The sequence below is a fragment of the Lytechinus variegatus genome, chromosome 10 (genome assembly GCF_018143015.1).
Source record: "Lytechinus variegatus isolate NC3 chromosome 10, Lvar_3.0, whole genome shotgun sequence".
Lineage (NCBI taxonomy): Eukaryota > Metazoa > Echinodermata > Echinoidea > Temnopleuroida > Toxopneustidae > Lytechinus > Lytechinus variegatus.
This window is the reverse complement of record NC_054749.1, coordinates 31,316,281-31,388,319: the sequence shown is the minus strand read 5'-3', so window position 1 is coordinate 31,388,319 and position 72,039 is coordinate 31,316,281. Positions and strand designations below refer to the sequence as shown.

General features: G+C 36.6%; 4 protein-coding genes across 6 annotated transcripts in view; 1 reads left to right on the top strand and 3 right to left on the bottom strand.

Annotated features, from left to right (window-relative positions):
* Nucleotides 1-11,425: 11,425 nt before the first annotated feature.
* On the bottom strand, nucleotides 11,426-19,178 carry LOC121422637 (40S ribosomal protein SA). The gene is made up of 7 exons (XM_041617798.1): nucleotides 19,075-19,178; nucleotides 16,829-16,995; nucleotides 16,409-16,527; nucleotides 15,318-15,563; nucleotides 13,852-13,980; nucleotides 12,999-13,136; nucleotides 11,426-12,161 (listed from the first exon to the last, which is right to left on the bottom strand). Exons 2-7 carry the CDS (start codon nucleotides 16,959-16,961, stop codon nucleotides 11,958-11,960), a joined length of 969 nt encoding a protein of 322 aa, XP_041473732.1. The 5' UTR covers nucleotides 16,962-16,995; nucleotides 19,075-19,178; the 3' UTR covers nucleotides 11,426-11,957.
* Nucleotides 19,179-25,339: 6,161 nt separating this feature from the next.
* LOC121422260 (putative pyridoxal-dependent decarboxylase domain-containing protein 2) lies at nucleotides 25,340-52,375 on the bottom strand. Of its 2 annotated transcripts, XM_041617173.1 has the most exons (23): nucleotides 52,125-52,375; nucleotides 46,567-46,643; nucleotides 45,195-45,278; nucleotides 44,558-44,638; nucleotides 43,376-43,531; nucleotides 42,585-42,774; nucleotides 41,968-42,036; nucleotides 41,286-41,449; nucleotides 40,749-40,797; nucleotides 40,015-40,086; nucleotides 39,452-39,481; nucleotides 38,915-39,040; nucleotides 38,047-38,097; nucleotides 37,276-37,359; nucleotides 36,583-36,747; nucleotides 36,052-36,157; nucleotides 35,257-35,315; nucleotides 34,434-34,546; nucleotides 33,516-33,771; nucleotides 32,840-32,932; nucleotides 31,943-32,042; nucleotides 30,116-30,338; nucleotides 25,340-25,743 (listed from the first exon to the last, which is right to left on the bottom strand). In XM_041617173.1, exons 1-23 carry the CDS (start codon nucleotides 52,242-52,244, stop codon nucleotides 25,665-25,667), a joined length of 2,547 nt encoding a protein of 848 aa, XP_041473107.1. In that variant the 5' UTR covers nucleotides 52,245-52,375; the 3' UTR covers nucleotides 25,340-25,664. The 2 variants fall into 2 exon arrangements, with proteins under 2 accessions (XP_041473107.1, XP_041473108.1); XM_041617174.1 differs by lacking the exon at nucleotides 45,195-45,278 and having other exon boundaries at nucleotides 52,125-52,374.
* A 3,540-nt stretch (nucleotides 52,376-55,915) lies between these two features.
* Nucleotides 55,916-63,413, top strand: LOC121423092. Of its 2 annotated transcripts, none has more exons than XM_041618377.1 (4): nucleotides 55,916-56,064; nucleotides 60,572-60,754; nucleotides 61,565-61,671; nucleotides 61,843-63,413. In XM_041618377.1, the coding sequence occupies exons 1-4, from the start codon at nucleotides 56,013-56,015 to the stop codon at nucleotides 61,984-61,986; spliced, it is 486 nt and encodes a 161-aa protein (XP_041474311.1). In that variant the 5' UTR covers nucleotides 55,916-56,012; the 3' UTR covers nucleotides 61,987-63,413. The 2 variants fall into 2 exon arrangements, with proteins under 2 accessions (XP_041474311.1, XP_041474310.1); XM_041618376.1 differs by lacking the exon at nucleotides 55,916-56,064 and adding an exon at nucleotides 56,118-56,311.
* Nucleotides 63,414-64,688: 1,275 nt separating this feature from the next.
* Nucleotides 64,689-72,039, bottom strand: part of LOC121422355 (WW domain-binding protein 11-like) — a 13,294-nt gene continuing 5,943 nt past the window's right edge. Inside the window, 6 exon segments of the mRNA XM_041617343.1 lie at nucleotides 64,689-67,226; nucleotides 67,228-67,847; nucleotides 68,799-69,140; nucleotides 69,892-70,106; nucleotides 70,899-70,983; nucleotides 71,608-71,670. Coding sequence (XP_041473277.1) covers nucleotides 66,858-67,226; nucleotides 67,228-67,847; nucleotides 68,799-69,140; nucleotides 69,892-70,106; nucleotides 70,899-70,983; nucleotides 71,608-71,670 — 1,694 coding nt within the window. The 3' untranslated portion in view covers nucleotides 64,689-66,857.

Below are 72,039 nucleotides of genomic sequence, written 5' to 3'. Positions count from 1 at the left end.
TTGGGAGAAAATAGGACAGGTTTCTGAGTTTTGGTCCTTGGAGGTCAATGTCTTCTGTGAAAGAGTAAGTAGAAGTATGGTTGGCGTATATTGGACGTTCACGCGATGTTGTTGCATGAGTGATGATGCCATCATGAGCGCCATCCAATAGAAGAAGCACCCGGAATCCTCTGCAAAAATGAGGAAGATTTTCAGGTCGCTGATTGTACAATATGTAAGGTTTTTGTTTCTCCATCATTATTTGATCTCCTTTACTTGAAACATATACTGGATAATGAAGGAAAATCACAAGCAGCGGGAAGAGAAAGCAGACAGCTATAACACAAAGGCAAATAGTGTAACAGATCACATAATGTAAACGATTTTTACGACAGGTCATTCTTGCAATAGACACAAGTTCATAAATGTGTTTAAAAACGATTCATTCTATGATTATATCCGAAAGAAACCTCACGAGCTTGATAATGGAGATTGTGCAGACAGCATTTTTATAGTTCATTTGCTTTTATTTTCAGCGGAAATTTTGTGTGGACTTTGGAGTCTGATATCATCAGCCGCAAATAGAGACTCGTCACGTGACATCGTTAGCAACCGCGAACACTGACGTCATGGACAATAAAATACAGTTATGGAAAGGCCGGGTGGAAAGGTACAAAAGCTACTGAGCGTTCAATGATTGGTGATCAATAAAAAAAAACATCCTCGTTTCACATTGGAACATCCAGGGTTGGATCCAGAATTACTGAATTGTGTGTGTGGGGGGAGTATAAATTTATTCCAATTATTGGGTCTTTACTCTAATAACAACAATGATAATAATAATAATGATAATTCTAATAGTAATAATCAATTATAATAATAACAACAACAATAATGATAATAATAACAATAATAATAAGAATAATGATACTACTACTAATTCTAATGTCATGAATAAAATATGCAAATTTATTCATGAAAAACATTATTTGCTGACTTAACACCCAATTTCACATCAAATTTTCTCCTTTTTTTCCAGATGTCATCTTTGTAATGTAATTTAAAGGTTTCCACAAAGAAAAAATTGCAAAAGCCAATTTTGTCTTTATGTATTTCTTTGTTTTTAGAGTTATTTCTTTTCGGTGGGCATATTTTGTTTTTCATTGTTTTTCAATGGAAATTATTACAGACCATTTAACAACTCGATTAAACCCTAAATTAATTAAGCAGATCAATTAGAAAAAAAATAATGAACCTTTTTATGAATGTCATCCACCCCCCCCCCCCGCGGGGGGGGGGGGGGGATTTCATCAAAATCAGATGTAAAATAAGAAAGTTACGACATTTTAAAGTTTCGCTTTTTCACAAAACAGTTCTATGCCCAACTCAGTGAAATGCAAATGAGAGAGTCGATGATGTCACTCGCTATTTCTTTTGTTTTTCATTGTTTGAATAATACAATATTTCAATTTTTACGAATATGACAATTAGGACCCCCTTGCTTGAACCAAAAAATATTAGAATAATGGAATTACATGTGTTTAGGGATGAATGAAACTTTATTTCTCACTACAACGATGAGAAAATCAAAATATTTCATATGATACAAAACAGAAATAAGAAATAGTGAGTGGATGATGTCATCGGTCCCCTCATTTGCTTGCCGACCAGGATGTGCATATGTAACTGTTTTGAAAAATTAAGCGAAACTTTAAAATGTTATAACTGTCTTATTTTACATCCGATTTTGATGAAATTTTCAGTGTTATGCTTGTTTGATTTTTCTCTTTCTATTCAAATCAGCTTTTTGTTGGGGTGGACTTGTCCTTTAAAGGAGAATGAAATCATTGGAACAAGATAGCTTGTGTGAAAACAGAAAAATCAAAGAAACAGATCAACAAAAGTTTGAGAAAAATCGGACAAATAATGAGAAAGTTATGAGCATTTGAATATTGCGATCACTAATGCTATGGAGATAGCAAATTGGCAATGTGACAAAGATGTGTGATGTCACTTGTGAACAACTCTCCCCATTACTTTAGTATATATTTCACTTGAATTGCCTCTTTTATCACATCTATCCATAGATCATGTGTTCTTTCTACATGAGGGCAAGTAATACATATTTTTTAAGAATACATCATGGATAAAGAGTTTGTATCATCATAAGAAAAAGCAAAAAGAGACATTTTGAGGGTATTTTATAGTCCACCAAAGGGAAAGTTGTTCATCAGTGACATCACACATCCTTGTCGCATTGCCAATGGAAGGATCTCCATAGCATTAGTGATTGCAATATTCAAATGCTCATAACTTTCTCATTATTTGTCCGATTTTTCTCAAACTTTCTTTATTCTTATTCTATGATTTTTCTGTTTATACACAAGCCTATTTGTTCCAAAGGTTTCATCACAATCATAATGAATTTTATCACTAACATGATCTTCACCTGTTCACCGTTTTTATTAAGATTTTTAAGAATAACATAAGTTATTATCACTATATTCTACATCCCCATCATCAGCGATATCATAACCATCACCATCATAATAACCACCTTCACCATCACAACCATTATCTTCAACATCCCTATCATCACCGATATCATGACCAGCCATCACCATCATCATTAACACCATCACCATCACAACCATTATCTTCAACATCCCTATCATCACCGATATCATGACCAGCCATCACCATCATCATTAACACCATCACCATCACAACCATTATCTTCAACATCCCTATCATCATCGATATCATGACCAGCCATCACCATCATCATTAACACCATCACCATCACAACCATTATCTTCAACATCCCTACCATCATCGATATCATGACCAGCCATCACCATCATCATTAACACCATCACCATCACAACCATTATCTTCAACATCCCTATCATCATCGATATCACAACCATCACCATCATCATTAACACCATCACCATCACAACCATTATCTTCAACATCCCTATCATCATCGATATCATGACCAGCCATCACCATCGTCATTAACACCATCACCATCACAACCATTATCTTCAACATCCCTATCATCATCGATATCATGACCAGCCATCACCATCATTAACACCATCACCATCACAACCATTATCTTCAACATCCCTATCATCACCGATATCATGACCAGCCATCACCATCATCACCATCACAACCATTATCTTCAACATCCCTATCATCATCGATATCATGACCAGCCATCACCATTAACACCATCACCATCACAACCATTATCTTCAACATCCCTATCATCATCGATATCATGACCAGCCATCATCATTAACACCATCACCATCACAACCATTATCTTCAACATCCCTATCATCATCGATATCATGACCAGCCATCACCATTAACACCATCACCATCACAACCATTATCTTCAACATCCCTATCATCATCGATATCATGACCAGCCATCACCATCATCATTAACACCATCACCATCACAACCATTATCTTCAACATCCCTATCATCATCGATATCATGACCAGCCATCACCATTAACACCATCACCATCACAACCATTATCTTCAACATCCCTATCATCATCGATATCATGACCAGCCATCATCATTAACACCATCACCATCACAACCATTATCTTCAACATCCCCATCATCATCGATATCATGACCAGCCATCACCATTAACACCATCACCATCACAACCATTATCTTCAACATCCCTATCATCACCGATATCATGACCAGCCATCACCATCGTCATTAACACCATCACCATCACAACCATTATCTTCAACATCCCTATCATCATCGATATCATGACCAGCCATCACCATCATCATTAACACCATCACCATCACAACCATTATCTTCAACATCCCCATCATCATCGATATCATGACCAGCCATCACCATCATCATTAACACCATCACCATCACAACCATTATCTTCAACATCCCCATCATCATCGATATCATGACCAGCCATCACCATCGTCATTAACACCATCACCATCACAACCATTATCTTCAACATCCCTATCATCACCGATATCATGACCAGCCATCACCATCATCATTAACACCATCACCATCACAACCATTATCTTCAACATCCCCATCATCACCGATATCATGACCAGCCATCACCATCGTCATTAACACCTTCACCATCACAACCATTATCTTCAACATCCCCATCATCACCGATATCATGACCAGCCATCACCATTAACACCATCACAACCATTATCTTCAACATCCCCATCATCATCGATATCATGACCAGCCATCACCATCGTCATTAACACCTTCACCATCACAACCATTATCTTCAACATCCCCATCATCATCGATATCATGACCAGCCATCACCATCGTCATTAACACCTTCACCATCACAACCATTATCTTCAACATCCCTATCATCACCGATATCATGACCAGCCATCACCATCATTAACACCATCACCATCACAACCATTATCTTCAACATCCCCATCATCACCGATATCATGACCAGCCATCACCATCATTAACACCATCACCATCACAACCATTATCTTCAACATCCCCATCATCACCGATATCATGACCAGCCATCACCATCATTAACACCATCACCATCACAACCATTATCTTCAACATCCCTATCATCATCGATATCATGACCAGCCATCACCATCATCATTAACACCATCACCATCACAACCATTATCTTCAACATCCCTATCATCATCGATATCATGACCAGCCATCACCATTAACACCATCACCATCACAACCATTATCTTCAACATCCCTATCATCACCGATATCATGACCAGCCATCACCATCATTAACACCATCACCATCACAACCATTATCTTCAACATCCCTATCATCACCGATATCATGACCAGCCATCACCATCATTAACACCATCACCATCACAACCATTATCTTCAACATCCCTATCATCACCGATATCATGACCAGCCATCACCATCATCATTAACACCATCACCATCACAACCATTATCTTCAACATCCCTATCATCATCGATATCATGACCAGCCATCACCATCATTAACACCATCACCATCACAACCATTATCTTCAACATCCCTATCATCACCGATATCATGACCAGCCATCACCATCATTAACACCTTCACCATCACAACCATTATCTTCAACATCCCTATCATCATCGATATCATGACCAGCCATCACCATCATCATTAACACCATCACAACCATTATCTTCAACATCCCCATCATCACCGATATCATGACCAGCCATCACCATCATCATTAACACCTTCACCATCACAACCATTATCTTCAACATCCCCATCATCATCGATATCATGACCAGCCATCACCATCGTCATTAACACCATCACCATCACAACCATTATCTTCAACATCCCCATCATCACCGATATCATGACCAGCCATCACCATCATTAACACCATCACCATCACAACCATTATCTTCAACATCCCCATCATCACCGATATCATGACCAGCCATCACCATCATCACCATCACAACCATTATCTTCAACATCCCTATCATCACCGATATCATGACCAGCCATCACCATCATTAACACCATCACCATCACAACCATTATCTTCAACATCCCTATCATCATCGATATCATGACAAGCCATCATCATTAACACCATCACCATCACAACCATTATCTTCAACATCCCTATCATCACCGATATCATGACCAGCCATCACCATCATTAACACCATCACCATCACAACCATTATCTTCAACATCCCTATCATCATCGATATCATGACCAGCCATCACCATTAACACCATCACCATCACAACCATTATCTTCAACATCCCTATCATCACCGATATCATGACCAGCCATCACCATCATTAACACCATCACCATCACAACCATTATCTTCAACATCCCTATCATCACCGATATCATGACCAGCCATCACCATCATTAACACCTTCACCATCACAACCATTATCTTCAACATCCCCATCATCACCGATATCATGACCAGCCATCACCATCGTCATTAACACCATCACCATCACAACCATTATCTTCAACATCCCTATCATCACCGATATCATGACCAGCCATCACCATCATTAACACCTTCACCATCACAACCATTATCTTCAACATCCCTATCATCACCGATATCATGACCAGCCATCACCATCATTAACACCTTCACCATCACAACCATTATCTTCAACATCCCTATCATCATCGATATCATGACCAGCCATCACCATCATCATTAACACCATCACCATCACAACCATTATCTTCAACATCCCCATCATCACCGATATCATGACCAGCCATCACCATCGTCATTAACACCATCACCATCACAACCATTATCTTCAACATCCCCATCATCACCGATATCATGACCAGCCATCACCATCGTCATTAACACCATCACCATCACAACCATTATCTTCAACATCCCTATCATCACCGATATCATGACCAGCCATCACCATCATTAACACCTTCACCATCACAACCATTATCTTCAACATCCCTATCATCATCGATATCATGACCAGCCATCACCATCATCATTAACACCATCACCATCACAACCATTATCTTCAACATCCCCATCATCACCGATATCATGACCAGCCATCACCATCGTCATTAACACCATCACCATCACAACCATTATCTTCAACATCCCCATCATCACCGATATCATGACCAGCCATCACCATCGTCATTAACACCATCACCATCACAACCATTATCTTCAACATCCCCATCATCACCGATATCATGACCAGCCATCACCATCGTCATTAACACCATCACCATCACAACCATTATCTTCAACATCCCCATCATCATCGATATCATGACCAGCCATCACCATCATTAACACCATCACCATCACAACCATTATCTTCAACATCCCTATCATCACCGATATCATGACCAGCCATCACCATCGTCATTAACACCATCACCATCACAACCATTATCTTCAACATCCCTATCATCACCGATATCATGACCAGCCATCACCATCGTCATTAACACCATCACCATCACAACCATTATCTTCAACATCCCTATCATCACCGATATCATGACCAGCCATCACCATCATTAACACCATCACCATCACAACCATTATCTTCAACATCCCTATCATCACCGATATCATGACCAGCCATCACCATCGTCATTAACACCATCACCATCACAACCATTATCTTCAACATCCCTATCATCACCGATATCATGACCAGCCATCACCATCGTCATTAACACCATCACCATCACAACCATTATCTTCAACATCCCTATCATCACCGATATCATGACCAGCCATCACCATCACAACCATTATCTTCAACATCCCTATCATCACCGATATCATGACCAGCCATCACCATCATTAACACCATCACCATCACAACCATTATCTTCAACATCCCTATCATCATCGATATCATGACCAGCCATCACCATCATCACCATCACAACCATTATCTTCAACATCCCTATCATCATCGATATCATGACCAGCCATCACCATCATTAACACCATCACCATCACAACCATTATCTTCAACATCCCTATCATCATCGATATCATGACCAGCCATCACCATCATTAACACCATCACCATCACAACCATTATCTTCAACATCCCTATCATCATCGATATCATGACCAGCCATCACCATCATCACCATCACAACCATTATCTTCAACATCCCTATCATCACCGATATCATGACCAGCCATCACCATCATTAACACCATCACCATCACAACCATTATCTCCAACATCCCTATCATCATCGATATCATGACCAGCCATCACCATTAACACCACCATCACAACCATTATCTTCAACATCCCTATCATCACCGATATCATGACCAGCCATCACCATCATTAACACCATCACCATCACAACCATTATCTTCAACATCCCTATCATCATCGATATCATGACCAGCCATCACCATCATCACCATCACAACCATTATCTTCAACATCCCTATCATCATCGATATCATGACCAGCCATCACCATCATTAACACCATCACCATCACAACCATTATCTTCAACATCCCTATCATCACCGATATCATGACCAGCCATCACCATCATTAACACCATCACCATCACAACCATTATCTTCAACATCCCCATCATCCTCGATATCATGACCAGCCATCACCATCATCACCATCACAACCATTATCTTCAACATCCCTATCATCATCGATATCATGACCAGCCATCACCATCATCACCATCACAACCATTATCTTCAACATCCCTATCATCATCGATATCATGACCAGCCATCACCATCATCACCATCACAACCATTATCTTCAACATCCCCATCATCGATATCATGACCAGCCATCACCATCATCAACACCATCACAACCATTATCTTCAACATCCCTATCATCATCGATATCATGACCAGCCATCACCATTAACAACATCACCATCACAACCATTATCTTCAACATCCCTATCATCATCGATATCATGACCAGCCATCACCATTAACAACATCACCATCACAACCATTATCTTCAACATCCCCATCATCGATATCATGACAAGCCATCACCATTAACAACATCACCATCACAACCATTATCTTCAACATCCCCATCATCATCGATATCATGACCAGCCATCACCATCGTCATCAACACCATCACCATCACAACCATTATCTTCAACATCCCTATCATCATCGATATCATGACCAGCCATCACCATTAACACCACCATCACAACCATTATCTTCAACATCCCCATCATCATCGATATCATGACCAGCCATCACCATCATCATTAACACCATCACCATCACAACCATTATCTTCAACATCCCTATCATCATCGATATCATGACCAGCCATCACCATTAACACCACCATCACAACCATTATCTTCAACATCCCCATCATCATCGATATCATGACCAGCCATCACCATCATCACCATCACAACCATTATCTTCAACATCCCTATCATCATCCATATCATGACCAGCCATCACCATCATCACCATCACAACCATTATCTTCAACATCCCCATCATCGATATCATGACCAGCCATCACCATCATCACCATCACAACCATTATCTTCAACATCCCTATCATCACTGATATCATGACCAGCCATCACCATCATTAACACCATCACCATCACAACCATTATCTTCAACATCCCTATCATCATCGATATCATGACCAGCCATCACCATCATCATTAACACCATCACAACCATTATCTTCAACATCCCTATCATCGATATCATGACAAGCCATCACCATCATCATTAACACCATCACCATCACAACCATTATCTTCAACATCCCCATCATCACCGATATCATGACAAGCCATCACCATTAACAACATCACCATCACAACCATTATCTTCAACATCCCCATCATCATCGATATCATGACAAGCCATCACCATTAACACCATCACCATCACGACCATTATCTTCAACATCCCTATCATCACCGATATCATGACCAGCCATCACCATCATCAACACCATCACCATCACAACCATTATCTTCAACATCCCTATCATCACCGATATCATGACCAGCCATCACCATCATTAACACCATCACAACCATTATCTTCAACATCCCCATCATCATCGATATCATGACCAGCCATCACCATCATTAACACCATCACCATCACAACCATTATCTTCAACATCCCTATCATCATCGATATCACAACCATCACCATCACCTTCATCATAATCCCAAGGCCCAAAACCAGAGCTACCAACCTGAACAAGAAGCATTCCAGTATTTTCAAAGCTGAAAATCTTTTTTTTGTGCGAGTACATCAGTATTTCCAGAGAAATACCATTTGACACCAAATAAACTGATCTTTAGGAATCAGTGTTTTGCATGAAACTGACAGCATTCCCATTTATCAGAATTAATGAAAACTAGTTACTACTTGGCAGCTCTTTATAATCATCAAAATAACCATCACTATCATCATCATCAGATCAGATACTTCGGCAATCAAACCTGTACATTGGTGCATTTTTTGTGGGGGGGGGGGGCATTAACAATTAACTACCCTACTTCAAAATTATGAAAATACTTTAAGTAATCAAACGTCATTATCATTAACATTTGTATATGATTTGCCTGAAACCATTTAAAAAGTAAACCAAATTGAGCAACTCAGGTATTACTTGAAACCTGTACCGACTGCACAGAAACGTTGTTAGCTCTTAACAATGTGCTAACAGAGGCCATGTTACAACCTGCAATGTGGCAGCAATGCCTAACGTTACAACAATGCATTACTTACACATTGAAGATGTGACTGGGCTTAATGTTAGCGCTCTGTTAACCCTAAATCTCCCGGGTATTTTGATTCTTGTCATTCCCGGGGGGGGCCATTATGGCCCCCCCTTAAGATCTCGGCCGCCGATCGTGTGAGCGACGCAAAAATTTGCACGCTGGTAGTGTGCGATGTAATCTACAAAGCTGTAAGGTAAAATTTTCCAAAATAATGAGATTTTATTTTATATGAATTATGCTAATTTATGCATAAATCATACATTTTGGTCTAATTCACTAAATAAAGCTCCTAGAATGCTAATTTTTGGTAAAAATTTTCTTTGTAGCATTCTTAACAATCGTAATTCAAAAAAACTTTGGTTTGGAAATAAATTTCTTATGTATTTTATTGTTTTATGAATTTCTTATGTATTTCTTTGTTTTTTTTACTTTTTGTTTTTTATTGTTTTTTTCAATGGAAATTGTTCCAGACATAATTCTGATCATAAACAAGGCAAAATTAATTAAGTTTAATCAGTAAAAGTAGAAATAATGATACATTTATGAATTTTGGCTAAATATGCAATTTGCATTGGATTTGTACATGAAATCACGTTTATGAGCAATTTTGGGTCTGACATGCACTTGCATAATGTTGCGTAATGTCGTAACCGCGTACCCGGGCGTCACAACTTTGGTCTCAAAATTTGCGCGAGACTTGAATGTAAAAAGTCAGTGAGCTGCGAGGTGAAAAAATTTCGCGCAGCAGATATATCGCGAAAATTGTTGAGGGGGGGGGCCATTATGCCCCCCCCCCCCCCCCCGGGAGAATTAGGGTTAAGCTAACAACGTCTCTGTGCGGTGGGCACAGAATATGCAAAGCAAGTGTTTGTAACATCAAGTTGAATTTTGCCCACGTTAAACAGCTTTCTGTGGTGCCAAAGATTTGACTTGGGCAGTCATCTGTATAAGTTTCATGTCAATGTCCACATATTTTTGGGGAAAATAAATACATGTACATCAAATTAAAATCAATTCTCAACACTTATCTATGTATCATCAACACCATTCAAAGAAGGCAAGAGTACAAATAATTTAAGTTTCATATGAAACCTCTTCGTGGGTTTATTTATTTGACTGGAGAACGATGTGCAGATATTCAAGCTAGCATTATGGCAAAAGGGATTAAGGTAAATACATCGTACAATGAAATTTTAATCAAGATTTTTTTCACTGGTAATTTTTTTCTGCTCACAATTATTACAAGGGTAGTATACTAACCTTGGAAAATGGATATTGGTGATTTAAGGTCTATGCAATGCCAATAATATGATTTCCCTATGACAATTGCAAGCACTATAAATTACATGTGCTGCTAATGGTAATGGCCTCCTAAGTGACCCTTCTTATGTTGTTTTTGTGTGTGTGTGTGTGTGACAACAGAGTTGTAATTCATGATATATTGATAACAAAAATTGATATTTGTGAGCTGTAGAAAGAATTGATCCAATACATGAAAAAATACTTCATCCTATTCCAATTTGCCACAATGCAGATTGGTTTTTGAAATCACATTATCTTCTACCCAGTACTGGGCATCCAACAGCAAGGGATGTGATGTTAATCTTATGAGCTGATGGCCCAGTCATTAGAAGCAGCACCACCCCAGTCATCGGTACCAGTGTAATCCTGGCTGGGTGCAGCAGCAGCAGCAGCGGCAGCAGCTGGAGCAGCAGGGGTTGCATCAGCAACGGCCCAGTCTTCTGAGGGGCCACCATAGGTGCCGATTCCTCCGGGAGCCACAGGAACCTTAGCGGAATCAGCGGCCCACTGTAACAATAAAAATATCCAAGGATCAATCTTACATCTTGCAATCAGAGGAAATGCAATCAAGAGGAAAATATTTATCAATTAGTGGTCTCCTCACAAGAAAATGAACAAATCAATTTGTTGGAGCTAAAAATCATTCAAATTTTCAAAATGTGTAATAGCTTTCTTGCAATATTCTCCAAGATTTATCAATTCTTAGTTCCATCTCAATCACTCTTTTATCTCAAAAGTCAAGTAGGACCTATAAAATTCAAAATAATTTCATTTACAAGTTATCTAGTCTTGTTTGGTATCTAATTTTCTTCCAGCTTGTGGAGGAAAGAGACTTTATCCATCTTTCAAACTTTTTGCTACTCATGATAGCACTATCAGTCACCAGTGGTGATAGATCACATGTGCGAATGTTCCTTTATCACGACTAGTTACCAGTTACCACTCACGGTCTGTCACTACTTGGGATGTTTGTGCCATGAATAAAAAGTAACAATAAATTCTGAATAGACATAACATCAAATACTTATTATAAGTGGACAGAGCTCAGACCATTGATAATACTTCACAATATACATTGACCCCCATGTTGATCAAGGAGAAACTGCATATTCTTTGACTTTTAACCAAATGACCCTGAAATAATCCAGATCATCGTCACTACAAATACATGCACTAGCCTTGTTTGAGGTTGATCTGTATACATGGATGGCTCAAAAGAGAAATTGAAATATATATTCCAGCTCTGCTCATCACCCTTTTCACTTTTACAAAGTATATGCTTTGATAAGCATGTATATATGCATGGGAGAGTAGATTGACGATGTGCAATGCCAGGGTACTTACATCAGTTACTTCTCCCACAACTTGTCCTGTTGGTGGTACAGCTACAGGCTCAGCACTCCATTGTTCAGCATAGGGCTGAGCTGGCTCCTCCTTCACGGCGGTAGCACGGTCGCGGGCTTCTTGTTCTTCCTTCTCAGCCTGAAAAACATAAGAAAACAGATACATTGAGTTTGTAGAAGGAATGTAATCAGACAAATTTCTGAATTAAGTAAACCAGGAGTTTCTTGCTCTTCTTTCTCAGTCTGACAGACAAGACTACACCTGAAATGTCAATGATCAGGGGTGATTAAATACCCCTTCTGTATTACAACCTTCTTTTTTTGAAAAAACAATTAAAAATGAAAATAGTATTTTTCACCAATTCATTTCCACTTACCATTGACAATATGCTTCATGAAATAAGGATTAATTTGAATCACATCACATTGGCATAGATTTAGAATCATAGCTCTATGAGGAACCCATGTGTGTATTACATGGTGCCAATTGGAGCTTCATGATATACTAGTTTTTAAAAACACAATATTGCAATACATTGTCCTTAGAGTTAATGGTTCACAACCATTTTTTTTTCATAACAAGATGCGGAGATGTGGGAATACAATATAGGACGTGGATGTTCCTGGTAAGTTTGGATCGGGGTAACAGGGATAACATGTCTAACATAGCATTTCAAGGCAGATTTCTTGTCAAAAGCACTTTAAAAACCTCACATATTTATAATATAGCGATAAGTGATATATCATGGACCCAACTTCATTTCTTCAGTGAAATCACAATATGTTAATATCATATCTTGCAGCCCTATTGGTGACATCATAAGCGTTAAAAATTTAAGAGGTTCAATTTTTACCTCTTCTGGATCTCTGAAGAAGTAGAGATCGCACATGATCTCCCAGGTGACATCACGGCTGATAGCTCCACGGAGACGGAGTACCTCACGGGACAACATCCACCACATCAGACCAATAGAATGAATGCTCTGGTAGGAGTTAATAATAACAATAATTGTAAATTCATGTTGCACAATACAACACACAGAAATGCCAGTCAGTTTTACTCATTGGTCCTGAAAAGAAGCTAAAATATGTTACAGCCCCATATATACATGCTGTACAATGATGAAGACTGTCATCCCCAAATACAAAGTTAGTAAAACCATGAGAAACTCACATGGCAACAAGATAGAGAAATAGTCATCACTAAAGGTGAACCAAGGAAGCCTATTCCTTTATGAAAAGGAATTTTCAGGTTGACTTAGAACAAATCAATAGTGTATTTAACTCTATTTAGGCTGGTGGGGGGGGGCCTTGGAGGCCCCCGTCAACGAATTGTGCAATATTTTTGCCCACACATTTCGCTGACTTTTTACTTTCAAGTCTTGCACAACTATTGAGACCAATTTTGCGTCACCCATGTATGTGGTTCTGAAATTACAGAACATCATGAAAGTGCAAGACCAAAAATTGCTCAAAAATGTGATTTTGTGTACAAAGTCAATGCAAACTGTGTTTTCAACCAAAAATCATAAATATATGATTATTTTTAGTTTTGCTGGTCTAAATGTATTTATTTTATGCTTTATATGATCTCAGAAGAGTCCTCAACAACTGTCATTGAAAAAACAATGAAAACAAAGGGTAAAAAACCACAAAAAGAAATACATAATTGCAAGCAATACATAAGAAAGTGATGTTATATTTTGCAATTTTGTTCATGTGCACTTGCTAAGAACACCATAAAGAGTTTCTATACCAAAAATTAGAACATTTGGAGCTTTATTTCTGGAGTTAGAGGAAAAAGTATGATTTTGCATACTAATTACACATAAATAAGCATAATCACTTAATAGCAATTCATATGAAATAAATTACTATACAGTTTTGTAGATTATGTCCAAGAATCGACGGCGGAGATCCCCCCTGGCCATAACTCCTAAAATACCCCGGCCTAGATAGGGTTAAGAAGGAAGACTATTCCACAATTTGGATTCAGCACTAACAAAGGCATGGTCACCTGGTAGTTCCGGTAATCTTTGTTTTACAAGGTGGAATACTGAGCACAGTGGATGGGAGAATAAGAAATCAGTGTTGCACTTATTGATATCAGTAATAATTCAAATCAACTTACTTGTGGGTTTTTTTATCTAAAATTGAGGGGAATAAATGGAAGGACAAATGTTTTGATATTTTAATGCATTGGAAATGGAAAACATTGATCACTCTAATATCTTTCAAGAGTGAAGTTGGAAGCACAGATATTTGGTAAAAATCATGGAAAATAAAAAATTTGAAAGGTCTGAAGTATTGAGCTACATACCTTGTTGTTGCATGGGATAGCAATATCGACATAGCGAAGAGGCGAGTCAGTGTTGCAGAGAGCAATGACTGGGATGTTAACGTAGGATGCTTCAGTGACCGGCTGATGATCAGAGCGTGGGTCAGTCACAATCAAGATACGAGGCTCACGGAAAGCAGCTTGGATCTGATTGGTGAATGTACCGGGTGTGTAACGGCCAGCGACGGGGGTGGCACCAGTGTGGGCACCAAACTTGAGCACAGCACGCTAAAAAGGAAAAAAGTAGAAGTGTAATAGTTGACACCACACTTACACAAGATCTGGTTAAAAAAAAAATCAAAATCCAGATTGGAAATGTGACATTTAGCAAGGTCGTGGCCTTCAAAGATTAATATATATATATAGCCATTTCTCCCAACGTAAAGGCAAGGGTGCTGTGAATCTCATTGGGCAGCACATCTTGAGCTTTAACCAGACACACAAAGGGGTAAATTGCCAATTCGTCTATTGCCAACTCGTTCACTCATCACATGGTCTACCTTAATTTATTCTGACATTCTGTCCATCATCATTTTGTTTAATAACCATTTTGTCCAGTCATCATTTCGTCTAATCACCAGTTCATCTTTGACCATTTTGTCTCTAAACCAGTTGGTCTAATACCAATTTTAATTTCACAAATGGCATATGGACCAACTGTTTATTAGAACTGGTGAGTTAACGAAATGGCAATTAGACCATGTAAATAGAGGACAGACTGATGGTAGACCAAATAATAGAAGTTGGTAATTGGATGAATTGGCATTAGATCAGTTGGAAATAAACCAAAGGCATGTTAAAAGCATGAAATAAATTCCTTTCACATTGTGCATGGAAACATGCCAATTGCATTCTGCTTGAGTAAACAGCCTCATGTCTATCTGTGGATATAAGACCATTTCTTGCACTTGACGTCCATGTAACAAAAAACACAAACAAAGGATATTACTTACGGACCAATCGTCTTATCAAAATTTACTTTTTTGAAAATTTTATTATAATTTAAAGCATACTCAAACAAAATACAAATGAACAGATCTAAACATGAAGAATGATAGAGGGAGTAGACTTACCTGACCATATGGTCTAGATGAGATGACACAGACATCAGCTGGGTTCTCAATAGCTACAATGATACGTGCAGCCAACACAAGCTTCTCCCAGGTCTTTCTCAGGTTGATGATGTAACTCCCTGTCAAAAGTGAAAAAAATATTAGATTATTTAGAGTGTTCTATGACACAAGTGGTTAGTCGTTTCCACAATTTTACATTTCTTTGCAACCATTTCCCTTCCAATTGTATGGATTCACACAAGAAGTTTGGTTATAAATATAAAAAAGTATTTAAAAAATAATTAAAATATCTGACATAAGATACTTTTTATTTGATATTTCCAATGGCTCAATGAAATTCATTATACAATAATGACTCTGAAAAGAGAATTCAGTGAAACAAAACAAATAAATTTACAATGAAATTGGGGACTGTCTTACCATCTGGTTTTCGTTTGTAGACATACTGCTCCATCTGGTAATCCAGGTTGCCAGAGCCAATGTGAGCTCCGCTAGCAAGAAACTTCTGCACATCCTCCTCCTTGAGGGCGAGACAATCCAAACCTCCGGACATGGTTCTGCTGATCTAGTTAACGATGGTGATCAACCTGTCAAATCAACAATCAGAAAGCCCTTTACAAATTTCAAATTTTTTTTTTATGACAAGGCAACTTTTTCTAATCGAGAATATTTCTACATCAAATCACAATTGAGAATAATTCAAAAGGGCACAAATCATGGCCAATGAGGAGCATTGACGCCAATTAATAGGCATCCACGCCCATACGTGTAGATTCATTTAAGCCCTGCATTGACTTGTGACAAGATTTCTTATGGAAATTCTAATTACATATTCCCATTAGCGTATACCTTGAATATTTTGTTTTTTTGCTTTTCTGTTAAGGCAATGAAGGCAAAGTGGATAAGGAAATAAAATCACAAAAAGTTTGTAAATTTCAAAGCAAAATCAGTATGTAATATTTGCAAAATATATGGCCTTTGCAGAACTCTTGATGATGCAGATAGCAATAATGGATATCTTATCATTCTCCTTATTGATTTAAATGGCATAACATTTAAATTTTCATCAAAAACTGAAATATTAAATACAAAGCGTTTGAACATCTCACTTTTATTAGGCCTACATGCAAACCACAGTGGTAATAGTCACTATTTCTTTTATATAATGCAGGCTTACATTGAAAAATATTTAATTTTTTTCAGATGTGAAAATAACAAAACTAAACATTTAACTAGCATAAAATCAGATCTATGATACATATTCAGGAGGGAATCTATCTGATTTCCATTATGGGTATGAAAAAAAAAATTTCATTAATACCAAAGAGCAAAGTGGCTAAAATCACAGGTTCCCTCGTTTACCTACGGTACTAAGATACCAAGATATACAATTGTGCAAGTTTTGTTTCAGTAATGAAAACATTATTTTACACTTCCTAATGAAGTGAAATTTTCATATTTGCAAAAATTAGTTCACTTGAATAGCACTTCATATGCTGTGTTTCTAAGCACTTTACATCCTTCCCAAGGTTTTTGGAATAGTACTGAAAAGGGCAAAATGCACTTTTCAAAGGCCCTTTTCCCCAAAACAAAAAAATATGTAGCAGTAGTGAAGAGGAGTGGAGCCTGCACAAACTTCGCCCGAGGTAAAGGTCAATATGCCCACTGGCACTGCTTTTCTGAATATCACGATCAAGAACGTTTGTATATTTCAGCTTTGACCTCTACATCATCGTTCAAAATCAAAGTCACACGTCACTTCGCTGGACATTAATTTTGACATGGACTAAAGTTAGCGACTAGATAATGCTGCCTAACACTAAAGGTATAAGCTAAAGCAGGCAAATATTTTGGTCGCTAACTTCGTCCATCAAGGTTACTACAGTCTGACTGAGAATTTGAATGATATACGAAATTAAGATAATCGCGTCGAGATCGGCCAAAGCCAAAATAGTCTAGGCCTACAGCCGATCACGATATTTGGCAAAGCGATTGGCATATTAATTAGTACTGGTCTCGAAATAAGCTGAGTCTGACCGAGTGACTTGCTATGACATGTGCGAATTGTGGCAGGGATATCCTGCCTTCCTGAGCCCGGCTGGGGGAAAGTCGGCAGGTGCATATCTTATCTTAGTTTTAAGTTTATGATTTATCTTTTTACTTAGATCTATCTAGGCCTAGTGCCACACCAATGCCATGCCCACGGGAATGAGTACCTACCACCTAGCCATGTGAAAACAAAACAAAGTGATGATTCCCATTCTTACAGCCAAGGCAGGGAATAATTTTGTTTTACAAACTTGAATAGCATTTTGGGTAATAACGTCAGAAGAGACCTCGGCCCCGCACCAAACTCACGCCGCCACAGCCAGGCCATCGACCGCGGCCACGTGTGTGTGTCGCTCACTCAATTGCTCGCGTCTTCCCTGTATGTAGGCTGTACTCTGTAGTACCGGTACAATTCATGGCAATGCATTAATTAGTTGTCGATCACTGGAAGTCGGAGCAAAATTTTAAGCTTAATTTCTGCAAGGCATACAAATAAAACAACAATTGTATTCTTAATAGATGGGGGAAATATTTTTGTTTCATTATATTAACTTGCTTGATTACAAAATAGTATACATTTTTCTAAAAATGGGATTATTTCAGGAAGAAAGTCTTACACTTCGTTCAAGCCGTATGGAGTTTTGGTGAAAAGGATGCGCTATGTATCGATCGGGCGAGCGGCGACGGACGACGTGCATGTGTCGACATTGAACGAAAGTGTGCAATAACTAGAATGCTAATTGTAAAAGTGCTAATATACATACATGGGCATACATAATACCTCTAGATAGATGGATGGATGGATGGATAGATAGATGGATGGATGGATGGATGGATGGATGGGTGGATGGATGGATGGATGGATAAGATAGATAGATAGATCCACAGATACATAGATAGAGTGATTGATAGAGAGAGGAGGGGGAGAGCAGACAGATAGATCGGATGGATAGGGATGAGTGGATAGATAGATTTTACAAATTCAATGCAAAGTTGACAAATGAAAATTGTGCTCTAACTCTTGCAACTTCACACGCTCATCACAAGCTTACATTATTCCCCGGGGGGGGGGGCACTTCCATTCACAAGTGGATACCATGCGCGACCATGGGGTCTCAAAAAGCACCCTAAACACGTAATTTCCATGTTCTGAAAAAGCACCCCTTAACAAGTATTGGCGTGTGAAACCCTACCCTTAACAAGTATTGGAAACAAAACAATACTCTTGACAAATATTCCCTGAAATGAACCCCTAAACATTACAAGTACAGGAATGTTTTATTGTTACGGGTCCTTCTGTCGTCGGCTCTACCTTAATTGGTTTAGTACGACCCCACCTTCTACACGTCGCTCAAATCGGACTCTAAACACGAAGTGTTGGGGCAAAAAGGACATCCTTTATAAAACATTTTGATTTTGTTTTATCATCCCCGCAAATTCGACCCTAAACACGTAATTTTCCTAGCGAAATAGATACCCTTTTTTCATTATTTTTGTGTTTTTGACACCCTTATCACGTTACGTACGTATCGTGCCCTATCGTGAAAAAGACACCCTTTTTACGTGTTTTTTTGGTCGCGCATGGTATCCACTCGTCAATGTAAGTGGCCCCCCCGGCATTATTCATTTAGGCCTAGTGATGCTTTGCACCTGAAAACTGGTGTTTGCAGCAAAGCATTTTGACTCAATTCCGGACTCAAATTATTCCGAGGGTCACATTTACTGCTTACAGATAAACATGTAAGGTACTGAAGTACACCCAAATTGTCACCTGACAGTTTCAGGTATTTGTTATATTTTGAATGCAAGCCAAGGTCATTTGAATTTGATGCAGTGTACCATTTTCATATCATTCCTAGATATCATGTCAAGAATTAAATAGCTCACAGCAATTATTTTCATTTTTTTTACCCAATCTTCGGAATGGTGTTATGGTCAAAAAAGATTTAGATGTAATTTTCCTCTCTTTTTTTCGACTTGATAAAAAGCACATTCAAACAAAGAAGGTAAGAACCAAACATTTAAGGCCAGTTGCACAAATACTTGCTGCATTTCAATATTACTGAAAAAACACAAACAAAAGTAACATGATGTTCAACTTTTCAAAGGAACGCAACAGGGATTTGCATTAGTTTACGTTTGTTTTTTTCCAGTAGCATCTACAACTTAAAGGAGAAGTCCATCCCAACAAAAAGTTTATTTGAATATGAAGAGAAAAATCTAACAAGCACAACACCGAAAATATCATCAAAATCGGATTTAAAATAAGTTATGACATTTTAAAGTTATATGCACATACTGGTCTGTATGCAAATGAGGAGACTGATGACATCATCCAATCACTATTTCTTTTGTATTTCAATATATGAAATAAAAAGAATTCTAATTTTCTCCTTAATGTCAAGTAGAACAACAATTAATTCCTCCCTGAACATGTGGAATGAGCATTGTTTAATACTACATGCTTCAGTCAAGGTCGCCCTTATTGTCAAATATGTAAAAAATTGATATATTGTATAAATCAAATAAAAACAAAAGAGTGAGTGGTTGGATGTCATCGACTGACTCATTTGCATACCACTGAGTTGTGCATATCACTGTTTTGTGAAAATTAAGAGATACTTCAAATTTCAAATCAATGTTTTCTGGGGTGGACTTTAAAACACTACAATTTATGCAACAGGCCAAAGGGGGATGGGAGACAAAAGGACACCATTGACATGACTTTTTTTTCTACAAGTGAATAGAACTTTTATTGATCCCCTCATATACTTTTTCTACAAATAATTGTTGACGAAATTATTATTATACAAAATATATAAATAAGTGTATTTAATCGTAGCTATTGAAATGAAAGATATCTGAATACAAGGATTGTACTTTACAATTCGCTGTACACTTTTAACAGATATTTCATCATATTGCAAACATTACTGTAATGCTTTTTTCATCAGTCATATTTCAATGCTGGCTATGGCTTTGAAATCATGATTACAAGGTTGTCTGGGATACAAATAAACCATTTTTGTAAATACATGTATTTACACTTCATGTAGTTAATACATTAACGTCCTATCATACATGCTATGTGACTTGTTCATCATGAAATATACAGGGATATCATATCTTTCATTTATTTATTCATAATAAACTTTTTACATCAGTAATATATTCATTTTATAGAGAACTTTAGCATATTACATATCTATGAATTACAATTTAGGGTAACGGTACTTTACAATTTATTAAAGACTCATCATTTCAATAAAACAGAAACTTTATTCAATTCAGATGTTGGAAGTCAGACCTTCAACATAAAAACCCCACATAACTGACATACAAATCATTTATCAAAAAACAATGAAAATACAACTTCCAGACTATAAGGTATTATATCAAAGAACCAAAATCACTTTTAAATAATATTTTAAAATATCAATTTCGCATCCCTTGCCCCAAAGAACTTAAAGATTGCCCACGGATATGTAGATAGATAGCAAATACAGAGGCAGTCATATCAACTGTAACTGTTAAAGCTAGGCCATTTTGAAAGTTTTTTCAGTTAATCATAAAATAAGAATCTTTTTGAATGAAACTTTAATTTAGAATAACATGCAGGACTCAAAACATACATTTTTTTTGAGTATATAAATTTTCTAAACATTTGCACTTGATACAGTTTCTAAATGTAATTCAATTCACTCAACTTGAAATGTGTACTTTCTCAGCACTCATTCTTTTCCAAAACAAATACAATTTAAAAACTAGAAATATCACTGAAGGCTGTATGGCAAAAAGCTTCCAACACATGGAAAAATGTCTTGCCTAGTGTTACCACAAGATCAATGTGTGAGCTAAATATGAGAATCAGTTAAACAGATGAAGTAGTTCCAACTGCAAGTTTTTTGACATAAAATATGTTGTTACCATGGCAACACAATTTCCCACACATGAAAAATATGCCCTGCACATGTTTACCTAAAGACCAATGTCAGAGCTAAATTTCATGAAAATTGGTTAAAAACTAAGGAAGTAGTTCGAACTGCAAGATTTTTATCTAATTTTTCCCATAATATACTGTTACCATGGCAACCCAATATCTGAGACATACGAAAAAAAAAGTGTCTTGCACATCTTTACCCCAACACCAATATGTGTGCAAGCCAAGTTTCATGAAAATTGGTTAAAAGACTGAGGATAGTTTGATGCGCAAGATTTGCAACAGGCCGACCGACCGTAAACTGATATACACCCTTCAAACTTTGGCGGGAGTATAATTATAGTCATGTCATTTCCAAAAATGTAATAATGTGTTGGAAGTCTACAAATCTGATACAAAGAAATGCCAGGCCCATTTGAATAGGTCTTATGGTTGATTTTTGGCATTTGGTAACTGAAGAAGCTACCATTATCATAAGTACTTAATGAAACAGACCAAATTAATCTTAATATAAGGTAAGTTTGAATATCAACAATGCTCTCATAGATTCAAATTTCATTTCAAATATATCTTTCTATTATGTAAATTCTAAGCAAAATTGAAATTGCTGGCAAACAAGAAAACTTGTGCAAATGCATGCAAACTGTAGCTTCCGGAAAACTGATTGGAAACATATGAACATGCTTGTTGAAAAAATGTATGGTGTGGATTATTTCATAATAGGAAAATCAAACTGTTGGCACATGAAAAAAGGTTTGTTCCAAACACATTAATGAAACATATCTTCAAAACATTATAACCAATAACTTAAATACAATGATTTGATGGGATATAATGGAATGACTTAATTACTTACTAATACAAATGCTATACACAATGATAAGCAACATAAATAAGACTCCTTCATATAGAAAACTGACTAGAAAACAAATACCAAATATACATATCAAAAAGTTGTTAAACCTATAAAGCAATATCAATATTATGACAATTTAAAACTAAAAGTAAAAAAAAAATCATACTTAATAAAAACAAAATAAAATAGACTTGGATATGTTGATCAAGACTGTGTAAATATAAATAATAAATTCTTCTAACATTAAGTTCTGGTTACATATTCCATGGAATGGTATTCATATCATTTTAAATAGCTACATCAGCAAATATTATCAAAATGCTTAAAATAAAATCCAACCTACATAGAAAATTGCTTTAAAGCAATGAGAAAACAGATAAGTACACAGGTGAAAGTATGAATGGAATCAGAAGAACAATAATAAAGTGTTAAATTTCTTAAAGTTAATAAAAACTGTAATCAGTTTAAAGTATACTTATGGAGATATTAAATTGGCCACAAAGGTGATGCCTTTGTGATGTAGGGTAAGGACTAGTATTTAATCTAATACACAAAATGTCTGGAATGTCATCTTTCTAAAAACTTTTACTTAGAATTATATGTTCCTTTATTTTCATTATTTACATCAATACATTATGTAATCTATGCTACAGTTCATTATCGCCGAAGGGGGGGGGGGGGGGGGTAATACTTCAAGGAAAATACTAGAATTTCCTAATACTTATAAGAAACTAGGTCCTATCACTTGTCACAATCTATACAAGTTATACGGTATTAGCAATTTCATTTTTTCATATTAGCCAAACTTTCCTAATTCCTTGTCTGATTTTTTTTCTAACTTTTCTTTTCTGATTTTTCTTATTTATTAAGATTTCATATAAATGACTTTAATACCAAACTTGGAATACCCTTTCAAACCATTTGAAACATTTAACAGTTTGAAAAATGATAAATTCTTCTGTTAGTTTGTTAGCTGAATCTAACACTTGTTCCCTTTTTGATAACCCAGATGCCTATATCACTGATATCCTTGTATGGGTGCTCCTTGGTCCATGCCTTTAAGAATTTAAAGTAATCTTTTATTTATCTATTCATTCATATTCATAGGAACAAATGAAAATGTAAACTCAACTGATACAAGTAATCTTATTTTTAAATGAATAGACTAATTCATTATAAGATTAATGTAGAGGTACCCAAATAAAATGTGGCTAAATATGAATCTTTGAAATCAAATAACAGAGATACTGACAAATGGAATTCATATTGCTGTCTTACAGCACTGACGACCATGCCAGACAGGGGTAGGTGAAGGGAGGGGGGGGGACATGCTAGTTCATATTGCTTTCAAAGGGAGGGGGGGGGGGTTTGGTTCATATTGCTTTCAAAGGGGGGGGGGGCATGTTGGTTCATATTGCTTTCAAGGGGGGGGGTGTTGGTTCATATTGCTTTCAGAATCAATGTTGACAATTGATCTGCCACCAATCATTATACTACAAGTGACCTAATTTCAAAAACCTGCAAGTCAACAATTTCTTTTTCTTTGAAGTATGAGAAAAAATATTATGCAACTTCATGATAAAAGACTACTTGTATGGGTACAATGTCACCAGGGCCCCATCTTACAAAGAATTACGATTGATCCAATCAATCGTAACTTTATGGAAATCCATTAGTGTCATAATTTTTCTGTGAAAAATTTGCATCATGTCCTTTATATGCAAAGAGAAGCGCAGTGAAATTTCAAGAAAACAATGAATGCATGAATATACATCACAGGTAGAAAATATTTTGAACAAACATGCATAACAGATGTTGATGTTGCTGGCCGTCCATAGTTGCGATTGATCGGATCAATCATCACTCTTTGTACAACAGGGCCCAGGGCCCCATCTTACAAAGAGTTACAATTGATCTAATCAATCGTAACTTTATGGAAATCCATCAATGTCTTAATTTTTTCTACAGAAAATTGGTAAAAAGTCCTTTGTAAACAAAAGAGAACACACTAAATTGTGAAGAAATCAATGAATATATGAATGCATTTCATATCTAATTTTTTTTTAATAAACATGCATTATATATGTTGACTTTGCTGGCTTTCCATAGTTGCGATTGATCGGATCAATCGCAACTCTTTGTAAGACGGGGCCCAGATCCCCATTGAAAAGCAAAATGATATACTAGAAGTCTATGAGCAGCGGATAGCAGGGTGATAACTCACAAGACTTCACTTCATGAAAAAAAAAGTGTTAGAGAGAAAAAGTTGCTGAAACATATTTCATAAATACAGTGCTAAGTGACTGTCCAAACTTAACCGATAATGATGCATGGACTGAGGAAGAAAAGATTTGGTCTGTATGAAACTGATGTACTTCATTCTCTTGAGATTAACATGAGATACCTGCCCCTCATTTCATATCCTCCCCTTCACTCTCAGTGGTCAGGTCCTTCATGTCCACTGCACTAACTTCCTGGAAGCTGCTACCACTAAAAGAAAAGGGGTGATAGAAAAAGGAGAACAATCTTTTAGATAACAGTATAGACATATTACAATTTCATAATGCTTTGAGTTAAGAAGAAATAAATAGACGAAAGAAAGGTAGAAGCACAATGAATTCCAGGCAAATCTGCTTTTATAGTAAACGCTTTTGGTGCCAAGTAAATCTGTTCAATTTGGCTTGAAATTCAACTTGGAAGACATAACTAACACATAATTTTCATTACCTGGTCTGAAAAGTTGCTATTACTTGGGTGACTATTTGACTTTATACAGACTTAACTACACTTTCTAAATAAAAGTCACTGCAAATTTTTCCTGAATGTATTATCAAAGCCTGAAATGGGAATGTTCAATAACTAATGGATCTACTTAGGTCTGACTATTCATTAGATCATATAGCATGGCAGGGGGTAAATGTACCTGTTGACTAAACATCAGCTGCCACCCTTTAATAGTAAAAAGTAGTACTCCAGCAACCTCAAAAGTCATATTTTTAAGATAAAATGTCATAGTTTCATGTGTGCCAGGCAGTACTATAAATTTCTCAGAAGAGGTAATATATATGTACATACAACAGATGCACAATGTTCATAAATGCAAAGTTTGCCAACCTTACATGATGGTTGTCATTTATCCAGGATGCTATATGTACATTTCTTATGTGATGCACTAGCTTGTCTAGTCAGGCATGTAAATTTTACAACTGCGCAATGTATTACTATGTGTATTTATACCTATTCTACCTCAAAAGCACAATAATAATTCCGGTCAAAAGCATAATGGCATAATTTGGCATGAAAATCATTAAAAAATCTGACTTTTCTTAAATAATAATTCTGGTCAAAAGCATAATGGCATAATTTGGCATGAAATCATAAAAAATTCTGACTTTTTCTTAAATGATAATTCCGGTCAAAAGCATAATGGCATAATTTGGCATGAAAATCATAAAAAATTCTGACTTTTTCTTAAATAATAATTCCGGTCAAAAGCATAATGGCATAATTTGGCATGAAAATCATTAAAAAAAATTATGACCTTTTTCTAAATAGTTGGCAGCTCTGTTATGGTATCAGGTGTGCAAGCAACATATCACACAGAAGAAGCTGAGGAGATCTTTGATAGATTTAATTGTTCAATTAATTTTTCATCGAACATGTCAGGGTAGCCTTCTAAAACTGGATCACTTCTATTCTATTACAAAGATATGCTCTTCTACTAGGTGCTCTGTGACAGACTTGAGTAAACACAATGGCCCGGATTCTCAAAAGGGCGATTCCATGCTAGAAAAATCAGCCATTTTCGCAACATTTTTAAACCTACTGTCCAAACAAACAAAGAACTTCAGTTTGTTTTGTGGCAATAATAAAGTACTACTGGAAAGTCGTATGAAAAAATGACAACCGACAAAAATATGTTGTCCATGGGTGAACTAGAGGTGAAAAGGTTGCGTGTCGTACGGGACTCAGAAATGTCCCGTACGACACACAACATTTTCACCATTAATTCACCCGTAATCCAATGTTTTTGTTAGTAATCAGTTTTTCAGATGACTACCTACTATAACTTCATTATTGACAGAAAATAATTTTCTATTGCTCAAGCGATCAGCTAAGAGACTAGAAATTGTTGTCAAAATGTCCCGTATGACACGTATGGAACCGCCCAAAAGAGGTTTCAAGCGTACCATGGTACAAAACTATGGACTGTGCAGATTTTCGTACATTATAGCGCATATTCCATTCCAATTAAATGTGTGCTTTTGACAAGGGCTCTAAAAGGGAAGTGCGGTAATACGTGAAATCTGCCAAATCCATGATGTTGTACTATGATACAATTGAAAACCCTTTTGTTAATTTCAGGCCAAAGTGACTACAAACAAAGAGGTGTTTAGTTGCTAGAGCTGAGAAATCATGCTACATTAAGACAGTGGTAAAGAATGACCAGGCAGGGAAGAAACAATGTTATATTGTTCTATATTAAGGTGCTCCAGTAAAAAGCTTGTGTACACATTAAGTGATGACAACCAACAAGGAGTTCAAATGCTAGAGATCTTGCTAAACTGAGACAGGGATATAGAATGACCTGGCAAGGGGAAAAACAACATCATATTGCTCTCCAAGGTGGTCCAGTAAAAAGCTTGGGTAAACATTAAGCAATGATAAGCAAAAGGAGTACAATTACTAGAGATCTACTAAGGTCTATTTAATATAGACTGATCTGGCAAGACACCTCATATTATATTGTTCGATGAGGTGATCCTGCAAAAACCTTGAGTAAACACAAAGTGACAACAAGCAATAGGATTTCAATTGCTAGAGATCTTGCTATTGAGTTAGGGATATAGAATGACCTGGCAACAGGGGGAGGGGGCAATACCATATTGTTCTATGAGGTGCTCCAGTAAAAAGCTCGAGTAAACAAAAAGTGACAACAAGCAACAAGGAGTTCACTTGCTAGAGATCTTGTTAAACTGAGGCAGGGGCACCAAAAGACCAAACAAGAGAAAAACAACATCACAATTGTTCAATTGCTAGAGATCTCGTTAAACTTACACAGGGGCACAGAAAGACCAAATAAGAGAAAAACAACATCACAATTGTTCAATTGCTAGAGATCTTGTTATGCTTAGACAGGGGCACAGAAAGATCAACAAGAGAAAAACAACATCACATTGTTCTATAAGGTATTCCAGTAAAGAGCTTAAGTGAACATAAAGTTACTACGGTAAACAAATGGAGTTCAATTGCTACAACAGACAGATCCATATACCAAACCATTCGGGAGTGAGAGAGGAGGTAGTCCAAGGTGATAGGAAGAAATCAAAATGCTGATCTACAAGGAATTTATGTAAAATAAACTCAAGTAAACACAATGAAGCAGCACAAGGAGTTCAATCATTAATCTGAGAAATTATAATGCCAACCTGAGACAGGGAGTAGAATGAAGTGAAAGGGGGTACAAAGATTTATGTTCCGCAACTTCTCAGAGAGCTGCATTTATCATCTCATCACACATTCAGAAACCAGGATTGAGGCTGACCAGTTGCAGTGCACCAATTGAATCATGGATTAGACTAGTGTAAGGTGAATGTTTTTTGTTTTGGCATGTGGCTGCTTACTTGTTTCTGTCACATTTCTAATCAAACAACATTTTGCATTGCTCAGATTTGCAAAATTTGAAAAGGATTTTCCATATTTGTGTTTATCAACTGCAATATGTACCCTGATATGAGTTTGGAACCTTACTTCGACCCTGGAAAGAGATGATAAACACACCAAAGATATCTTGCTCTACTACATGTATGTGTTCCTGTAGGAAAAATACAACTTCACAAAAATGGACAAGTGGCAAACACAGGAGTTTAATCACTACATGTAGTTCTAAGAGGTCAAAGCATGGGAGAGTGATAGTGCTAACAAAAGACAATCAACTGAAGAATGATGTGTGTGTACCCATAAACAAGATATACCAGGGTTTTCTAGGTGTTCCTGTAATAACACAAGGGAACACTTACGAACGGGAAATCGTAACACAGAAGGGTGAGAATTGCCACATATAATTCTAAAAGATAAATGTGTATGCCAGTTAGAGTGCCAACCAAAGACGATCAACTGAAACATGAGTGGGGTGGAGTGTCAGGGAGAAACAAGCGATGCTGCTCTACTAGGTGTTCATATGACAAGCATAACACTAGGTGCAAACAGTCTCATACCAAGCAATTACCTTCAGACACTACTGACAAGATGAGAACATGAGAATTATTTCTATTTGATGAAGACACTATCATCACTGTCATAGTCAAAACTTTGAGCCCCAGCCATGGAAGAGAGAATCGAGTTTGAGAGATCGACCTTGGCAAAGATCTCTCTCGGCGATAAAGCTTTCTTCAACTTCAAGCCGTTATGCATCCTGGTTACACCCATGGAAGAATGCGATGAAGAAGTCAGAGAAAAAGGAAAAGAGAGTAGAGTTGAAAATACTGGCATATTCTATGGCATTCATCAGAAACAATTGTCAATAACTTCCATATTTTCAAATGGAACTATATGAATTTCAATGAACTTCTAGAATCATGCCATGGTGTGTACTGCCTTTGCAATTTCTGGCTTCATGGTGTCCCATTGCACAAAAGTTACCATTATGGTAACTCTCCTGAAATCCTTGATTCTGATTGGCCGTTGATCATTGTACCATGGTAGTTACCATTGGATGGCATATGAACCATAATGATAAGTTTTATGCAATGGGGCCCAGCAGATGTCGTCATGTAAAGCCAGTCACAACATTCAAGAACAGCTTTATGACATTTCACCCAGGTTCTCGGCCTGTTATGACCATCACAACCTTCATGCCTACCTTGTAGCATTGCTGCCTTCACTGACACTGTTCGCCACTGGACTCTCGGTCTCCAAGGATGCAGCAGGATTGAGAGCGCCCTCTAAGTCACGTTTCTGAACAGGTTTCTCTTCCGCTGGTGTCGTAGGAGTAGACTTGGGAGGACGTTGTTTGATAGGAGAGGCAGACTCCTCCTGGACCTGCATGTGAAGTTTGTAGGTCTTCTCTGTACTCTCCAGGGAACCTATAAAAAAATATCAATGATATTATCTTCAATGTCAATGTTTATTTTATCTTGTTTTCCCTATTTGGGCATTCGTGTTTTTTTGTATGCTGGGTTTGATATATTTCAAGAATACTTCTACCAATGTAATATTATTTGCTCTTTTGTGTTCAATTTGTAAACTTAATTGTATTTTGTCATAATATCTGTGGAGGCCCATTTCAACATATATTAATATATGGATAGATAAAATAATCTGATCTTTTCTAATCTAATCTGACCTGACCTGATATATTTGTTATCTAATAGATTCCAATCTAAACAAATTTAATCTAATCTAATCCAATCTAGTCTACCTTAACCTAATCTAATCCAAATATAAAATAGACAAGTGGAATGCCTCTGGCCTTCTCACCTGCATCACGCGGTTCAATATAGCAGCAGTGCTGACTTTGAATACTACTCTAACTCGCACAAGATGTTCAGTGATACATGGTTACTCTTATGTCCACTTTTTATGAACTAGACCAATAAACTTACCAGAGATATGATGGTTATTCAACAAAAAAACCCAACATGGCCAAAGTTCATTGACCTTACATGACCTTTGACCTTGATCATGTGACCTGAAACTCGAACTGGATGTTCAGTGATACTTGATTACTCTTATGTACAAGTTTCATGAATCAGATCCATAAACTTTCAAAGTTATGATGGTAATTCAACAGATACACCCAATTCGGCCAAAGTTCATTGACCTTTGACCTTGGTCATGTGACCTGAAACGCGCACAGGATGTTCAGTGATACTTGATTACTCTAATGTCCAAGTTTAATGAACTAGACCAATAAACTTTCAAAGTTATGATGGTAATTCAACAGATATCCCCGATTCGGCCAAAGTTCATTGACCCTAAATGACCTTTGACCTTGGTCATGTGACATGAAACTCGTGCAGGATGTTCAGTGATACTTGATTAACCTTATGTCCAAGTTTCATGAACTAGGTCCATATATTTTCTAAGTTATGATGACATTTCAAAAACTTAACCTCAGGTTAAGATTTCCATGTTGATTCCTCCAACATGGTCTAAGTTCATTGACCCTAAATGACCTTTGACCTTGGTCATGTGACATGAAACTCTAATAGGATGTTCAGTAATACTTGATTAACCTTATGGCCAAGTTTTATTAACTAGGTCCATATACTTTCTAAGTTATGATGTCATTTCAAAAACTTAACCTCAGGTTAAGATTTGATGTTGACGCCGCCGCCGCCGTCGGAAAAGCGGCGCCTATAGTCTCACTTTGCTTCGCAGGTGAGACAAAAATGAAATGAAAATCCATAATTTATTGTTCGAAATAGACATGAAATACTCTGAAAATTTGCTTTGCCCAATTGATCGTGGGCCCGGCAGCCGCTGTGAAGCGCCAGATCGACGAGGCTCTATCCTTTTAATCGTTGAACGCCAAACAGGGTAGCAGCAACGTCTTTTGGTCTGACGCAGCCGGGGTTTGAACCCTCGACCTCCCGGTTGTGAGACGGACGCTCTACCAACTGAGCCAACACACCGGTTACTAACCTGATCTCATTGTATATTGTTGACTGCGATTAATGTTACCCACCTGAAGAAAGATTAAGTGTTCTTCCCTTGATGATTGCCTCTGGAGGAGGTGAAAACCAGTTGAGAAGAGACCCAACTAGAGGAACTTGTCTTAACACACCCTGAAAAGAATATGAATATTCATAAGATGATAAAGTGGAATCAATCAAATGATTAATACACCCTGAAAAGAATATGAATATTCATAAGATGATAAAGTGGATTCAATCAAATGATTAATACATTCTCAAAAGAATATGAATATTCATAAGGTGATAAAGTAGATTCAATCATATGATTAATACATCCTGAAAAGAATATGAATATTCATAAGATGAAAAAGTGGATTTAATCAAATGATTGGTCAAGACCACACATGTGGCAGGGGTGGTGTTTCATAAAGCTGTTCATAACATATGCAACAATTTATTAACGACTAATGATCCTTTCTTGTGCCAAATTAGACTCTAAATCATTTGTATTCCCAACAGTTAATATTGACAGGCAATCTTTTTAGATTACAATTCTTATTTGTAAGCATTTAAATGGGAACTATGCTATATTTTATCAAAATGTTATCAGGTTATAACAAGTTTTCTCCATTGATTATGTAAGACTCAAATATCTCTGCAGGCATATTTATAATTAACCAGATTTCATCATGTGCTGTAAGCACAATATACTTACCAAAATGCTTCTATATTTTAGTAAAACCATGAATTCTTATTATCTAGCATGAATCGTTTGTCTCAATCTATATAATACAATTTTACACTGAGATGAACATGTCATGCTTCTTTAAATGCAATTTATTTTCTTGCATCTGAATATCCTGGCATCTTAACTTATCTTGTTCAATCATACATAGCAGAGCTACAAAGTATGATGTTTAATAGCAGAATAAATCAAATATACTGACCTCCTCTAGTAGCTTGTTTTCATTTTCTTGTTCAAGTTGTTTCTCAGCCTCCATGATACCTTTGAGGATTAGCTCTGACATTGTCTCTAAGAACTGCAACAAAGAGAGAATGATAAATACATGGAATTATTAAACAAAATGCCAATAAATTGGTCCCTTATATTGATTTAGCTCATTATTGTTAGCTTCACAGATCAGAATGAGAATATTTGTAAATTATTGTTGAACACTCAATTAAGATGCAAGATGCAAGCTGAATATATATTAATTGCGATCATCGCAAGCACAAGATTTTGGTGACCATGTCATCACAATGCATCTTAATGATCTCCTTTTCTGGGATAAATTCAATTTTAATTTCTACAAAAAATGAGTGCACTTTAATTTTTTTGTTCTATGATAATAATGGAATGGATGTTCATTTGTGGTACATTGAATTACTTGCACAAATACTGCAAAGAGAGCAATATATCAAATGCACCACTCGAGGGCACCCGATGTTATTAAGATTTTCACGCACAGGAAACATTGCAAAAAATGTTGAAATCTCAAATTCCCCTAAATCTTGTGAAAAACCTTTCAATAAATAGCCTTTCAGAATCCCCAGTCAGTTATGACCTGATTATGGTCTATGGAGATGAAGATTTCAAAGCAAAATAACTTTTTTTTCTTTTACCTGAGATGAATCTTCCAGCTCTTTGCCAATGTCACAGATCATATCGAGGACCTCCTCCAAATTGGCATCACCATCCACCACACCTATCGCTACAGCGGCCGTCTCCTCTGCCGTCTGTGTCACCTGATAGCGCCCCCTTTGGGTGGCGTCCTCACCCGCCTGTAGCCTTTGTACCAGTTCTGTGTTGATTTTAGTGACCTCTCGTTTGGTCTGCTCGGACTCGGGGTCCTGGTTAGCTAGATAATCTGGAATGAATCTATGGGAAGCAAAATTATATGATTATATTAAATAGTTGCTCTGTGTAAAACTTACTCTTACTCTGTGTCAAATAACTAATTTCCCATTCCCACCACAATAAAAAATGTTCCATTGACAGATCTTGAACAGATGCTTAGTGAAAACATATATTTAACTTTGACACTAGATTCATTAACAAATATATCACAGCAGCTGTGACATCATGGGTATGTGAGAAGATTACAACAATAAAGTGCATTAAATGACCCAGGCTATGCTTCAGGTGTGTTAGAACTGTTCCAAAGGTACACTGTGCATGAAATCCATACTATTATGTGCCTCTGAGACATGCATTGTAACATGCCGTACTTGGCCTCAAATACACATCACAGGTCTTTAGATAGGCACCACAGTTCACAAGCATTAGGGCGTGTGGCAAAAATATACTTACAATCAGTTTTAAAAATCATTATTTTAGCAAATTTGCAAGTGGTAAACCAATTTTAACTAACACAAATAAATTCATATTTGTTGATACACGAAGCAGACCAGTGATCAATTAGAAATTTGCAATCGATTACAAGAATTATGATTGATTTGGGGACCAGAAATGAACTTGCAATCAATTTCAAGTTTCTTGCAATGCTCCAATATAAATATAAAAATGCTTGGTAGACTTACTGCACAATACCCAGTCCGGCGTGGTTCTCACCATCAATTACCGTCAGATTCTGTTTGGCCGATGATAATTCATGGAATGGCCCTCTCTGCTCTATCGTTACATTCAGCTTGGACTACATAAAGGAATAGATAGTGAAGGAATATACAAATGGCAAGGTATTTAATACGCAAGAAGAAAACTCTGAGTAAAAATGTTAAAAACTCAAGTTGAAGGAAAGGTAATATATTTCATCAGGTAAAGATATTTTTACTAGCATTATTATCATTATTAAAGCTAAATGATTGTAGCTGCAGTAAAACACTAAATTCGTGAGAAAGTCTGTAAAACCAATGTTAAGTATGACTATATCATCGTGGATCTAGATCTGGTACAGTTACATAAACTGAACTTTGTAAAATCATAAAATCTAAGCTGAAATACGATCACACCAACACAGATAGGCACACGTGGTACAGTATTATTATTGCTGGAATAAAGACCCGACAGAAGTGACCAAATCCGCGATTATTTCGCTTATTTCTCAGCAATTACAAAATTTCTTCCAGAATCCTTTGGCACATATTTTTATTCATACAAATAGACACTTGGGTGGTCATTATATTAGATTCTGTAAAAATTCATTTTACCAAAAGGCCTTTAAACATAGTTATCTTACAGGTTTGTCCAAATGTCCAAGTGTAAAGGTTATATGATCTCGCAGAAATGAAATAATGCTAACAAAAGAGCAATATTAAAATGAAAAGAAAGCAAAATTGATTTCCAAAATTAATGATCCAATTCATTCATATAAACATTAATGAATAACTTCAATTGTTTACTTACAATGAGTGATTTCAGGGTTTCAACAAATGAGTCTATATGTTCTGATGTAGTCCCTCTATCTGCAAGTGACATAGGAATAAAACAGAATAAATCAAAATGGTTGATGCAAAAAACCCAAACATTTCAAACAGAGATTCGGTGTGTCAATATAGTGAGGATATTTCAATTTGTGTAGTCCATATTTGCATCCTCTCTAAAAAAAAACCACACACTTTCTTTTACAAATGAACAAAGAATAAATATTAGATAATGAAATGTGAATTATGCTAAGAAGCACAATTATCATTATGATACTTAAAATATGGTTTAAATCCTGAGGCTAGAGGACTACTGCATACACTCTTCAGCTGGGATGTAACAGGTAGGCCAACAGGTCAACTGTTGTGCAGAATGATTATTTCCAAAAGAGAACTGAGCTGATAGGTTAATTCTAAAAGTGGACTAAGTTTTTGTATATATTTTCTTTTCAATACAAAGGGTGGGGATGTTCCTAAGATAGGTTGGAAGACAACTGTACTCAGAGACTGTACTAGGGTATGGTGGACATCTTTTTTCTTTTTTTCCTTCTTTTTTTTACAAACAGTCCTTTCAACAGGGAAGATTTACAGAAAAATATTGAGTTCTATGAATATTCCTACTTCAGAAGATCTATAATAAGTGCTACCGGATTATTCATAATTTTTGCTGTAAGTGTCATTAACTAATCTTGCATCGAATACACACAACTAATTGGGCTTTGTGATCAATGTCTAGACCAATGTCAGTAACATCAATATAGACAGAATATAGACTTACATGGAGCACTGGTCATTGGGCTGAACCTAATGCACACACCCTCTTGGTCTCCTTCAACGATGTCTAGACCAATTTTTGGCTCAAGGTTATTCAGCTCAGCTCCAAGCTACAAGAAAAAAAAATCAAGTTTACTTAGTTTAGAGAAAGGCAGATGATCATTTATATCACAAGTTCAAAATTCACTGTCACTTTTATTACATGCATCTAATTTACTAATTAGTTAGCAATTGATCAATTTAAACAGTTATCAGCTTTCTTATTTTCATTTCAAACTTTGACTATTCATAATCATTCCCTATTTTTTGACATCTTTTATCAACCTAATTTTGGGTAGAGTCACTGCATATTAAAAACAGATATTTTTCTTTGAATGTAGATTAACTAAGGAATTGAATGCGTCTTATGTTGGCTTTGATAATGCATTTTGCTGCTTCCCTGTATAAGATTACTTTGTGTTGTAGCATATTGAGCAAATGCATTACTAAGAGCTTCCAACGATTTGAAAATATTTCAGTATAATTGTAAGTTTACCCAGGCATTGAATGCATCAAGGGTAGGCTTGGGTAGTGTATTTTGCTGCTTCCCTTCATCTGATTCATCATGTGCTGTCGAGTATTGAGCAAATGCTTTACCGGGAGCTTCCATACTGTCATCATATTTGAAGACAACCACAGGTGACACAACATCCACTTGTGACTAAAGGGGAAGAAAAGGAAAATAGATTATTACTATTAAATGATCGTGGAATATATCAGTATCATTTCCTCAGAAGAGGATTTATTCAGGGGTCCTAAAAAATAAATCTGAACAAGCAATGATAATAAAGGGTTTTATCTACTCAGGGGAGCCGCTTTAGTTATAAATTTGCTTTACCAGCAGACAATGCATAACATAATCTATGATTGTAGCTAATGAGACATGATGTGCCAAAGACTTACATTCACACTCAATTGTAATTGCTTGTATTCTCTATTCTATAGAGCCATATAATTTCAACCTTAGAAACAGATGTATTCTGATTACTGAAAAGGTATATTTATTTCTGAGTCGGTACAGTCCAACACACAATTTACCTACAACCAAAAGACTACAAAAGACTCACAGGACCCCGTCTTACAAAGAGATGAGACATATTCAAATCAAAGTAAGAGTAATATTGCGCAATATGGGCTTACTGTATCAGTGCCATTTCAGTGGAGGATTCTGATGCAAAGTTATACTTACAAAGACTTGTATTGTTTTACTGATGACTTCAGATAGTGATCCTTCTAATGTGATTTCCTTGTCTGGTCGAGCTCGTTTCTTATCCTAAAGAAAACAAAACAAAAACAAATGTTTTATTAAGAAATTGACATTGATGGAATCATCAATTACTTATGTGCTTTGTTTATTGATTTTACCCAAGTGTTTGATTTTTTGTTTGTGGAGAAATTTCTTATACCAAACACACATAAGACCTGCATGAATTTACTGCATAAGACTGGAGACGAGAATTCAAGATTTTCCAGAAGAAGAAATGACTTGTACTCCAAACAAGTGCAGAATTGATTTGAATCATCACAGACTACCTCAAGGTTTCAGTGTTTAATGAGATATTCATAGCACTAAGATGATGGAATCATGTTAACTATAAGATATAGAAGTGGATCCTTATCCAATGACTGGTTACACACACGCATTTGACCAGATATTTATTTTGCCTTATGCGTAAATTTACTTACAAGGTAAAGTATAACAACCCATCATGATTTTTGGATGATGTTTTATCAAATAACAAAAAAGGAGCCACATCTATATTCTCATCACATCACTATCTCAAAAATAAATATTATGCCTGAATTTGCAAGGGCATTCCTAATTACTCACACTTATTACCTTTGAAACAGTGTAAATGACCCTGGCTATGCTTCAGGTGTGTTAGAACTGTTCCAAAGGTACAATGTGCATGAAATTCATACTACTGTCCTCACTTGTGCATGTTATTTGAATACTTACTGCCAGATTAATAGCACCAAGGGAGTTGAGTCTCTGAGACATCTGTTGACTCTGTAAAACAAACCAAAATAGAAAGTTAATGTCATGCACAGATCATACTGAGAAACTTGCGATCAATTGCAAGTCTATTTTTGTTCCGGAAATCAAGCATATGCCGTGCAATTAATTGCAAATTTGGGATTGATTGCTAATCTGCTCCATGAAACAAGGAGTGTAACCTAATTTGCTCAAGTTAAAAGTGATCAATCAACTGTAAAATTGAACAGAATATTTGCGATTAATTGTAAATATTTTGTTGCAACACACCCTAAGACAGTTTTAACTAGGAAATGACATTGAATGGGAAGTCCATTCATGTGGGTTATTGTGTAACTAGGTCTGTAGCATGTTGATGCTTGAAAAGGATCAAAGTATGATCTCAGATCTGTACTTTTGTGGCAAACCAGAGAGGAGAGAAATACAAATCTCCAAACCTACTGGACAGATGCATCAGTTAAAGGGCTTGAAGATTTGCTGAATCATGTCAATCCGGGATACATCACAGTGCATGTAAGTGCACCTAGTTTTTCTTGGGTCACACACATACATTCTTTGAACTTGATAGACAAATTAAAGTAAATAAGTGACTTTCATTACCAGGTCTACCTATTCCCTTCTCCTAATCTACCTATCAATTTATCAACCGATCTTCAACAATGATCAGTGACTTACTAGTTCTGCAGTATGGTGTAGTTTGTAAACGATATCTTCATGACCCATACATTGAAGGGCAAGCCAGAAACAGATCACTTGGGTTGGACACCTACCCCCCCCCCCTCCAAAACCACCTATCAATCTATCAACCAATCTTTAAGGACAAGTGACTTACTAGTTCTGCAGCATGGTGTAGCTTAGAAACGATACCATCATGGCCCATACATTGGAGGGCAAGCCAGAGAGGTAGGGCACCTAACCTCTCTTGAGGTTGAGATGAACATAGTCCTGCTGCTAGACTCTGTAAAAAAAGAATAAGACAAAATCACCAAACCCTGCTTTCCAAAACTGATATAAATACAGAAGAAAATTATTTTACAATATAGACCTGGTTCATAAATATGAGAAGCACTAACAAGTTGTTATTCTCTGACAGTTTGAAAATTAACAGTCAGACACAGCTGCTCTTTTATAACTTAGAATTTAGAATGCTTATTTTCAACATTTGTGAGGTTCTTGCAGGTCACATATTAATCCAGTCTTGGCCACACAGAGATAAAAGTCAAATCTCTTGAGACCACAGAAATCTATTTGATTTACATTAGATTTTGCTTGCTTTGCCCTATTGGGTCTACAAAAATTGCTATGACTCAGTGATGATTCCACTAACAAGAGGATAAAATTATGCAAACTTGAATATGTGTATACTTACCAAAGCAGGATCAGCTGTCTTGTACAATGTCTTCACAAAAAAATATATGTTAAGAAAAAATACTATGCTTTTTCATAGCGCCACAAAAAAGACATCAAAGGGTGTTTCACTCTTTCATATAGAGTTTTTTGTGAAGTCATTTATTTAATCATTACTGTGGGTTGACTATGTAAATATGTCAAAGTATTTTTCTCCACAGGGCCTTGTGCAAAGATGTAACATAATTATAACACAAAATTATATTGTATAATTATACTAAAACATACAGTTAATTGGTTAGAATACACAAAAAATACAAAATTTGATTTTTTTAAAAAGAGATTCTGATGTCTTCATTGCTCTGCCAATTTTGCGAGTGCAATGATGAGAAGAAGATTAACAGCTATAATACAGAAACAGCATAAATATACTGCAATGAATATGCTATAAATTTTTTTCCAAAAATAGGTTTCTCTTCCTGGTCATATTCCATGAGTGACTGCAAGAATTCAGGAGAGACAAAATATACGACGAAAGTGTATTCCAACCCTCCTTCGTGCTCAAGGTTTGAAATGAAAGGATACAACGGCCGGAGTACCAGGTAGACCCAGCCACACGCCAGGCAGGATGGTCATACTGTTCACTCTCTTAGCAGCCTGTAATTGCAGTTAAATAGAAAAAGATCAAAGATTACATTCAGTAGTGTCAGAGTAGGTGCTGGCAGTAAGCCTGCAGAATGGTATTGCTAAGGCAGTTTTTCTTTCCAAGATTACCATTTTAGAGCAGCCAGACAGGTGAGGTGGGTATCTAATACAAATTCGATGTCTCCTTAGGCTAACCCAAGGGCTGCTCTGGATTTATACAGGGGTAGCTAAAGCATGAATTTGATATGCATTGAATAATTAGAGTAAAATTAAACAAGCAAAACACTGTAGCTTCCCCCTCAACTAGGTGAAAAATAATTGCACTATAGCATTTGTAAAACTGTTGAGATGGAAACTGAACTACAAACAGTGCCAGAATAATCTAAAGTGAAAGAGCGATAAATTGAAAGAGTGACGTCATTAAAATTTGAGAAGTCCGACAAAGATTGATAAAGAGGAAAAGTGTGAAGGATTTTCCTTCCGATTTCCCGTAATTAAACTTGATTTCTTCTTTGTTATTGTTAAAGAGTGTATGAACAAAGTATCACTTATCAAGTTGCATGTTAACATAGTTCTCCTCTGTTATTGTTTGAGTGTAAACAAAAAGTACCTCCTGTCAAGCAAAAGTAAATATTGGAAACACTGGGTAGCAGAATGAGATTATTATGACTTACCAATATTGATGAAGGCACAGTACTTAGAGCAAGGGTGGCTAGATTATGCCTGCATGGAAGAAGGGGAAAAAATCAGTAACATCACAATCAGATGGGAGTCTTTCAAAGACCCTCTTATATGGCTCAATAAGATCTGATGGTTGTTCAAATGGACAGTTTGTGATTAGAAAGCAAGTATAAAGTATGTAATATACAAGTATAAAGGGGTACTTATCAAAAGGAAACTAATATCACCAGAAATGAAAATGATCCAGCAATCATAAGTAAAATAGGGACACTTAGAATTTAAATTCATAAGGGATCATCACAGCGAGAGTAAACCAAAAAGGTATATGGCACTTAACAGCTCCCGATCTAGGACATCTAATCACACTTCATATCTCAGGTTTTAACTCCAGAGGGGAATGAATAAGCTTGAAAGGAATTTCTTTTGATCAAAGCCACATTCTGGAAATCTAGTACAACAGATAGTGAAGTAAATCTTGGCCTTAAATCATGACTAAAATGGTATCTTGGTGAAATTGTGATGAACCTTACCCTTCCACATGAAGCCATAGATTGTGATCATCACAGATAGTTCTTAGTCTGTTGAGATTATCAGTATGACCAGCCATAGGTGAGCCTGCATTCGCTACCACCATCAGAGGTGTCTTGGAAGAGGATTCGTCGTCTTTGATCAACCTCTCTAATGTAGCAATATCCTGGAAAAAATGAATAAAAAGAAATGTTGTTACAACTGTGGTACAATGACAGGAGTTATAACAACACAATCATAAATAGAAAATGAAATCAATAATGACGACGATGATATAGATGATTCTGAATATTGAATCATAATGACGACAACAACAACTATGATGATGATGATGATAGGCATTTATAAACCATCTATCTAGAAATAATATATTACAAAGCGTACTACTAATTAATCATTAACAACAAATTTAGAAATAATAACAATAGCGATAAGATTTTGTTTACACATGGTAGCCATTTCAGTTAAAGAACGACCTTCAGGCTAACAAACATATGGCAGTGATATGCCCATGTGGTCTAACATAAGGCAATTTACTGCACACATGAAAGTGGTACTCATATCCCACAGCAATGCATTTTATTCACAAGTGAAATCATGCTCTTTTCTCTTTGTGCACGAATCCTACTGCAGACATTGTCCCTTTCTTAACCCGCACTGCAATAAATGTTTGGAAAGACTTACCATAGTGTGTTGTGATCCAAAGACTGTGTTACATGGTACTGTACATAAACTGGATTGTGGAAGACCAAGCTGGAAGACAAACAATAAAAAAGGACTTGTTTCTTTTTAAAATCGCTGGATTTATTACCTCATTGCAGAACACCTGATGCATGCATCAGTATTGAGGCATGCTCCCAAGACCCAGTTATTTGTAGAACAAACTAATCCATACATTTAAGGTACAAGTCCTATGTTACATCTTTCAGATAGTGACAGTAAAGGTGTGTCCCCACATGTACCTACGGTAATCACATCAGATATATACATTTCTGTAAGTCAGAGTTAAAGCATAAATTAATCTGGCCGAAATGAACTATCTATGATAACAATTTAGCTGTTAAAACAAGCTATTTTTTAATATTTTGATTTGGAGAAGTTTGGGAAAGTATTTCTCAAATTAATGTAGGTCCATTTCAAACAAACATCCTACATCACAGATAATGATTAGAACTCAGTTTAGAATGAGATAAAACGGCAAAAAAATATCAAAGCAGGAAGTCAACATCTATTTTTTAAATCTAATCAATGAGGGTGGATGGAGGGGGGGTTTTGATCGTTGCACTTTTTCTAACACTTACCTGTGAACAGATGTATTGTCCTAGTCCAGGCCGTGATGCAGCACTGATATAGATGATTGGTGGTTTGGTGTAGAGGCAGTTGAAACCCTCCGTACCATATTTCTCATATTTATTATTGAGAACCAGTCGACATACCCTCGCTAGACCTTCCCGATCATCCACGTGGTAGTATGCTGATGATTCATCAAATCTAACACAAAGACAAATCGGGAGGATAATGAATATCATCTTCTGTAAAGGAGCTTATTCTCTGCCTATATTTAGCCAAAGACTGTGACTCTCCTGACAATAGCTTGCAATATAATTTTTTCCTTTCTTTATTTTTTACTTTGCTTTGTATTAGAATAAAGTCATCAGAAGGGAACTTATATCCCTTGATCTAGTATGTAATATTCAGGTAAAGATTAATGATTTGTATAATTTGTATGCTTCCAGACAAAACATTTTTTTGTGTGTGTGCAATGATTCATTTGTCCAGTACACACTTTGTAAGCCCCTGATACATATCTGACCAAAATAGTTTTTCTATTAATCTCAAGCATGGCACATAAATGTATTCCTGCTTTAACTTCTACTTCTTTAAATGATGGATTCATATTAATTCAAAATTGTTAACGTAGCTGCTAGACCCAGGTGCCTTATAGGCCAATTCAACAAAGTAAGACCACAAATTATTCAAGATTACTGAAGTCCAAAATAAGCTTCACTACCAATTATTTATAACACTGGAATAAAAAATCTATAAATAGCTCAATGGTTGACTCTAATCATGACGTAAAAATGAAATATACCTGAATATCCTTGATAGCCAGAGTGTAGTATCAGAGACTATCCTTGTTGCTATTCTACGAAGGTGGTTGAGTTCAAAGGTTGAAATATACGCCATCAAACTCTGTCCTGTCATTGCAATGTGAGCTGCTTTATCTAGCATGCTTGGTGATGTTATCCTTTCATATATTGGAAAAAAAAGGAAATTTGATTTGTAAACATTCATAAAATTGATAAAATTTTCCAGCTGTTACATCCGGTCATACTGCAGTCTTTTGATAGACAGAGGAATAGCAATGGTTAATTTTTCATACTTTAATAAGATATGTGAATGTGATCTGTGGTTTAATGCTAAAAATAATAATTTGTAAACACTAACTAAAAATCGATTCCAGAAAACCTTAAACTGATCCACCTGTCTCTCATTTGTTTGCATCCAATGGGATTACATCAACTTGGTCTACTATAAGATCATCTCATTATCAGTGTCTTAAAATAATCATGGCTAATCCCACTTGGTCTACTATCGATTTGGTCCTACCATCAATTTGTCTTATACTCACTTGGTCTAAATATCATTAAGTCTAATGTCAAGATGGACAATTTTCAACCTTGTCTTCTTATTATTGGGCACTTTAACATGTGAAAATTTGGTTCAAATACAGCTCATTATATCATCCGGATTTAAATGTTGGTAGACCGCTAACATCCACCTAGTTTAGATATAAGATGGGTAGGTATACAGAAAGGGAAATTAGACAAAATGGTAAATGGACCAAATGGCAATTGGACCAAGGGAGTAGACAAACGAGTTGTTGACAAACTACTATTAGACCAGGGCTCTGTCTTACAAAGAGTTATGATTGATCCAATCAATCGTGACTCTATGGAAATCCATCAGTGTCATAATTTTTTTCTACTGGAAATTTCCACAATGTCCTTTGTTAACATAGAGAAGCACAGTAAATTTCATGAAAATAATTAATGCATAAATATACATCATAGTTAAAAAATATTTTGAAAAAAAAAATGCATTATAGATGTTGATGTTGCTGGCCATCCATAGTTGTGATTGATCGGATCAATCACAACTCAAGGGGTCCAGGTGGGAAAAGAACAAATGGTAAGTAAACAAACTATTCTTAGACCAAATGAAACAGAGACAAAGCAGTTGTAGGCAAAGTGGCAATATACCCTCTCATTACCTTGGTATTCCTGGACCATCCTGATCTGATGTAACAATGATGTTCTGAAGCTGCTCAATGATTGCATCCAATTTCTGACCACTGATCGGTACCAAACAAGACAAGAGAAAACAAAGGTAAAGATAAAACAATAGAAAAAGAGAAGATAAATAAAGAGAGAATACACTACATTTGGTATGTATAAGCAAAGGACTGAGCCATTGAACTAATAAGGTCAGAGATGTATATTCCTGTGATTAGTATTATGTGTGTCATCTGTTGAGATAAGTACTACCAGTCCAATTGTGCACATATTGTCACACTTTAATAAATGATAAAAAAAATCTTCTTGAAGGAATGTTTAAGAGACTAGATAAATGGTGTGCAACACATTTTTGTTATGAAGGAAATAAGCAACACAACTTATATTACAGAGAAGATGAAAAAAATGTAGATTTGAAACACATAAATGGAGAGTGAAGTGTTAAAGAACATGCAATACACTAACTAGTCTAGTGAAACAGACTTAAATTCTATGTTCATGGTACATGTATAATATATGCAGACTAGTCTACTCCAACAGACCTTGATTCCCATGGGTATGGTAGTGATGGTATGGAGAGGATGAATGGAACATGCTTTGTATTTGTAAATGTACCTGTTAGATATTGGTCCAGGTAGCTTTCTTCTTACTTTATTCAAAAATGTTTTGAATCTCTCATCTCGCTCCTTGTCAAGCTGCCTGTTACAGTATACATTTAGATATTGTTACCTATTTGCAATTACAGACCAAGTTGACCCAAACAAAGAGTTGAATTGACTACATAAGCCTGTCTACAAAATCATTGAAATTCATTTCCTAGGAACATTGTACACTGTATTACGGTATTCATTTCGCTTGGTAATGATAAATTAATGTAATGTTGGAAACCAATTAACTGTTGCTGCATTTGGAAATGCATGCCTAGCAAGCTTGTGAGAGGTATGGTTTAAAAGTTTGCATGTAAGTTAATAGATCTACTGTTAATGACAAAATTTCAAACAAGCATACTAGTGCAAAAATAAATCATCAAAATAGGTTGTAAAATATGAAAATTACATTTTATTTTAGTTTGGTGAAAAAATAGTTTGTGGAACGATCAATAATATATCAAAGAACTTTGGTAGAAAAAAATAGAGATACACGCATTCTGACCTTAGGAAGCATGCAAGTATACAACGTGGAAATGCATCATTCTTTACAATCATGTTTGATCATAGCGAAGTCCAAAACATATTGAATGGTGCACACATTTAGAGGAATTAAGGCTCATTTTTCAGCAGCAAGGGGATATTGTGTGTTGTACTGTAAATCACTGGCCATTCCAAGCAACAAGGAGTCAACATGAATAAATTGCAACTGTACAGTGTATTATGTACATGCGACACCAATTCATGAATGTTGCAATTTAACAAACAGCCAACTCAAAACATTGCCCCCCTTCCAGCGAATTGAACCCGAAGTCCAATTGAGACTATTTTACTCCTTTTCATGTCACTATTTGAGATACAATAAAATTACATGTTAAATACTGGAGCAATTACAGTGTATTTTTGAACATACACACACAATAAATGGCAACACAGAGAAAAATTATAGGAATGGGTCATGTGACTTGGTGCCTGACACAAGCAGTGCTCAATATCTTTCTCGACATTACTAAAATCAAACATAAACTCAATAGAATTACAGAAGTACATAATCCTCTACAGACTTACATGTAAGAATGTTATCAAATTTGTGGTGTATCATGCATAGCCATACTGTACTCACATTCCAAATATGAAAATGTTATAAGTTTTTGATTTTCTAGATCAACTATAGAAATTTATATACAAAAACACAAATTTATCTGTTTATAATTTTCATTTTTATGATCTATTTGCTTTTATTCATATTCTGTAGTAATTATCCAGTTACCTCAGATCTTTACCAAAAGAAGCATGTTGTGACCAAAATAATAGACGTCCTTGAAACAATGAATACTTACTTGCTGTATGAATCCATTAGGTCCATGACTTCTTTTAGTCCTTCTGACATCTCTCGCAAACTTGGTTCAATCATTAGCTGGAAATTTAAAAAAATAAAATAAAGCAAATATTAAAAATTCAGTGAGCCATCTAATTACATGTAGTTATCACAGAATTTGAAGATATACATTTATGACCATTAAAAAGAGTGACAGTTGTTCTACATTGAATAGAAACCAAAGCAGTGACCACAAACTTCTGCTAAATTTCAATAAAATTCAGTTCTGCCCCCAAAAAATGTATGGATCATGGATGACCTAATAAATGAGCGAAAGCTACACATAAAATGTAACATGATGATACAAGTACTTTTTATTTCTCTCTCTTGGGGTGTGGTGGGATCAACACAAACATCACAACATAGAAAAGTGTGAAAAGGAAAAGAAATTAAATGAAGGGTTTACATTAAGCAAAATTTTCAAAATTAAGGGTACATAATTTCTTAAGTAAATTCATTCACATTTAGCAGATCATTTACTGATTTACAAATTCATATTTAACCAAGATTCAAAATTTAAAAAAAATGTAATAAAAAGATTGCCTTTGAAGACTTGACAAACTTGTGTGAACACAGAAATCAATGGCAAATAATTAGAAATACACAAGTACTATGTGACTTTTCCAAGAGCTCTAAGCCTTGGACAAAAAGATATTTCCAGAAGCACAGACAAGATACAAAGTATTCTGATTCTTTGAAAGTGTGGACCTCAGTGAGGTATTCATAGAAGTATACAGTCTTCTTGGGTGTCACTGTCAAGTAATTTGACACTCTTACACTTGCAGAATTTATTTGGCAATAAACCCAATTGTTCCTATTCTAATCTCTTTGAGATGATGCATGACATATTCTTCAAATTGCATGGTAGATTAGTATTTTGCTTCAAATCATCAACATTTCTTCAAAATAGATATTATGTATGTTAAAAGAGAATATTTTTACAAGTAAAAATTAGTGAATTTCTATGTGACTTGTGTAAACAGTGATTCTGAGGTTCCACCAGAATGCCCTTTGCGTCATTTTAGTATTTTTTTCATGAATAATATTTTCATAGAGAAATAGATAACCACACATAGAAATGGTAGAAAGTGTTTCGCTTTCTTGCTCAGTATGATTTTAAGGGCTCTGCTGCAAAGGTTGTGGGACCAAACCACAAAATAAGGCAACTCGTTTTCCCCTTCTACCTTATCTACTAGGCACTGGTCTTAAAGGACAAGTCCACCCCAACAAAAACTTGATTTGAATAAAAAGAGAAAAAATCAACAAGCGTAACACTGAAAATTTCATCAAAATTGGATGTAAAATAAGAAAGTTTTCGCTTATTTTCAACAAAATAGTTATATGAACGAGCCAGTTACATCCAAATGAGAGAGTTGATAACATCACTCACTCACTATTTCTTTTGTATTTTGTTATATGAAATATTTTGATTTTCTCGTCATTGTCATGTGAAATGAAGTTTCATTCCTCCCTGAACACGTGGAATTCCATTATTTTAACATTTTGTGCTTCAGGCAAGGAGGTCCTAATTGTCAAATTCGTAAAAATTGAAATATTGTTTAATTCAAAGTTCAAACAATAAAAAAACAAAAGAAATTGTGAGTGAGTGACGTCATCAACTCTCTCATTTGGATGTAACTGGCTCGTTCATATAACTATTTTGTTGAAAATAAGCGAAATTTTGAAATGTCATAACTTTCTTATTTTACATCCGATTTTGATGAAATTTTCAGCATTGTGCTTGTCTGATTTTTCTCTATTGATTTAAATCAACATTTTTCTGGGGTGGACTTGACCTTTAAATTGCAGGTAGTGTATAACAAATCCTGTCTGTAAACCTTTTAATACAGGCTTATAAAAACTTTGCAGGTACAAGGAGAAGCAAACATAACAGATCAAATACTTTCATGTTACATGCAATCCTCTTTTGAGAAAAACAAATTAAATGAATGGAGTTACAGGCTTACAGCAGTTACATGCAGTGTAAAGTATGCTTCGCTGAATCGACTAAGGGGGTGTTGCAAGAAAATATTTGCAATCAATTGCAAATATTCAGCTGCAATTTTACAGATGATTGATCTCTTTTAACTTTAGAAAAATCAGATTACACTCCTTGTTTCAGGTAGCAGATTGGCAATCTTTCACAAATTTGCAATCGATTGCACAGGGTATGCTTGATTTCGGGAACAAAAATAGACTTGCAATTGATCGCAACCTTCTTGCAACGCCCAATTAGTGACTTCCCAATTACTTGCAGACTAAAATTGGTCATTAATAAAGGCAATATGATTCTGATTGATGGTTTGCAGAAATTTCAATCGCTGTCCCCACATAGAATCCTATCTAGAATATGGACAAAATGAGGCAAAGCAGAGAAACATGCTTATTCAATTTAGAGCAGAGGTATAAAACCTAACTGACTAGCTTCATGACCTTTACATAGCTATTTGGGTGAGTGCTAAACCTAAAAGTTCTACTTTGTATTAACAGTAGGCTTAACGTGGGTTCGAATCCTACTCTACTAATATTTTCTTTTACAAACTGATGACAATTTGAAATATTTTGTTGAAATTAGATCAGACAATAAGGAATTTCAACAATAAACAAGAGTGTTGCTAAGGCAAGCAAATAATACGCTTGCCTGTAATGCGGAAAACGTAGTTATTGATCAAGCAAGAAAAGTGGAAGGTAGTGACTTCACCTTTGACCTTCTGACCTCAAAATTAATAGAATTCCTGGAATGTATGTACCTCAATGGTTTGTTTAGGCTACACCACACTTCATTACCGCTACCCTCCCCTACACCTACACGAACAATCGGGCGACAAATACTCGCTCTCAAAAACCAGTGACAAATAATAAATAATTGCATCATTACTTAAATTTCATTCTTTGATAAATAATAAGTTCAATCTATGAATTGTTCTTCAAAACAGCACTTTCGTAACATAGCTCATCGAAGCTACATGTACGTCATATCCACTCAGGGGTTATTACATGCCGCCGCGCACAGAAAAATCAAGCCATTGAAGTCGTGTGTTGTGGACACCAGAAGTGGGATCGCAGCACGCACGACACACTAGTTAGAAATCCACTGCCAAACTCGGTTCATGGTGCGAGGCTAGTAGGGGAGATCCACTCATTCAATGAACAAGGTTATGATATGGAACGTGGGGTAAGTTGAAACATTTTAATTTTCTTTAATGCCCGTAAAATAAATTTATGCGATACTGCCCTCAATTTATTGCTAAATAACGCGTTCCAACTAACCCCGATCTCCCCTATTCCTACCTCGCAATACCTGTGAGTGCGTCATATCGAAGTGATTCAAGGGTCAAGCCTATTGTATTTTACGAATGGATTGAGGGATCTACATGAGATTGGTTTGGTAAGAAACCTCTCATTTTTCATACACTAACATATTTGTTACCCCTAAAAACACATTAGGTCAATAGGTGTATGAAGGTTCATAGATAAATAAAATCAGGGGAAACAAACCCGATTTTATCCTCTAATCTAAATTGGATTTCCTTGGGAAATCCATCCGTTTTGAACAGGCATGCATGGTAACCGTTTCAAAGCTTCGTGGTGTGAAAGTATAGATCTAGGCCTAAAAGCCCTAATATAATATAGAGTTCTATATCATTAAAAGTCATCATCACAGAGTCCTCAAATCAGAGAGTTTAGTTTAGTTTACTCCAACGATGTAGGTCTAAGCCACTCACACATTGTACGAGGTTAGTATGTACTAACCACGTACAATAGACCGTGTTTGACCCTGGATTTCGAAGTAGTCGGCAAACATCGCTTCATTGCTGAAGTAATATTTGCCGAAACTCCTTCTCGCTACGCACCGGGGCTCTTGCCGGTAATTAGCAATAGTTTATTAAATATGAAAATAATAAAATAATAATCATTAAAAAAAAGCAAATTTCGCTTACCTCGGCCTCGAAAGTGACTTCGCTTGTCTCTTCCACGGAAATACAAGGAAGCCCGTTGGTGGTGTGTGTGTGTGTGTTTGAGTTTTGTCAGACGTGTATCAATCAGATATGATTATTTACGTCTGGGACCGACCTTTAACGTCACCATCCGAAAGACGTGACCAGGGCTCGAACCTCTGCATCAATTTGTAACTTCCCCACAGCTTGGATTACAGGCGCACGCCACAACGCCCAGTCCAGGTGGCGCTAATAATTTCACAACCTTGATTCAGCTCCTCTGTAATTTTATAACTGTATCTAAATTCTTTGAATGCGCAATCCTTATGATTAATTTACTAATTATGGGCACCAATGAATGAAATACCTTCAAAAACATAATTAAAGATTATTATTAGTGATGATAACACTTATTTGCAATTAATTTAAAAAGATGACTGATTAAAAAAAAATGAAAATAATATACGTGCCTGGAAAAAAACCAGTAGTACAAGCTTTGACAAGCAACTGGGCGTTGTGGCGTGCGCCTGTAATCCAAGCTGTGGGGAAGTTACAAATTGATGCAGAGGTTCGAGGTTCGAGCCCTGGTCACGTCTTTCGGATGGTGACGTTAAAGGTCGGTCCCAGACGTAAATAATCATATCTGATTGATACACGTCTGACAAAACTCAAATACACACACACATTGACGAACGTCAATAATACGTATACGGTATACCAAAGTCTATACAATGAAAAGATTGGACACTTCACGGACTTTGCGTAATGCCTTGCGTCGATATGCGTGTAAAATAGTGTAGGTGCCTATTCTTTCCCTTGTTGTGTCTTTGATATGAATATAAATCGCACGCCCTCTTCAGGAGAAAATTGATATCCACGCTGATCGATTTCTATCTCCGTGAAATCTTCACTAAAGATCAAGAAAATATACATATTTTTAGAAAGAAACTTCAAGAAGTCACGGAAGGATCTAAATGATTCGGTAAGTGTCATGACTCATAGCAGGATGTGGAATACCAAATCATACATGATGTTTTATGTGGGCAAAAGCCCACTGTATTTTGGAAGTGTCGTATGTGTCACGTGCGTATGACTGATATTCCTTCGCACGCGAGATGATATGAACCCATGGGTGGGTCTAAGCCTGTTCATTGATCAAAGTAGAATGTCTAGTATTGCTACTCTCCTTCAGAGAAAATTAGAATTTTAATTTAGATGTGCTACTTAAGTTTTAAGTTAACTTATGACATTATGACATTATGTTCCAAAAATTTGTTTAATCGAATCTATTTTAATGAATTCTTTGATGCCACGTCCATGGATTTCACAAAAAAAGACCTTAAAAAATGTTTCTCTTTTTGTCTTTACCAACTTTGTATCATCAGAGACAGAGTGCACCGGATAAATTTTGGCGACCCTTGGCTTTGAGACCACATACGAAGCCATTACATGTAAGGACGCTTGTAATTCTTATGCACACATATCCAATATGGCCATCACGATTCTGTGATATATCCATTCGAATTGCACAAGAGCAAAGTCCCCGGATATATTCATTACATGCTCGGCAGATATTGCTTACCTTATTGTTGGTACGACCATTTCGTTTTTCCCCCGATTTCTCAACGCCTTGTCCTTTTCCTGAAACATTTCCCGAGGCAGGAACTGTGGCTCCTTCTCCGATTGTCACAGAAGCCGCCATAATTGCACTTTTTCAGAGATGAATTAATTGAGCTACGACGGGTCTCGGTCTCGAAGTTGGTGACGCGTATTCGACCCTGCGTACGACTTTCATGTCAATTTTACACGCTGGCAAATAGTGAGCGCAGTGAGTCCCGGCAAACTGAAGAAAGAAACGATTTCGAGGAAAATGCCGGAGAGTGAATAAATAAATAGGCTTTGTCAGATCCACTGGCAGCTGGAACAGGATTTTTAAAAATGAAATCAATCTGAAAACAAAACTAGCCCCAAAAGGAAAAATAAGATCAACAACACTAAAGGAAAGATAAATAAGCATGCAAAAAAGAAGATTCTCATTACTAAATATATACCCGGGGCCGGGGCATATAAGGTGCTGAAAATGTTCTGTTTTCAGATCTGAATATATCCTGAAAAGAAAAAAAAATCAGCTCGTATTATTTGTTTATAGTGAGCCCGGATAGTGAGATACAGCTCTAGTCAAATTATAAGCTAGTGTCACAATGTCCCTTAGTTTTTCAGATCATTAGGCCTAAAAACTGCGTTTATTAGTTTGTTTTCATAGGCATATACATTACGTAAACACTGGCTAATAACAGGCCTATAACTCATGAATTCAAATAACACTAGTATCCGTTTTTTGTTCAGGACATCAAAAAAAAAATCTCGCGATTTGCACTCGCATTGTTTGCCGGGATTGTTTGTCAAGTGATAGTGAGTGTCAAGTTCATTAATTCCTACCGATCGATGAGCCAAAAATTTTGACGACCGGGTATGGCGTATATCGGGCGAAATTTAAGAAAAATTGGGAACCTCGGATCGAGCAAGCAAAGTCAAAAAATTTCAAATACAATTTGTGATAGAATAAAACATGAAATTCAGAAAATAATATCATATTTCACTTTAGCTTTTCTCCGGGCTTTTCTCTAATAATTTCCTTTTCTTTAATTTTCTCTTTTGTATTTAGATGCGCCTTCAGTTTCATCACTTTCTTACAAATAGTTTTTGAAATATATATTTTTTCTGGTTTAAAGGATATGTCCACCCCAACATAAACTTGATTTGAATAAAAAGAGAAAAATCCAACAAGCATAATGCTGAAAATTTAATCAAAATCGGATGTAAGTAAAATTCACAAAACAGCCCATATGCATCTCGGTTGGTATGCCTGTGAGGGTACTGATGACATCTCTCACTCACTATTTCTTTTGTATTTTATGAAACACAAAATATTCTAATCCCCCCCCCATTGTCCTGTGAACAAGTTTTATTTCTCACCGATGCCTGCATGAACATGTGAAATTACCATTGTTTAACAATTTATGGTTAAGTCAAGTTTGTCCTTATCGTCAAATCTGTATATTATTCAAACAATAAAAAAACAAAAGAAATAGTGAGTGCGCGACATCATCGACTCTAATTTGAGTGTAACTGACTCGTTCATTTAACTATTTTGTGAACTTAAATAAGTGAAAATTTAAAATGTTTTTTTTACTTTACAGCCGATTTTGATGAAATTTTCAGCACTTTGCTTGTCTGAATTTCCTCTATTGATTTAAATCAAAGTTTTTCTGAGGTGGACTTCACCTTTATTTGTCAAAACTTTTCAACAGCGTAAAAAAAAGAAAATTTAGAAAATGAAATATTTCACAAAAATTAAATGGAAACATAAGAAAATGATTACCTCCCAAAGGGCACGTACATTTCATATTTAAGGGGGATTTTTCCCTATATCGGGGATATTTTAGTGCCCCCATCGATCAGCCCCCACCAAAAGGAATGCATGCTAATATTACAATGACAGACTGAACATTTTGAAGAAAAAAAATAGAAAAGAAGGGAAAAGAAAATAAGGCATATTCAAACTTGGGGCACACGGAAAAGGAGGCACACTGTGATATGAGCAATAAAAGGGGCAAATAAAGAAACGCATTTCAAAATGACTCATTCATTTGTGGGGGGAAGCAGAACGCTAAATCAGGAAAACACCGCTAACGGGGCATATAGGTGAAAAAAGACAACTTATATACAGGAATGGGCAATTATAAAACGAACCCTTGAAGACGTTTATAAGGGGGTATTTTTCTAGCGTGAAAAAGGGAGATCCTACTATAGCTGAGTGCAAAATGAGTGGCCGGCACTAGCGTACCTAAGCAGGAGGCAGACTGCCCCCCCCCCTGACGAGTCACAACTGATCCCTGACGAGCCACAAGCCTCCTTTGAACTTGATTTTTTTTTTTTTGCTTGTCAATTTTTTTTCTGGTACGAAATCCTTTATTTTTATTTGTGGTTGAAGACCTATTTTTTTTTGCTTTTTTTGGGGGGGGGGTACGCCACTGGTGGCCGGGACTGCATGTGCATCTCTTTATTTGCTGGAGAGATTGCTGCCTGCCTAGTCTCATTTCCATTTCCATTTATGCTCTATATTATACTGTTGTGTTTTTTTTACGAAGTAAGAATGCCCTTCTGTAAAATTGTATTTGATTTGTATTGTTTTATATTACTTTGTAATATGTTTTGAATGGAAATGAAATAAAAGAATTAAATTGAATTGAATTGAATGTGCTATTGTTATGCCTATGTTTTGTTCGCAAATAATTGTTTTTTCTAAAAAAATTAATCACACTAATAAAAGGTGAACTTTTCATTTTTTGGGAAGTGCATGTTGATCTTTTATTCAATAAACACTTCAATTTCGTACGAGCTATATATGGGCAGGCATATAAAGATTTTTGTTCAATCGGATGATCTAAATTAAATTGAAAACTTGTCCACAATTTTACTAATGCCGTTAATTTGCGGGAGAAAATGGAAAGTTGGCAAGGAAAGAAACAGTGAAAGAAATGAGAAATAATATGACAATTTTAGACATGAAGAACATGATAGAAAACGGAAAAGGGAAGAAGAAACAGGAAAACCCTTCATTATCCTCTTCGTTTGCCTTGCTTCATTCTTTTATTTTCTCTCCTTCTTTTCTTTTCTTTTCTTCCTCCACCCTCTTTCTCCCATTTGGTTTATATTCCCACCCCACGGTGACACCCCTGTCACCGTCTTTCGGATGGTGACGTTAAAGGTCGGTCCAGACGTAAATAATCGAATCATATCTGATTGATACTGTTTTTTTTAATAATGTTTTTATTCTGATTTCATGAACAAAAAGTTACATAACATTTCAATTTAACATTTCAAATCATATATAATACTTTACACTTCATAAGTCACTTTTTTTCACTAACTTTAAATAAATCATGAGTCATATATATCTTAAAAAAAAACCAATGAAATCAGTTATTATAAAAATGCTTAAAGACCAACTTCCCCCTCCCCCTCCCTCCCCCACCCCAACACACACACACACACACCCATGTTTCACTAACTCTTGTCTCGATGAGATTTCATTTCCTATGCCAGAATAGTCGATATATTCAGTAAAGATTGCTTCGTGGCAGCAATCGATGAGCAAATCTTGTTCGTAGTCTAAAATTAAATAGACTCATGTAAATTTACAGAAATTTATGTTCCTTCAAAAATGGGACAAAGACCGCCAAAGGGATTTTCCTTACCAAATAAGATATATTGATAGGAATATCAAATCATTTTTAAAATTCAATAGTAACTTTCATGGTTTGAAAATATTTCGAAAGTTTCTACTATTTTTTGTATGCTTTTCTAACGCCTGTGAAGAAAACTATCGTCTCGATCTCACGTGCTCGGACGCTCGTCTGCTGCTGTATTTCATATATTTTCCTGTCAATAACGACTAAGATTAAAGATGTCAACTTCATTAGTGCGGAAAGGACTTGAATTGTTTGCTGATGAATCGGGTAATTATTTTGTACGCGACCAGTAGCATGGCACGATGACAGATATATGGAGTCGAGTATCCAGTCAACTTCAAGTTCAATCAAGTCAAGAGCCACAACTTGCAACTGGACCGAGCTACGCGCTGCGAACTATCTTGCGGAGCTTGAGTGACTCGGCTCCGCTCCCTCCTCCCGTGGCCGAGGTCCTCCATGCAGAAAAATGCCGCTGGTGTATACAGACTTTTTACAGTAGCAAGCAAGATGCAGGGTAGACCAAAAGCTTCAGTCTCTGTTTTGTTGGTTGTTCAGCTGAACTTCGTTGGCTTCACTCACCAAGAGAAATAAAAAAAAAATGTTAAAAACTCCTCGAAACAGACGGCTGCCAGCTGTCTAGATGCAGGGGTGGTATTCTGATTATTGTCTTAATAATATTCTTGTAACTTTTCTTGTAACTCAGCAAGATAACACGGCAAGACTTCCACATGTCCCCTCCACTAAAATTGAAAAAAAAAAGTATGGAGAAGGTTTATCAAGAATCAATTATCTAACATGTCTAACAAGAGATTTATTTTAAGAAGGAAAAGTTGCATACATACCAAAATATGGCTTTATTCTGTAAAAAGTTCGAAAATTTGGCATGCAACATTCATTTACAATAGCCCCCGACCTCTTGTAATTTTTCTTGTATTTTGCAAGGAAGTTAACAGAACACAATGATAAGAGAATTTCCGGAATACCTTTTATCTTGATATGTTATCTTGTGCACAGAGATATTTATGCGCCATTTTTAACTTTACGCATAATTCTAGCTCTGACGTATACTCGTTCAGCGAAAGTCACAAGAAAAGATACTAGAATTTTCAGAATACGGATTTTATTGAACTGAAGATACAAGAATATTTCTCTTGAGACAATTTTCAAAATACGGCCCCAGGACACGATGGGAGTAGGCAGCGCTGCAGGCTAAGCTACTACTAAGTCATGATAGCTATGATATAACTAGCACCGTGATGTTGTTGAAATAGACTAGATGATTGATCTATCATATTTTCATCACAGTTTTCAATTTTCTCTTTCTAAGTTTGTGTTAATGTTGTTTGGACAGTTGCATTTCATTAGAATGTATGTAGCTTACTGCTTAGTTACTATGTACTGCCTACTGGTCATGCTGGTAGTGCATTTTGTGTTGTTCGTATACCAAACAAAAAGATGAAATCACAATATCAGTCATGGACTATTATGACACTCGGTGCCTGTCATGCCAGTGTCAGCTCTTTATCATTTCCATACAAGTCTTTAAATAGCATAGTTACCCGACCCACAAAACAGTGGTTGCGTTTTCCAGTCTGATTTTACAGCTTCAATTCAATTCAGTTTTAATATTCTCAAAAACATGAACAAAATACATAAGATACATAAGTAAAACATTGTCATGACATACATACATACAAAAAACATCTTTATGAGAATGAGGGCCAACAAAAAAGACCAGATAGCCTTAGTAAATGTTGTAGTGTGGTACGGTATGTCACTGACACAGCTCCCGTAGGACTAGCGTGCCAAAATTGATTTTTTGGTTGTTTTGGCTTCAATAGGGTCCCCTTAGACCAAAAACGATGGGGGTCAAATTTTCAGACCCCTCCTTCCCTTTGTGGGGGGTCCTTTTTGGCGCCATATTGGCCTGTACAAAGCCCAATAGGAAAATCCATTTTTTTCAACCTTATTTCTCACTTTTCTTTGCCAATTATATTTCAAAGTTGTCTGAGGTGTATGAGAATGAATATTTGATGATGTTGTGATGTCAATGTTTTTTAACTTTTACCATACGGGGGCGGACTTTACGAAAAATGCCCCAAAATTGTAAAATATTGCCCCCAAAATATTATTTTTCCCTTTTTTGGCACTAAAATTAGGACAAAAGGATTACAAAATGAAATGAATTTGTCTTGTTATACAATCCAACAACAGAGGAATATATCACATGTAATGTTTATCATTATTTTTGGTCAATTGATGTAAAAATCATCCCCATTTCAGGATTTTATGCAGTGAAAACCTTACTACAACACTAGAGGGCGCCATAAGCACTTCCCTAAAGAAATCAAATTCTAGGCACTGTAATTTTATTAATAAATTTGAAAGCTGACACATTTCAAGAGCAATTATTCCCAATGTCGATTCATAGTATGGGCATCTAATTTGTTTTGATCGTGGGGGGGGGGGGCAAAATGGCTGCCTTTGGCTAAAATAAAAAAATCCTGGATTTTTATTTTTTTTTTACTTAAGTGACCTTAATTTGGTTTCTATTCAAAGATTTTTAAGGGTAAAAAAGTATATCGGGAAAAGTTACAAGGACCCAGAAATCCAAGATGGCTTCCAAAAATGGAGTTTAAAATGACTGTTGATACTTTAAATGGACATAGCACATTTTTTATACCTGAGACAGATGGAATCGGTGTCTCGACCATGGTTTCAACGATCATAATTGGGACAAGAATACCGTTTCCTTTCTTTATTTATTTAATATACCGGGACAGTCGGTGGTCCGGTATGTTAAAAAAATCCAAGATGGCTTCCAAAAATGGAGTTTGAAATTGCTGTTGCTGCTTGAAAAACCGATATAGTTTGTTCAATATCCGGCAATATGAATGTGTGTGACTACCATGGAAAAGTGAGTCTAATAATACATTAGAATAAGTTACAAGGAGAGTCGTTGGTCGAGTATGTTAAACAATAGAGTATAAAATAGCCACTGTTATTTACAAGTGGACATGTACTATCCATCAAGAATATGGTTTCATGTTTACACCATGATTTTTAAAGTCAGAAAATTGGTTACAACCGTTCGAGTGTTGTGGCCTAGAGGATTGGTCTTTTGACTTTGAAAGGGTCGTGGGTTCGAATCCCAGCCATGGCATAGTTTCATTCTGCAAGAAATTTATCAACATTGTGATGCACTCAACCCAGGTGAGGTAAATGGGTACCCGGTAGAAATTCCCTGAATGCGCGAAGGAATTCCTTGAATGCTAAAGCGCCTAGGCAGCCCATCTAAGGCAGGGGTAATAATACTGGCAAGGCCCGCTGGGAGAACAGTTTTTAGAACTGAAGTGGCTTCCCTAGGTAAATATACCTATATTATTAATATTACCATATTTTTAGTATACTATTCCTGAGGTCAGTTAGTACGCTGTTGAAAAACAATGTAAGTTCGGAAGTTCTCTAAACATCACATGTTATTTCAATAAATGAATATGTGCATATGTGCGTGTGTGTGTGTGGGGGGGGGGCTAAAATTATATTTTATGTGTTTTTTTCTGTCTATCAGTAATTGGAAATTAGCCGAGAAGTACATAATTGACAATTCGAATAGAAGTCCTTTAATCGTAAATTGTACTCTAGAACGAGTGGCCGAATGGTGAAAGTTATATGCACCTTAGTTGGGGGGGGGGGAGTAGGGGATATGGTTGGTAGGATGCTCGTCCAACTTGAAGGCTTCAGATATAGGCATTTTAGCTGTCTAGGGATGATGAAATACCATAAAATAATTCATTGTTTAACCGGGCGCAAAATTACTAATGCTCCTGATTTTAGTGGGTCTCGATATAGGTGACCCCCCCCCCCTCAGGCAGTGGGTGAGGGTGGGGAAAATTGGAACCCTATCATTTCGTGATAGATTGGACCCAAGTGAATAAAAAAAAATATATTTTGGGCACAAAAATCCTGCAGGAACTGTGTCATGATATACCGTACCACACTATTATCATCATGATAAGTTATGGCGCCCTCTAGTGTTGTAGTTAGGTTTTCACTGCATAAAATCCTGAAATGGGGGTGACTTTTACATTAATTTACCAATAATAATCATATAAATTAAATGTGATGTATTCCTCTGTGATTGGACTGTAAAACAAGACATATGCACTTCATTTTGTAATCTTTTTATCCTAATTCTAGTGCCAAAAAGGGGGAAAATTACATTTTTGGGGTAATATTTTACAATTTTGGGGCATTTTTCGCAAAATCCTCCCCCGCTTGGCAAAAGTGAAAAAATATTGACTTAACAGCATCATCAAATATTCATTCTTGCACACCTCAGACAACTTAAAAATAAAATTGGCGAAGAAAAGTGAGAAATAAGGTTGAAAACAATGGATTATCCTATTGGGCTTTGTACAGGCCAATATGGCGCCAAAAAGGACCCCCCACAAAGGGAAGGAGGGGTCTGAAAATTTGACCCCCATCGTTTTTGGTCTAAGGGGACCCTATTGAAGCCAAAACAACCAAAAAATCAATTTTGGCACGCTAGTCCTACGGGATGACACACCATACCGCACTATTGACCCAACATCTATAAGACAAAAATGATAAATATTCCAAAAACAGATTACAAATGAAAAAAGATATACATACTTACCCTGCTCAAAGTTATTTAATTAAGAATTCAAAGTGGATCATTATAAGAGATTACTTCTAAAGAATTTAATGTTTCAATTCATTCATTTCTCCAACATTGTTCTGTTCCTAACAGTGGCAGGTCTGGAGAGCACTGCATCTCGTAAAAGAAAGAAAGGACCTTCATCTGTTAGGAGAGAGGACATGATGGAAAGGATCAACACAAACAAAAGAGGAGTCAAGAAACAACTCAATAAGATCAGACACAAAGAGATGAGAAAACCATCGGCAAAGGAAGGAAAAATCAAGTCATCCATTGGTAATGCATTAGTGCAGGGAATAAAAAGTCATCATTTGTATTCTTGTAGCATCAATCAGGTTCACCTACATTGTAGAAAATACCTTTATCGAATGCCTGTTGTGAATTTTCATTAACCAAGTCCTAAAGATTTATTTTTCAATTCGGGGCATGTCAACAATATTACTTTTGCATTAAATACTAAAATGAATTTCAATTAATTCTTTGATACATTGCTTGCTTGCACCTTTGTTGTGAAAATCAATTAAGGAAAACTTAGTATCCCATAGAAGTAATCTAGAATGAAATCATACATTACCAATTTAATCACACCTGTTGATGACCTCCCCCCTCCAAAGAATAATGAAAAGTGCTAATGAAGGATATATGAAATCAATTTGTTGCAGTGATGTTCCTTGGGAGCTTTCATGAAACAAATAGTGATTTTTAGTGGCTACTTATACAAGCTTCTCCAAATCTTTGTATCTGATTGGCTAAAAGGAAATTAGTCTCTTCTGTCTTGTGACGAGTTGGCAACCAGTCAGAAATGACTATTTTTGCCACTGCTTTGATTTGGAAATCACTTCCCTAGTCTTTACAGTCTCATGCAGATATTTTTCAACAAAGCTCATAACTATTTTTTATTGTGTTGTTGTGTTCAGACATGGTCAGTCTTGCCCACACCTAATTATACTGTAAAAATGCATGCATTATTGGTTTCAATTCTAAAAGATAGTGTCTTAGGTTGCAGAGACAATTTTTGCATCATGCTTGTTGGCTAAATCTTTCATTATTTTACAATGGTTGTAATCTTTATTGTTAATTTCCTAGATGCATATAAGAAGAGCCAACCTTCTGATAATACAGAGGCCAATCTGGAGCTACTGTTAGGATTGAGTCGAAGTAATCCAGACACATCGTCAGGACTCTACACAAAGGTATGAAGAACACAATAAGCATCACTAGGGAATTATAAATTGTGTGGATGAGGAAGGTTATCCACTTAACAATTAAGGTGTTTGAATTGTTTGATCAACCATGTGAAATATTGAATATGCTTGTGGTACCATGAATGAAAAAAAATATTCTTTTTTTATTTTTATTTATAGATTCTGAAGCACTCAAGAGGAAAGCTATCTAAGGACCGGGAAGCTGAGGAAGAACCAACAGAAAAGGAGGGTGGATTCACAGACGAGGACTTTGAATTGTTTGCCAAGGAATATGTGCCTATGAAGAAGGGAGCTGTGTTATGATAATGGATGATTCCTCCAGAATTTTAGATTCAGACCTTGTGACTGGAAGACAGTGATAAACTGTGGAATGTGACACTGTCAAGGGCCTCTCATGCATTGGCTTTCATGGAGGTTAAAAAAGACACCATTGGGGTCTTTAGCCAAGAACAGTTGTTCATCACTTGGAGTGGAATAGAGTGTTTATGACCAATGTTATATAATGCATTGTATATTCCAAACACATCACCTTACATGGTTAACTTACTATGCGTGAAGCAGGAAAGGAATGTCTGATGGGAAAGTTTGGTTGCCTGATCTCAGAAGACACAGCCATGCTACAGGTACATCTAGTATTTTTACCCAAATCTTGTTGCCAATAAATCATAGTCCACTTCCTGTGAGAGCTCGGGACCCCACTTTCCCTCAGACTCTTAATAAAGAAATGTTTATGGACATGTTTTATTTGTGTAATTGAGAAGCTGAAAAGGCAAGGTTTCTCTCCTTGTAGCCAGTCTCAAGAGTTGAATAGATACACATGTAGCACACACCTTCAGGTGTGCTGTTCTTACTTATGCTACCCAGTCTTTAAGGTCGCATCCTTAAGCCAAGACACTTGACTTGGCAAGTTGAGGTCTAAGTGCACCCAGTCTGGCAAGAGCTGATAGTACTAATCCAAGAATTTGTGAAATCATCTTCATGAAGATTTGTTGAGTGCTGCTGGAGAATCATGAGGAAGGCTGGAACCTAAGTACTCAATATTGCCTACAACTGTTCCAATATGACGATAATGAAATTTCATCATTAATTTAGTAGAATGATTATATGCAAGCAATTAAAAGAGTAAAAGCAATTTCTATTTCTATCAGTTCTTTTTGTCCAGACCTACCATAATACATTTTCTAAGAGTGTTGATGCTGAAATTAGTGAGCCACAATCAGTGGCCATTAATAAAGGGATCTCTTGAAAAATTAAAATGTGCATGCCTCTCAACCTTTGTAGATCAGGGCCCTGTCTTAAAATCAAATTATGGAAAGCTTTTGATGCCAAAATGCAATTGTGGATTCAAAGTGTTTTTTTAAATCATAAAGCACTCATGCATCCATCAATGTTTTGTTCAATGTTTTTTTTTTCCTACAAAGTAGCAATGCAAAAACCTCATGGATGAGAAACAAGCCTTTCCACAGTTTTAGCGAGATTGGATTAAAGGGGCTTTCACAATTGCTCATGCGATCGTTTACGATCAATTGGTCACAGTATATGTTGCATACAATCGCAACGGTTGTAAGCAGTCGCACCACCAATTGTGAAAGGGGCTTAACAAGAACAAGCGATACCAATGCAAAGGAGATGGGCATGGTATAGAAAGCAGGGGTGTGAGAGGTCACAAATGAAAAGATCTGAAAAAAAGCTGAGTGATGAAAAAATCTGAAATAGAAAGAGCTCCCATACTTTTTGTACAGAGGAAAGCCAAAAAAATAAGCTGAAATTAAGCTGAAAATCAGAACAAAAAAATCTGAACTCTCACACCCATGAGAAAGACACTTCACTCTTTCTTGTGAGAACATTAGCATATCACCACCACTTGCGATGGACAGTGCTATCAATCACCAGAAGTGATCAGTTACCACGTTATCACCACTTGCAATCAATAATCTTAGTCTCATACCTTATCCCCTCTTGTTATCCATATTCCACAGCATGAACATGGTCACAAGTGGTGCTAGATTGCAATTGTCACTCATGACATAGGAGCATTCAGACACACATCTCTGCTCATAACATCAATGCATCGACTCTGTTATGAGTAGGTATTTTTTGCTCAGTGAACCAAACGGGGGAGTCAAGAACAGAAAGTAATGTTTTTCAAATGGCAAAGGATGCCTCTCAGCCTTTGACAAAGATTGGAGAATATAGGAAGAGAAGTAGACACAGTGATTTTCCGTTTAAAAAAATGGTCTTTTCCGTTCCTGAAAATCTGTTATTCCGTTTCAACTTGATATAAAAATTGAATTTCTTTTTTGTCACTGAAAATGTACACAGCAAAAACCTGAATTCCATTTTGCAAAGGCCAATTCCATGAAATTTTACATGAAAAGTATAAGAACCAAACAAATTTCCATTTTACCGGTAAAACGGAAAATCACTGTCTCTAGAGAAATAAAATATAAATAAGATGATAATAAATATTTCATACAGTCTGAATCTAGAATGGAGCTGCTGCTGTTCTGTTTCTTATATTGGCAAAGACTTCTTATAAATGTAGCTCTGACCTGATAATCTTTCTCTTCTATGTTTTCTCTGTGTCACTGAGCAAAACTCGCAAATCATTCTTTTTACCCCCACCTGTAGTTTCATTCCCATGCTCTTCTTTCAATTATTCAGTCTGTTTCTTTTTCCTTCTCCCACTCTTACTCCTCCCCTGAACTTATTAAAATATGCCCATTACTCCAAATCTCATCTTCTCTCTCTCCATCTTTATCCCCCCCCCCCCTTCTCCATATCCTTGACCCTGTTTCATCATGGACCTACAATTTTTCATGAAGACGTAACCTTTGTGGTAACTTTGCCATTATGGTATCGACCATGATAACCTTTAATTTGACTGGCTATTGAGTCCTGTAATTCTGATAATGGCAAAGTTACCAACTCTTATGAAACAGGGCCACAAGTCTGTAGAAGTAGTTCATTCTTAGTTCATTCAAATAATAATTCACAAGCATGTATGCTATTTGACATTGCAATTTATCAACTGGCATATTATACAAACACATATAATGTTTAAAATCTATTTATAAATGTATATCATCAGAACTCCTCTGCCTCAAGAGTTTTGAGTGAATTCAATAACCTCAAAATTGGATGGTACAGAGAATCATAACACATGGGAAGAAGAACATCTACACCTTTACAACAATTAACATAATATATAAATTACTAACTACCTTCAGTTGTTGGTTTAGAATTATTCTAAGAAACCTAATCAATTTGGCTACATGTGTTTCCAAAATTATTTGTAATTTACACCTAAGAAGAAAAAGACATGAAACCATAAAATTACACATCAGTTTCATATGACGATTCAGAAATTGACCAGTAGTTTCTTCCAACTTTAAATATTCACATCAAGTGATACACATGTTTTATTCTGTAAGATGCCGTGGCCATATAAACCAGACATTCATATTTCACATGGTGTAATCATTCTAGACCATAATCATTCAAGTTCAAAACCTCTGAGACCTTGAGAAAACCAATGTGAAAGAGGACCTTTACTGAGCTAGTGCCTTGAGATGTACCTGCAACATGAGTAGACTTTGAAAGTTTAGTTTGATTGTTACAAGGGACTTTCAAGTTTAAACACAGGGTACAGATTTATATACATGTAGACGTATATAAAATCTTACTGGTCAATTGTCTAAGATAATTCAAACTACATGTATAATCTGATGTTTCTGAACAAATATGACAAAGATTTAAAACAAGAGTGTCGCTAAGGTGAGCACATAATACGCCCGTCTGTAACGCAGAAAATTGAGTTATTGGTCAAGCAAGAAAAGTAGAAGGTGGCTGGCGACTTCACCTTTGAACTTTTGGCCTCAAAATCAATAGAATTGCTAGGATCTATGCTAGTATCATACATACCATACCGTATGAGCCTAGATTAAGTTAAACTGAAGTTATCACGTTTACAAGGACTGCAGAAGGGTAAGATGAAAACATGTCAGTGTGACCTTGACCTTTGGACCTCAAAATCAATAGGCTTCCTGGGATCCTTGCTAGTATCACACACCAAATTATATGAGCATAGGTTAAGATAAAACTGAAGTTATCGCGTTTACAAGGACTGCAGAAGGGTAAGATGAAAATAGGTCACTCTGACCTTGACCTCAAAATCAATAGGCTTCCTTGGATCCATGCTAGTATCATACACACCAAATTATATGAGCCTAGGTAAGTCAAACTAAAGTTATCGCGCTAATAAGGAAAAGTTAACGGACAGACGGACGGACACCGAGCGTGATACCATAATACGTCCCGTCTTAGGAAGGGTGTACAAAAATGATATGCAATGAAGTGTTATGTCATGAGGTCTCAAATGCTTAATAGTATACATTAACCCTAACTATACTGGGGGCTGGCAGCCCCCCCCCCCCCAATGCTTCACACAATATGTTTGCAACGTGAAATGCTTTCACCATGACTACATCTGCGACAACTGGGTTCTGAAGTACTTTACATGTGTCGCACCAACATTTCCTAAAAAACATGGTTTTGTGTACAATTATACAATTTGTGTTTTCAGCAAAATACCATAAATCAATGAATATTTTTGCTTTTACTGATTCAACTTACTTCATTTTATGCTGTTATGATTGCATTAGTGTTACCAACAATTTCATTGCAAAAATGGTGAAAACGGTAGAATACACCAAAAAGAAATTGCAAAAATAAAAGTACACTTGCTAAAAACACCACCTACACCCTAAATTAGCACATTCGGAGCTTCGTTTCAGGAGTTGGAGCAAAAAGTATGATTTAACATGTTTATTACACATAAATCAGCATAATTGAATAAAACTTATTTTCTTGAAAAAAAATATCTGTACTATTCTGTAGATTAGGCCGTTGATAACCTATGTTTAATTTTCGCATGATCACATGGCCAATGGCCGGGGATGTCATAGCCTAGTTAGGGTTAAAGGATAAGTGACCACATACATGCCATTTTGTGTTTAAAAAATAAGAACAGCAGTCTTTTACTTGTATTGAGCAAGACAAGCCATAGCAGAAGCTTCAATGACAATAGGCCTGATGAATGATTTTGACAAAGCTGTTCATGATCGCGTAATATGGAAGCTGCAAGTCCAATTAAAGTGAAAGTTACCACACATTTACATGAGTTCACCCATTTCTTTCATGAATTGATCATAAGCATCGTCCTTGGTGGCTGACTGTACAGCAGGGTTGGGTTTCATAGCCGGAGCCATGGCTGCTTCTTCCACTCCACCCACTTTCAGGCCCTTTGTTTTACCCTTAGCGTCTCTCTTCACACGAAGCGAAGTTGGCATGAAGCGAGTCACATCTGCAGTGAGATTCCTGATCTGGGGTTTGGCTTCAATGGTAGCAGAGGACTTGACGTCAGCAGCTTCTTCTGCTCTTGTTGGGAGGCGTCTGATCATAGGCGCAGCAGAGAAGACATTGGGGTTCTCCAAGCGTGGCACACCAGGTCTTAGAGGAGGCATCGGAAGGCGAGGAGGGGGGCAGCATACCGGGAGGAAGGGTTAAGCGTGGAGGTGGACCACCTCGAAGGAGTGGTGGGACACCTGGTGGTGGTCCTGGAGGTGGTGCAGGAGGTCGGCCAGCAGGGGGACCTGGAGGGATCATCCTGAGGGGTGGGGGAGGTGGGCGAAGAGGTGGAGGTCTGTTGAAGTTGGGAGGCACCCCTGTAGGTACAGGCATACCTGGTGGGAAGCCTGGAGGAGCTGTGGGTGGTGGACCAGGAGGAAGCCGTGCTGGAGGAGCTACAAGTCCTGCCGCTGTAACAGATGTACTCACGCTGCTTGCAGGAATTACAGCTTTTGCTGCTGCTACAACTTTCCTGAGAGCCTCCAACTGTTCATCCACTGGCTGTTCACCTTTCCTGTCACTATCACCTTCATCTTCTTCATCGTCTTCCTTATCATGACCCCTTCCATCTTCTTGTTCCTCCTCATCTTCTTCCTCCTCTTCGTCTTTCTCTGCTGCTACAGGTATCTGTTGTCCTGCCATAGCCAACATCCTGGCTTGCAAAGGTGTCATTCCAGGGGGTAGTTTCCGACTCAAGGTAGCCTCAGAACTCTCTTCATTCTCACCATCATCAGCAAAACGAACAGATCTCTTCTCTGCAATGGTCAACAACAGAAATAATAATCAGACAACATCACTTACAAGCACTTTGATAAAGTAATATTTTTGAAATATAAACAGACATTGGGTGATTTCAAGTACGGTGTTGGTGTTGAGAGCATGAAAAGGCTGCTGAACCAAGCCCCAACACCGAGCTGAGTTCAGAGGAGCGATACCGATCGCGTTATCGATATCCTATGACGTCACGCCTCTGCGCTGCACTGCTGATCATCTCAACTTTACGCGAGAAATTCTCGACGACGAAAGTGAAATCAGGAAGAAATTGCAGTAAAATCTTATCGTACAGAATGCAAAGGTTAGGATCACTGCAATAATCAGAAAGCATGAATATTATTTTTCTTTAAAATGTGTAAAACTCTAATGATTTGCGCTCATCTTAACTGTAATAGATAATTTTGTGGGGGTGTTTCATCGTGTTCGCCTCCTGCTCGTGAACTACAGTTCATCAACACCAACACCGAACTTGAAATCACGATTTTCCCAATCCCTGGGGGTTGGTGTTGGTGAATAGGGAAATTGCACGTAGATCGTCAACACCAGCTGCAATGCTCGGTTCAGCAAACGACATTCAACACCAGAGCTCAACACAAACTGCCGGAAATACGTCATATATTCCGAGGTCAATCCCAACACCAGCATGATTTCAAGTACGGTGTTGTAGCTGGTGTTGGTGTTGTCCCAACACCAACACCAGATTTCAACACCATACTTGAAATCACCCATTTACTTCCTCTTTCACAATTTGTCATTTCTTTCTCTGGATTCTATTGTGTATGGAACAAGGAGATGTTGCTGCCCCACAATCTCCCACCAATGTATGGCATAGGCCTACATTATTTTTTTTTTAAGTAGTAGATGAAAAACTTGTAGTCATTAGTTAACTGTGTAAATTGGGAACTGCATGATAAAGAAAATAATAAATTTACCCTTTTCTCTATAATCTTCTTCATCGCTGCTCGACCTTCTCCTGCGTCGTCTTCTTCTGCGATAATCATCATCATCGTCATCCCGATCATTATCACTGTCCTGCCGTAACCTTCTACCCATCTCCTTCTGCCTCTCCTCTTCCCTTTCTCGTTCTTCCCTTTCACGTTCGTCAGCCATGCTGTCTTCTGTATCGCTGTCACTGCTGCTTTCAGCTCTCCTCCTCTCTCGCTCTCTCTCGTCCTCACTATCGCTGTCATCGGTCTCCATCTCGTCTGATTCATTCTTTCTTTTCCTTGTCTCTTCCTCCATGTCCTCATCTTCATCGGAGGATAGCTCTTCATCTAAAGAAGGAATTGAAATAGGTACATCTAAAGCCTCATTCATATATGATCTGATAAAGCTCAGCATTATTTTTCATAGTGTAAAGACATGGTGAGACTAATTGCCCCATCCGTACTTAAAAACACACATTATGCTCTTTGGGTCTAAAAATGAGCGGGTGAACTAATGTCATACTGATTTTATCAAGATGTCAGAAAATGATACATCATTGTGATCTCAGAAGCCATGCTAAATGCATAAAATTCTGCATTACTGTGCTTTGTAGTTAATAAGATTATGATAAGTCAATTTCACTTTTAATTGGGTTTTAGTCGGCTGAGGTCTTTAACAAGGGATGCACATGTACTGAATTCCCACATAAGTCACAAGGTAACAAAGGGAAGTCAAATGATGAGGTACAGCTTGACAGTAGCATATCTCTGGGAGCAAGGAGCATGTACCCCAGGCACTACTTTTCGGGGGGGGGGGAGCAAAAATGACAAATTATTTTAAAAGTAGAAAAAGGTCTGGTTTTTTAAGTTCTCTGAAAAATCCTTGAATATTCAATCTAAGGAATATCAAAATATATCATGACAGAAGTTCTTATTTCTAAGCTTCAAAAAAAAAGTAATATCTTAATATGATCTTAGTATGTACATTACAATAATTTTTAAATTAATTTTCAACTTAATCATTAGACAATATACTTTCAACTGGTTACTAACAATGTACATGAAGGAGGACAATCAGACATAGTGATCAAGTACTGACCTCTTTCAGCTCTTAGTAACTGTTCCATTTCATGTACAGCAGCAAGATGTGGAGGAAGACCCGAAGGGGGTCCAGGGGGCGGTACAGATACCCCTGGTGGCAAGCCTGGTGGTGGTCCTGGGGGTTTCTTCCCATTAGGGAGACAATATGGCCAGGTCAGGGTGGGTAGCACAGGAGGAAGGGTTGCCATGAATGGGGGCGGTATCAACGGTGGGCTGTAGAGAAGATTAAGCAAATGGTGTACATTAAGTTATAGTCGTGCATAAGGCATTTGAATAAATCAGAATATTAAAATTTCATCTATTTTGCCTATAAATTGCGATTCAAACAACAATGACTATATATGACATCACAAACACATCCCTAAAACAGAAAAAAATTAAAATGTCTGGAAGACAAACATAACATAGGTTTGCATTGGTTTATATTTGCAATAGAAAAATGTACAGTGTACAAAATTGAAAAATTGCAACTAAGAACGTTAAGATTATACAAATAATAAAAACATATGAATGGAATTCTCTATTCAGAGTCATTGATATACCGGTACTGATCCACTACTGTATTGCAGTTCATAACCGTGTCACATTTGCCCTAAGGTGGCTGTACAGCAAGTCAAAACAGCTGTTTTGATATTTTGTACCAGCTACATATAGGTGGTTCGAATGAAATTTGATATAACAGCTGTTTTTTACTCGCCGTACGGCCGCCGTAGAGCAAATGTGACTCAGGTATTAGTCTCATATCACTTCTGTCATATGTTGCTATTTAGTATTTTGAATATCAGTTTTACCATAACTTTAAGAGAATATCAGAATATCATAATCACTATTCACTGTGGAATGAATGATGAAATATAGTTGAAATTAATTTCTTTCATCAGAAGGGGCTTTGAAGCTATTTAAATAATATAATTACAATACCTACATGTAGTAAGAACTAACTTAGTAAGAACACATATTTAAAATCAAGTTGAAACAAACTTCCTTGAGGAATACTTTACTTACCCATATGATGAGCTTTTCTTCAAGATGGAGGGCGGCTGTGCCCCTGGGAGGGGGATATCCTGAGGGAGGGGTATGGCAGAGGGGGCTGAGGGTAGAGGAAGAAAGTATAGATATTATCAAGTCACCAATTAATTATTTTCATTACCATTTCCCAGCAGAACAGTGTCAAATATGTCAATACAAACACAGTGTGGAAATCAAGAATAGGTTTTTCATAAAGGTCTTTTTTAACTAATCTTTGATTTATTTGTTGGTAGGAATCTGAGGAGCGTTTCATGAAAGGACCTGTCAGGTATTTTGCCTGACAAGGTAGATTACACACATGTCAAAAAGTAATATTTTTCAAAGATTTGATAATGAATCAGGTATTGACTGGATCATATTCATTCATGGCAACTTCATATGTTTAATGAGAAATCCACCTATTGCTTACATTATTGAAAATAATGAAATATTTGATATTTCATAAAAATACAAAGCAAACAGTGAGTGTGTGACATCAATGGATCCCTAATTTGCAGACAGGCTGTGTTGATCACATCACTGTTTTGTGAAATTAATTTTTATAAGCAAGAATTTGATATGTCATGACTTTCTTATCTGATTTAGATAAGATCTTCTGTTATTTTGTTTTTCTCTGTTTATTCAAATAAATTCTTGTTGGGATGGACTTTACCTTGAAAACATAAAAATAATGAAATTATCTTACCATTTGGGGCATCTGGGAGCGGGATAGATTCCACCGTCACCTGTCTTGCATCTCTAATAGCCTCTGCAATCAGAAACAAACATTCAAAATATATATTTCATCATGCATGTGAATATAATGACAACTTCTTTATCAGTATACATTGAAAAAATAGAAATTGACATCCCATTTCAAGTTGTCCCTTCCTCACATACGTGTAGGCCTACTTTGAGAATGCAGTCTTCATCCTAATCCAGCAGATTTACTTCTTAGATGTATTCCATGCTGTCCCTGCTTTGATTTACTAACACCTTATACAGACTTTTTTTTACTTTCAGATATTTTTGTGTGTCTTTTTAAAGTAGGACCCCCTTCCAGCATAAGTCAATCTTTCAGAAGTGGAATAATCACCTAATTCAATGCATTATTTCAGACCAGGGTCCTGTTTCATAA

Excerpts from the sequence above, each read along its gene's own strand:
- LOC121423092 (XM_041618376.1), top strand. The coding sequence starts at position 56,254 with ATGCAGAAAAATGCCGCTGGTGTATACAGACTTTTTACAGTAGCAAGC. Across the intron at positions 56,312-60,571 it reads AGTAGCAAGCAAGATGCAGG|TGGCAGGTCTGGAGAGCACT; the intron begins GTAGACCAAAAG and ends TGTTCCTAACAG. Across the intron at positions 61,672-61,842 it reads CGTCAGGACTCTACACAAAG|ATTCTGAAGCACTCAAGAGG; the intron begins GTATGAAGAACA and ends TTTTATTTATAG.
- LOC121422260 (XM_041617173.1), bottom strand. The coding sequence starts at position 52,244 with ATGGCGGCTTCTGTGACAATCGGAGAAGGAGCCACAGTTCCTGCCTCG. Across the intron at positions 36,158-36,582 it reads TTGATGCATTCAATGCCTGG|CTTGGAGCTGAGCTGAATAA; the intron begins GTAAACTTACAA and ends TTTTTCTTGTAG. Across the intron at positions 33,772-34,433 it reads GCCGGACTGGGTATTGTGCA|ATTCATTCCAGATTATCTAG; the intron begins GTAAGTCTACCA and ends TGCTTCCCATAG.
- LOC121422637 (XM_041617798.1), bottom strand. The coding sequence starts at position 16,961 with ATGTCCGGAGGTTTGGATTGTCTCGCCCTCAAGGAGGAGGATGTGCAG. Across the intron at positions 13,981-15,317 it reads CTATCCCATGCAACAACAAG|AGCATTCATTCTATTGGTCT; the intron begins GTATGTAGCTCA and ends AACTCCTACCAG. Across the intron at positions 12,162-12,998 it reads TTGTGGGAGAAGTAACTGAT|TGGGCCGCTGATTCCGCTAA; the intron begins GTAAGTACCCTG and ends TTATTGTTACAG.